The 72089-nt window shown below is 44.3% G+C and overlaps 1 protein-coding gene across 1 annotated transcript; it reads right to left on the bottom strand.

Annotated features, from left to right (window-relative positions):
• Window positions 1–14317: 14317 nt before the first annotated feature.
• On the bottom strand, window positions 14318–41986 carry LOC311244955 (uncharacterized protein). The gene is made up of 2 exons (XM_084334669.1): window positions 41932–41986; window positions 14318–16815 (listed from the first exon to the last, which is right to left on the bottom strand). The coding sequence occupies exon 2, from the start codon at window positions 16775–16777 to the stop codon at window positions 15632–15634; it is 1146 nt and encodes a 381-aa protein (XP_084190795.1). The 5' UTR covers window positions 16778–16815; window positions 41932–41986; the 3' UTR covers window positions 14318–15631.
• Window positions 41987–72089: the final 30103 nt, after the last annotated feature.

Below are 72089 nucleotides of genomic sequence, written 5' to 3'. Positions count from 1 at the left end.
CGGATAGGGGTGTGGCCAGACGAATGTTGGGATGTAAAGGTACATTATGGAATTTTGTATTCAGTGCTCGTGCACGAAGTGAAGTGCGTGCAGATGACGCTGAGTGTCACCATAATTCATAGAACTTGGTTATATACATAACCTTACGTTACTTTTGTATAATGTCCATAGCTCCGCCATTTTTCACCGGATTGCGGCACGTTTTCTTTCTAGACGTTCACAGAAAGGTAATAATAATAATAATAATAATAAACTTTATTTGTATAGCACCTTTCATACAGAAACTGCAGCTCAAAGTGCTTCACAAGAGAGAAAAAGACAGGCATAAAATGAGCACATAAAATGCAGACATAAAATCACAGTTTTTCACATTAGGATCTAACATCCCAACAGGCCACCTTGTTTATGGTTTGATTCAGTTTTAAATAGACAATAATAAAAAGAGTAAGATAAAATAGACAAGAGTAAAATAGTGCAATAGTGCAGTTTGGTATCCACAGTTTAAAACTTGACAGTCTTCCCTCCTGTTTTATACCCACTTTGACCCTTCGAACCTCCCACTCAAGGCAAACCTCCCACTCAGGGCGCAGTTCCCTCTCTCATGGTGCAGTTCTAGGCCTGGGTCCTACAGTTTTAAAGCCTGACAGTCTTTCTTGTTTGATACCCAGTTTAATACCTGACAGGTAAAGAAACATTATACGTTGTATTTTATGCCAATAACCATATAATAATAAATGGTTGGACTTCCGTTGTCGGCGGCTGGTGTGAGCTGGGTAGTGTAGTTTTATGAAATTTCGGTCCTGGGTCTCCTCTTTCTTAGAACTACAACGATTTCATGAGTGCTTCTTCTTCTCGCATCTAAATCGTCTGTTTTCCAGTGCAATGCGCAGAGATTTTTATAAGCTCATATTTCGCACATTGCCGTTTTTACTGGCAGCCATGTTAGCTCCACAGTCCATATGGGCCTTAAGTACATTGAGATCCCACGCCAGCTGACATTGGCAGTGTTGTGAAGAGCTTTGTTATTATGTTACCCTTCTAACAGCCTACAGAGAACAAACAGTAGGCATATTAAGCCATGTTTGAATCTGTCACAATTTAAAACATTGATGTTATTTGTTATTTGTTGGTAAAAAATGCATCATTGACAACTAATAGTATAATCTGACTACCCTTTAATGGGTTTGAAATGTGTCTGCCTTCAGAGATCTAACATCTGAAAGAGGCTTAGGTTTATAATGAGACACAGATAATTCAAGCTTTCAAAATCCTTTTTTGATTTTTTTCTCTAAAGCTATTATTAGCCTATAGTACCATCTATCATTTGGCTTAGTTCCACAATGTGCACTTATAGCTACTGATCTCATGCAAGCATGCCAGTGAACGTGTTTGTAGATGCCCTGATTCCCTGTAAACAAACAGTTTTCCAATTCAACACACAGTGACATGAGCTAAGGAGCTGTAGCTACAAACTTGATTTTGTACATTATTGTTTTACCTTGATATCCAACAAAAAGGTGCAGGTTAGGCCAGTTTGGTGGCCTAAACAGGAGGAAGCAGGACTGTGACTCTCAGACTGGGCCCCTTAGTCAGAGCACTTGGTTGCCCCTTCAGTTGGGCTATACAGATGCCATAAAGGGTAGTTCAGTTGAGATGAGGATTTAAGTAATACATGAAACAGTAATAGAAAACTATAGTAGTAGTAGTAGTAGTAGTAGTAGTAGTAGTAGTAGTAGTAGTAGTAGTAGTAGTAGTAGTAGTAGTAGTAGTAGTAGTAGTAGTAGTAGTAGTATAGTAGTAGTAGTAGTAGTAGTAGTAGTAGTAGTAGTAGTAATAGTAGTAGGCAGAGCGTTACTTTGATCTACTACTCAATTGTTGGGGAACACCCTGTAGTAGGCCTACACCTATAATGTAAATTCAAGTCCTTTTAATTAACTTTCTTTTTTTCATCTATCTATTTTTTATTTGATATGTACTGTATGTGGGGACGAGTAGGGATGGATATTGGATGTATTCTATGGATGGATGGATAGGTATACTAGTCCAGGATCAGTAACATCTATACTGGTACTCACTCTTTTGTTTATGTATGCACTTATGTTTTTGTATGGGTGATGGGTAAAAAAAGAAAAATGCAAAAAACTGTCAAGATTTTAAATACAGTATATGTATGTACAGTATATGTACATTTGTGTGTGTAAATATGTATGTTGTATGCATACATGTACTGTAATGTAAGGATAATATCCATTGGATTTGTGTATGTGTGTACATAATTACACCTAAATGTAGCAACTTCATTGAATGAATGAATGAAAAAGTTTATTTTTGGACATGTTATTCTCCATATTTCTCCAAACAACTCACGATATCTTGTTCCGTCAAACCAAACAATCATAGCAACAAATTAAAAAAACATTAAAAGAAAAACATTAAAAAAAGAAAAAGAATAAGAATAAAGAATTATAAACAAAAGGTCAAGAGCAATGTGTTTGGTTAGCAGACATGTCATGTCATGGCATGTCATGTCATGTCATGTTTGGTTCATTGACACAATGAAGTATAAAATAAAAAAGGGTAGTTCAGAATTCCGTACCCCTAGCCCGATTTTCTACTTATGAATCACTCCTAGTCTTTTCTCAGTACAATCCATGCTGCCTGTGAGTCGGCAGGGCCACACTGACTCAAGCCCTGAAATAAAGGCCGAAACATACTGTACTTTGGGTGCAGTGCACAGTGGAGTAGGTCTCAGTGTTTATTTCAGGGCCTTTTGCTATTAGCCTGATATGTGGGTATCAAGAATGAAGAACATTCACATTTCACATTTACATTTAGTCATTAAGCTGACACTTTTATCCAAAGCAACTTACAATTTACCATTTTAAATGTTCAGTTCTCAAAATCCTAACCTCATACGTGAGAATGTACACCTGAAAGGGTTCATAATCAGCAACGCGACCTGCAGGACCTCTTTGGGTATATGTTGCAATGTTCCCATCTACTGGCTAACAATTGACATTACTGCCACGCTAGTCTACTGCGAGTGCTGTCCCTGCAGGAGTCGCGAGAAGATCTTCACTCAACTCAAGTCACAGCCACTCTCGCAAGTTCTAGATTAAAAATAAACACAAGGAAGAAGGCTATAACGTACAATTTATGACGACGAGTGGCGCCATGAATTTCAAAAACTGCCGGACTGTAATGGTAACTAACGGGCCGGGCGCCAGCAGCAGCAGCAGGACCAGACTCGCGGAGGAAGCGGCTGATACTGATGTGACGTTCAACGGTTCAAGAACGATCCGGTTATTTTGAACCAAGAGAACGTAGCATGTGGCTGCAGCCCCGGAGACGTCTATGCCAAATACAACGCAGTTCGGTTTCCGGGTTCCTCTGATTGGCCACGACCAGTGGTGCAGTCGTAATATGGGAACTGGTAACACGCCACGCCACGTGCACGCGCGCGGGTACGTGCATGCACACAGAACTGATTTATACACACACGCACACACACACGCACACACACACAAGCGCATATACGCAAGTGCAATCTTTCTATCATACAAGCTCTTCTTGCTCTCTATTTGTGTGAATGTGTGCGTGGAAAGCTGGCGCGCAGCACAGACGCTTGATTCAATATCATAAGCAGGTAGACCCCCATCACGAATTCCGAGCCACATTAGTATTCACCTCCACTGCCTGTGTCACACAGAATGAAGGGGGAGATGCATTCAGATAGCCAACACCCAGACACTTAGTCTACCTGCGCTTTTTGTTATGTAAAACGGTGGCCGGGTACTTAGTCACAACGAATGGATACAGCGCATTTTTGTGTGCGCGTACACGCGAGTACACATCCGTGCGCGATCGCGTGTACTTCTGCCTCAGTGATCTGGTAACACGGCGTGTAACCGTGTGTGACCACGACTGCACCACTGGCCACGACGCCCACGTGACCCCGCGCTAGCACGCCCCCTTATCCACGCCTGCCGCTACGCCACGCCAAGCTCCTCTGTGTGTTGCAGCGCGCGGCAGAGGTCCCTGTGTGTTCTCAACTTCCTCAATTTATACGCATGGAAGTATTGACTACGCTGTAACGAATCATTAAAAAATATACCGTTAACTGGAATATGTTGTTTCTTTACACATATGTTGGATTATGTAATTGGTTTGTCATGACAAACCAATAAAATCGCTACTGCGTTGTACATCAGGGTGAATGCTGTTGGTAACACCACCCACTTCAATGACAGAGCTCTTGACTCAGAGTGGCGTTGCGCGTGATGTGCGACAATATTATAAAATACAATATTATAAAGCACTTAGCAGCACTTAGCACTTTAAACTTACCAGAAAGTTAGCATGCGGAGGCGGAAACAGGCTTCGACAGCGACTTTAGAAGCGGCTGATTAAACAAGACGAAAGCGAAATACGAAAGTGAAAGTCAAGTCGTCGCCACTCATAGCAAATATGAGAGCTCTGTAGCGATTTTATTGGTTTGTCATGACAAACCAATTACATAATCCAACATATGTGTAAAGAAACAACATATTCCAGTTAACGGTATATTTTTTTAATGATTCGTTACGGCGTAGTCAATACTTCCATGCGTATAAATTGAGGAAGTTGAGAACACACAGGGACCTCTGCTGCTCTGCCGCTCGCTGCAACACACAGAGGAGCTTGGCGCGGCGTAGCGTCAGGCGTGGATAAGGGGGCGTGCTAGCGCGGGGTCACGTGGGCGTCGTGGCCAATCAGAGGAACCCGGAAACCGAACTGCGTTGTATTTGGCATAGACGTGCCCCGGAGACCATCGTTTTTCTGCGACATCGCCACCTACCCTATTGGAAGACCAATAGACTTCAGCACAAGTAAAGTTGAAGCCTTTACTGTAGTATCCCAGTCCCGGGAACCTCACGTACCCTCGCCAGAGCGTTACGACGGAAATGTTGCCAAATGTCGTGCCTTCCTCTTCCAATGCTCTTTAGTGTTTGGGCAACAACCTCTAACATTCCAGATCGACAAATCCAAAATATCCTACCTGTCTGGTTTGCTGACGGGGCCCGCGTTAGAATGGGCGACAGCCCTCCACTTCAGTAATTCCCCCCTCTGCAATTCGTACTCTGAGTACATCGCCGACATGCAAAAGGTCTTCGACCATCCTCCCGGTGGTTCGGATAGAACGGCCGCCTTGTTTACCATCCACCAAGGACACTGTAGTGTGAGCGAGTACGCTATCGAATTCCGTATTCTGGCAGCGGGTTCCCAGTGGAATGATGAACCATTACGCGGAGCCTTTCGCCAGGGCCTCAGCGAAGTTCTAAAGGACGAATTGGCGTCGAAAGAGAAGCCTACTTCCCTTGACAACTTGATTAACTTAGCTAGAGAGCTGGACACGCGTCTCCGGGAACGCCGCCGTGAAAGGGCCAGCACCGTCAACAGTGTCCCACTGCAGAGCCGCAGGGCCGCTGAGCAGGAGCGCCCCGTTAATAGTGTCCCGCTGCAGAACCGCAGAACCGACGATTCGGAGCCCATGGACCTCGACCGCTCTCGCCTTCCTCTCCACGAACGCCGTCACAGACTCAGGTCAGGGGCATGTCTGTACTGCGGGCAACTAGGCCACTCCATCGTCCTCATGTTCGGTTCGCCCAAACGACGGGGCTCGGCTGTGACGCTGGGCACATGCACAAGCCTTAAATTTGTTCCCAGTTCCGGTCCGAATATGCAATTCAGTGCCACGCTTTACCACAATGGTCAATCCCTCCCTGTGTCCGCGCTGGTCGACTCGGGCGCAGACGAAAACATCATCGACGCTGGGGTAGTGTCCCACTACCACATTGCCACCGACGCCTTACCCATTCCCAGAGATGCCCAAGGCCTAAACGGGAAGTTGCTCTTGCAAATAACACGCCACACCACACCTCTCCGCCTTCAACTCTCCGGGAATCATAGCGAGGAGATCCGTTTTCACGTCACTGATTCCCCCCATAACCCAATCATTCTAGGCATGCCTTGGCTAAAGCTACACAACCCTGTAATAAATTGGCCAACGGGCTCAGTCACGAGCTGGAGTGCTCACTGTCACGCCTCTTGTCTCCGGTCGGTGCGGTCACCACTGGGGGCCACTGGTTCTCCCATTCCCAACGAACCTGTTGACCTTTCGACTGTTCCTCCAATGTACCACGACCTAGAGGCTGTGTTTAGCAAACAACAAGCTCTCTCCCTATCTCCTCATCGCCAGTACGACTGTGCTATAGACCTGCTCCCGGGAGCCCCGCTCCCCGCTAGCCGCCTGTTTAACCGCTCACGCCCAGAGTCCATGGAGAAGTACGTCCACGAGTCCCTGGCCTCGGGCATTATTACCCCCTCCTCCTCTCCTGTCGGCGCGGGCTTCTTTTTTGTGTCCAAGAAGGACCACTCCCTTCGCCCCTGTATTGACTACCGGGGTCTCAATAACATCACGGTTAAGAACAAGTACCCCCTGCCTTTGATTAACTCTGCTTTCGAACCCCTGCAAGGCGCTACCATTTTCTCGAAGTTGGATCTCAGAAATGCCTATCATCTGGTCCACATCCGGGAGGGAGACGAATGGAAGACGGCCTTCAAGACCCCGCACGGCCACTTCGAGTACAAGGTGATGCCTTTTGGGTTGACCAACGCCCCTGCTGTCTTCCAGGCCCTTGTCAATGACGTTCTCCGTGATGTCCTGAACCGCTCTGTCTTTGTCTATCTGGACAACATTCTGATTTTCTCCCGCTCCATGGAGGAGCACATCCAGCATGTCCGCCGGGTCCTCCAGCGCCTACTAGAGAACAAGCTGTTCATCAAGGTGGAGAAATGTGAGCTCCACGTCTCCTCCATCGGGTTCCTCGGCTACATCATCGAGGGCGGCAAGATCCGGGCGGACCCCGAGAAGATCAAGGCGGTGACCGACTGGCCCCGTCCCACCAACGTCAAGCAGCTCCAACGCTTCCTGGGGTTTGCTAACTTCTACCGGCGTTTCGTCAGGGACTACAGCCGGGTCGCTGCACCCCTTACTCAACTCACCTCGCCTTCCGTGCCCTTCGTCTGGTCGGACAGAGTGGACTCCGCCTTCACCGAGCTACGCCAGCGCTTCACCTCTGCGCCCATCCTCGTTCAGCCGGACACGTCCCGCCAGTTCGTGGTGGAGGTAGACGCCTCAAGTACCGGAGTGGGGGCGGTCCTTTCCCAACGCTCCGCTCTCGACCAGAGACTGCACCCCTGTGCCTTCTTCTCTCGCTGCCTGACCCCGGCAGAGGTCAATTACGATATCGGGAACCTGGAGCTCCTGGCTGTCAAACTGGCACTGGAGGAGTGGAGGGATCGGAGACCCCCTTCCTGGTCTGGACTGACCACAGGCACGCTGGGCACTGTTCTTCACCAGGTTCAATTTCACCCTGACCTACAGGCCTGGCTCCAAGAACACCAAGCCAGACGCCCTCTCCAGGCAGTTCGTCCCAGAGGAGGGTTCCGCACACCCGGACACCATCCTTCCTTCCTCCTGCCTGGTGGCCGCCGCCACCTGGGAGATCCAGTCTGTCGTCCGGGAGGCCCAGCGCGTCCAGCCTGATCCAGGCTTATCCATATTATATTATCCCAAATCAGCTTACTGTTTCCATTTGCTTCATTTATTATGCCGATAAAAACAGATGCCTGGCTGTCTCAGTTCTTTGGTCACCTTATTTCTTAGAGTTGTAAACCTACATTTGTTGTGTTCCATGTTGGACTTAAGGGCTACTTTTAGGACATGATCTCTTTCTTTCATTGACTTTCTTGTATTTTAGTTTATCCAAGGGACACATTTGAATTTTATTTCTTTAAGAAAACTGTCCATTGTAGATTTGATAGTGGAGAGAAACAGGTGACTGTCAGTTTCTACATCAGTCCCTGATCGTATATCACTCCAGTCAATTCCATGTATTGCTGCTTCAAAGTGACCTCGTCAGCTTTAGGGATTCTGAGGCAGGTCTGCTTTTTGGTGGTAGTCAGATTAAATCCATTCTTAGACAGTTTTCTAGATACAAGCATTCAGGTCAGATAGGCCAGTGACTAAATGTAATGATTTAGTAATCCTCTCTGGCTTGTTACTTAACACTAGGTCAATTTGGGACTTATCCTAGTTGGCCCTTTAATCATCTGAACAAAATCGAATTTAGTTGTAAATAGTTTGAGGGCTTTTCTACCACGTTTATCTTCCCAGTTTATGTTGAAATCTCCCATCAAAAGTACTTCTTTATCAAAGTTGCACTCTCTAAGTATGTGTTCAGCTGGTCAGAAAATATAGCTTTGGAGTCTGGTGGTCGGTACAGCCCTAGGAGGGTAAAGGACATTTCAAGTTTCTTTATTAGTTGTCATACAAAAATACAGAATACGAAATGCTTCTTTCTGTTTTGCTCCTGAGAGTGTGCTAGATAAAAATAGATAAGTATGAAATAAGTATAATAAGTATAATAGAAGTCAAGTACGTAAACAAAAGTGTTCAATATACATTTAAGCATTACATCAAGCGACAGAGTGTGTTATAGGAATTAGATCACGCATAGGGGTGGTTGTTAGGCCCGACGTGCAGCGGAGGGTCATTAGACCCCCCTAGGTGTGATCTAATTCCTATAACACACGACTTCAAGTGATGTAATGTCTTTTATACAATGGCCGAATTCACCCAACCTTATTGCTATAGAATAAACACACAGTAATTGAAGCATAATGGAGATTTATTCACAAAACCATCCGCAGAAAAAGTAGGTCAAAAAAAATTAAAAGCAGAGGGAGGTTGCTTCAAAGCATTCATCTAACAACAAACTTCATATAAATCCCACGATGTATTATTGTTTTGACAATGGGTCATGACAAACCAATTACATAATCCAACATTGTGTAAACAACTAACATATTCCAGTTAACTGTATCTTTTTTTTATTATTTGTTACGAATATATCCATACTTCCATTGTGTCCGGGACATCCAGTGAAATCGCTTCGTGTGACAGTGTCCTTTTGCAGAGGGAGGTTGCTACAAAGCATGCCATCTAACTACAAACTTCATATAAAATGACTCTGCTATAGAGCCACACTCTGTTATGCACAAGTTTACAGACATACATGACATACAGATACAGTACTGCTACATCTATACATTTATGACATACCAGATTTACAAATACAGTACTGTTTTTGTAGGGTGATTATGGTTTATTTACATTGAGGTTCTGGGGTCACGTGGAGTGTATTATACAAAATACCCCCCCTCCACCCCACATACCAATCTCCTACCTATACCAACCTCCTCCAATGTAGTTTCTTCGTCAAATGTATATACTCTATTTTTTAGACTCTTCTTGTACCACAAACAGTACTGTATTTGTAAATCTGGTATGTCATAAATGTATAGATGTAGCAGTACTGTCTATCTGTATGTCATGTATGTCATATATGTTATGATGCATTGAAAATGGGGGACCCTGATGTAAACAAGATGAAAGTCTTTCTCTGGTCTGCATCCCCTTAACAATTGTGTGTATTGAGCTGTACTGTATTGTACCCATTCTGCAATCTGTTAATACAATTTTCAATCAATCAATCAATCATTCAAATAACAACCGGTAACTTCACTGTGCTTCTTAAACAAGATGTAGCAGTACTGTCTATCTGTATGTCATGTATGTCATATATGTTATGATGCATTGAAAATGGGGGACCCTGATGTAAACAAGACGAAAGTCTTTCTCTGGTCTGCATCCCCTTAACAATTGTGTGTATTGAGCTGTACTGTATTGTACCCATTCTGCAATCTGTTAATAACATTTCCAATCAATAAATCAATTAACAACTGGTAACTTCACTGTGCTTTTTTTTTTTTTTTTTTTTTTATCTTTTTCCCCCTCCATTTTCCTCAGATTTTCTCCCATCCCAATGTTAGTCGTATGCCAATTCCCAATCTCCTTCCTGGTCGCTGCGCACTTACCCCCCCCCAGTCAGATCATCTGGGAGAGTGGAGGCTATCACGTGCTTCCTCCGACACACGTCCAGCCAATCAACCGCTTCTTTTCACCTGGCAGCGCGGATCCTCCCTGAGAGGGCGTAGCGTGTGGAAGGATCACACTATCCCACTCAGGTCCTATCCGCGCTTAGCAGGCACCCCGACCGAACTGTAGGAGTCGCTGTTTACAACGACCCGGACCCACCCCGCCAGCTTCTCCCACCCTCTAATACAGCCAATTGTATTAGTGTGAACGGCCAGCCAAGCTGGTGACAGCTCCGGGGTTGGTGACGAACGCAATCTCCGCTACGCCACCTAACCGCCTTCTTCACTGTGCTTCTTAATGATTGGTGTAAATCGTGTCGGTGCCCGTGGCTTTACATATTCGGCGTAACATCATACATGTACATAGATCAAAATGTACAATGATACGTTCGTTTTCGTCAATGTCAGCATGTCTTTTTTCCTACTCCGGCTTCTCCTGTTGTATAATTTCACAGACTTATATTATTCAATGAGACTGCCAGCCAGCTTTTGCGCGACGGACACCCCCCCCCCCCCCCCCCGCGATTTATATTTTGTTTTACAATGGGTCATGACAAACCAATTACATAATCCAACATTGTGTAAACAACTAACATATTCCAGGTGAGTGTATCTTTTTTGAATGAGTCTTTATGACGAAATGAATACATCCATTCATAAAGATTATTGTCCGCCATCTTGGTTTCATTCGGAAAAGACGAACGGCGGATTCATTCGGAAAAAAAGGTTATTCGGTTGTGGGCGGGTTCTGGGGTCACGTGGAGTGTGTTATACTAAATAACAACCGGCAACTTCACTGTTTCAGCCAATCAGAATCAAGAAATTTGCATGCCATTGTATAAATATACAATATACAATGCAGAGTAGAAAAAGTAACTGAGTTACAATACAATATACAGTACAATGCAGAAATGGGATGAGGTACAATTTAGGGTAAGGTGTAATGAGGTATGAGTTGTAGTGCAAATCTCTTTACCAATAAATATAAAGTGTGTTAAAGTGTCTAAAGTGGGTGCTGCAGTGAGTTGTTTATTTAAAGTGAGTGTGTGTGTGAGTGTATTTGATGGTTTGTTACATAGTGTTATTGTCATTGAGCATCCTGATGGCCTGGGGATAGAAGCTTTTGGGAGACACTAACTCCTTATCTGAAAAGTGGATCTGGGTACAGTTGATTATTTAACATAAAACACCACACCTCCTCATCTCCCTTCAGGTCGCTCTAAATATATTATAGCCAGGTACAGTCAGAGCAGCAGCTGGGGAGTTATCATGAAGCCAGGTTTAAGAGAAAAATAAATAATCCAAATTTGATTCTAAGAGTAGTTGTTTAATCTGTTCACTTTTAGGGGTGATACTGCGTATGTTTAGGTGTCCCCCTGGAAGGCCTTTAGGCTTGGCATGAGGGTCCCAGACCACTCTAGCATTATTAATAGGGGTGGGGGAAAAAATAGTAGTATTAAGTATTATTAAATATCTATATTAAATTATTCATAAAAAATATATATATATTTGTATAAGGAAGTTGCATTGTTCATTGTAGTCCACACACACATGTGCATTCAGTTAAGTTGGAATATGACTGTAATACAAACAGTTCAGTTTGACAGGTAAATGCAACACAGATTACAGTGTTTACAGTGAGAAAATACCATGTTCTGCAATACAAATTATTGAAGTGAGATGAACAGACTGAACTTTATTTTATTAGATAAAACACGTTGACAAAGTTTTACTTTGCAGTTGAAAAAAGGTAATAAATTAAATTGTATCAAAAAAAATAATATATATATATATATTTCGCAAAAATATATTTAGTATCGCGATAGTATCGTATTGTGAGGTCTCTGGCGATTCCCACCCCTAATTATTAATAGACTAAACTTTAGTTTTTTAATTGCTTCTTCAGATTGACAAAACAATATAATAAAAACCAATCTGGAAATCCTGCAAAAATGTGTCCCAGCTTTTACTTTAAACCCCTTTATCATCAATGTACATAGATACACCATAAACTCTCTTTATGCCCCATATCTCTAGTTTCAGAGTAAAGGTTCATGAAGTCAGTTTATAAATATATATACAGCTCATGTATCTCCATTACATGAAGGTGGAGATCGATGGACCAAACTGTCCTATCTAGCAAGAATCCTGGAATCACTAGTAAATAATCAACCTAAAGTATTTCTGAGGATGGGTGGGTTTATCTTTCTGTTTGTCTGTTATCTTTTTTATTTCATTGTTTAAAAAAGTGCAGGGAAAAGGAAAAGCTGTACCTTTTGGAACATTTTTGATACTTTATATATTTCCAATAAAATATCTTGACATTCAGTTCTGAAAACATGCCATAATCCACGGCAATTCATTTTTTAATCTGTGGCTGTTATTAAATGTTGATTCAATGTAATTTCTCACTCGAAGAACCTTGTGACCATAATTCAAGGTTGAACAGTTGTAACACTATTTTCCTAAGAAATTTACCTGATTTTAGATTCTGCTTTGGCTTCATGTATTTTTGGTCTTGACTTTTTACCTGGAGCAATCTTTTCAACTGAATGTACAAGTTTGACCTTGTAAGGGACGGGCAGGAAGTAATTCGATTTATTTCTCAGTGAGTCATCAGGATAAATAAACAATGACAATGGAGTTTTGAATTCCCACATTTTACAATTTAGTGATTTAGCTGAGGCTTTTATCCAAAGCACTTTACTGCAATCCTTAAACTGTTCAATAACCTTTTTCTAAACTGAGGCTGTTACTAAATGTAGATTGTTTTCTAAGACGACCCTTGTGACCAGAATTCAAGGTTGAAGTTTTAACACTATTTTCCTCAAATTTACCTGACTTTAGATTGTACTTTTGCTTCATGTATTTTTAGTCTCGACTTTTTACCTAGCGCAATATTTTCAACTGAATGTGTTTGACCTTGTAAGGGCTTGTTTGAGTGTTACACTCTGAGTGCATAGTAGTACAATATTTAATTTCTTTATTATTTCAGATATTGTTTGAAGAAGTGTTTCTAGTCAACAGCAGAAGATTTTCTAAAAATGATCATTGTTGCACTCAGAAGATTCATACAAAGTAGCCTTTGATACAAAGTAGGTTCAAATGTAATGGTTTATTTTTCATACTTCTGAGTTAGTTACTTCTAAGACATCAATTCACACCTTCCCACTTATCTTGACGCTTACAATTCATCCATATTAGCATATCATACATTCTAATGAGTGCTTGAGAGTTGGGATCAATTCACTTTTTAATTCAACATGTAGATTTTATTTTTAATATTTTACAAGTTCTGTCATGAAAAGGTTTTACTATCCAACCTAATGACAAGTAAATGTGAATGGATCTTCTATAATCAGAAAGTAAACTATTTGTTTCTATTTGAATTGATTGAATTTAAAGGGGAACTATCTTATAAATGGCCTTTTTCAGTGTTTAGCATTGTTTCCTAGCTATATGGACTTATATTAATAGGGTCTATGTCTCTAATTCTCATATTGGCGCATTCTTCCAATTCTCCTCTCACAATATTCACCCTCACTGAACTGAGTCATCTGAAAATGTGCTGATCTGTGATGTCAGAGATGTCTCAGCTGCATAATAATGTGGCAGTTGATGTGGCAGTTGGCACCAGGCCACACAGTGGTTGGAGCCCAGCCTCAAAACGGCTCGAGATCTTGAGGTAGAAAAATGCTGTTTTTGAGTACTTGATTAGAAATACAAAACAATGAATTTATTAAAAAAAAAAAAAAAAAAAAAAAAAAAAAAAAACAGGTGTTCCATAGACTCACAGGAATTGTGTAAACGTGCCCAAATAGTGAAAGAAATTGTAAAATAGTTCCCCTTTAAAGTGAATTGATTCCAACCCTATAATGTTTTTATAGTTACATCAATACTACAGCCATTACTCTGTCAATATACACACAATGAGGCGGTTAGGTGGCGTAGCGGAGATTGCGCTCGTCACCAATGCAAGAGGCTGCGGTCTCGACTCCCGGAGTCAGCATTGCCTTGGCTTGGGCTGATCGCTATACTAACTCGTTTGACTGGGTTAGGGGAAGGGAAGCCGTGGGTGGGAAACTGGCATTGTGGACAGCGACGCCTACAGGTCAGGTCTGGGCGCTTGCTCAGCGGAGGAAGGCAGCGTGACCTCCCACGCGTTACACTTCACCAATGAGAGCCCTCGCTGCCAGGTGAGAAGAGAGCCACTGGCTGTCGCCGCACGTGTCGGAGGAAGCGTGCGGATACTTCAGGGTTCCCTTGTACCGACCAGTAGGAGAACATGCGCACAACAACCAGGTAGGGGAAGGGGGGAATTGGCACAACGACTAAATTGGGACGGGGAGAAAACAGAGAAAAATCGGAGAAAGAGAGATACAAAAAAATAATAATAAAAAAATATACACACAATGACAAAATAGTTAGTTATTTGTGCAACAGGTTGCTCTGCAATTCCCATAAACACACAAGCAGTTAGATGGTAGAAAAAACACTAAAGATGATAAATTCATATAAAGGAACATCCATTCCTTTAATAGAATAATGAAGACAATACATGGAACATTACTCAAAAATAAACTAGGGCTGTCAGTTTATCGCGTTAATTAGATTAATTAATTACACAGCAAATTATCACGTTATGAGAATTAACTCAAAATGTATTACAAAAAAGAAAAAAATGGAATACACATGTACAGACTTTTTTTTTTTTTTAATATGGTCCATTTGCATGTTCTTGGTATCTGATTCTAGGGACATCTATGGATCTCAGGGAATGTATTCCCAGTGTCAGAAGCAATACAAATGTTATAAGCAAATTAATAGATGGAAGATGATTAAACAGAAGGTTTTGTAGATACAGTACTGAATTCTGCCATCCGGACACATGCAATTTGAAATATGATTATAGAATATCAGGCATAAAATGGTTATGCGATTAAAATGCGATTAGATTAATTAATTACAAATCCTGTAATTAATTAGATACATTTTTGTAATCGCCTGACGGCACTAAAATAAACACTTCTTGTGAAAGTAAAAAAACATGTTCTACTATGAATGTTGACAATAGTTGTGACATTAGTTCAATACATCACTAGTGTCCACATAAAAATATAAAAGTCCACACCAGAAGCAGTTTCCCCTCCAGTGTGTACACCACATACTAAGCTTGGCTTTTGGCTGGTCACCCCATACTGAAGTCAGAAAGTTCCTATGATCCCAGTATTTAAAACACTAGAACAATGCGTGTTCACTCTTATACCAATGACATATTGTACCAGGAACATCCACACCATCTGTCTCACTCCTCAGAGCGACAGAAACCCAACTGTTGTTGTCAATGAAAACTGTGTCTATATGCTAGTACTGCTTCTCTCTCTCAGAGGCTTCTGTGCAGGTCAAAAGCTCTTGGTAGTAGTTTATAATTTGAAAAGAACGGTCAAATATTACTACTACCACTATCATTCTTATAATTGTTGATGGACTGATAGCTGTAATGAGGTACTGAAGCGTTTAACACTGGGCCACACAGTCATTATGAGTGGAACTCTTCTAACACTGGTCACAGCTGTAGGGGTTCTCTCATCTAAGAATGTGCAGGTGAATTGACAGGTTTGACATTTCCCTGAATCTTTTCTCCCAAGTGAATTTTCTCATGTTTTCTGAAATATGCTAATGTCCTGAATCTCTTATCACACAAACCACAATGATGTGGCTTCTCTGTGTGAATTATCTGGTGTGATTTCAGATGAGACAGTCGCCTAAAGCTCTTCCCACACTGGTGACAGAAGTAGGGCTTTTCTCCTGTGTGAATTATCTGGTGTGTTTTCAGACTACTCAATTGACTAAAGCTCTTCTCACACTGGTCACAAAAGTAGGGTTTTTCTCCTGTTTCTCCTGTGTGAATTCTCTGGTGTGATTTCAGACCAGACTGTACACTAAAGCTCTTCTCACACTGGTCACAAAAGTAGAGTTTCCATCCTGTGTGAATTCTCTTGTGTGTTTGCAGATTACACATATGACTAAAGCTCTTCTCACACTGGTCACAGGAGTAGGGCTTCTCTCCTGTGTGAATTCTCTGGTGTGATTTAAGATGTGACAATTGATTAAAGCTCTTCTCACACTGGTGACATAAGTAGGGCTTTTCTCCTGTGTGAATTCTCTGGTGTGTTTTCAGATAACTCAGTTGACTAAAGCTCTTCTCACACTGGTCACAAAAGTAGGGCTTCCATCCTGTGTGAATTCTCTGGTGTGATTGCAGAGTACCCAGTTGACTAAAGCTCTTCCCACACTGGTCACAGGAGTAGGGCTTCTCTCCTGTGTGAATAATCTGGTGCGTTTTCAGTTTATCCAGTCGACCAAAGCTCTTCCCACACTGGTCACAGGAGTAGGGTTTTTCTCCAGTGTGAATTCTCTGGTGTGTTCGCAGATTACCCAGTTGACTAAAGGTCTTCCCACACTGGTCACAGAAGTAGGGCTTTTCTTCTGTGTGAATTCTCTGGTGTGATTTAAGATTAGAAGGTTGACTAAAGCTCTTCCCACACTGGTCACAGGAGTAGGGTTTCTCGCCTGTGTGAATTATCTGGTGTTTGTGCAGATTACCGAGTTGACTAAAGCTCTTTGCACACTGGTCACATGAGTAGAGTTTCTTTCCTGTGTGAATGCGTTGGTGTTTATTGAGATTCATCTTTGAACTGAAGCTTTTTCCACAGAGAGAGACCTTTTCTTCCATCCAAGCCTCTTGGTTTCTTCCCAGGCCTGACAGGACAGCTATCTGGATGGAAATAGTGACAGAGAAGAGTGTCAGAGGAAGGAGAGATTTGGTGATTTTATTCAGCTTTAATTTCAATGCAAGAGGTTTATAATGGTATGTAGTTCTGTTTGATAGTTTAAGAACACAGTGTAGTCCAGAGTGGTCTACAGTTCTAGACTTAAACCACTTTGTTTCAAGCACCAGTTAGTCAACAGTTTCTGGAGCAGGAGTGGTTACATCATGGCTATGGTTAAGGTCAGTTTAAATTCAGTCCGGGACTAAAGCCCCTTTAGTCTCAGGTTATGACAGATTTTAGTGTCACCTTATGGATAAAATCTTATATCATGCTATGGGAAATTTCATATATCTGTAACGATATATATCACGATATAGTATGTTTTCTGTAAATTGGATGAAACATTGGTCTACCAAATAACCACATAATCCACGACTACTTTTTTAATAATCCCGAGTGTAAACTAAATAAAAATTAAGGTACTTTGTCTTTTCTCCTTTTATTTGGAAGCAACGTATGTCAGAACCATATGCTGAATACCTCTTCACCTACGACTGAACTCTTGTACATGGCACCAATACTAGGGATGCAACTAAAGATTATTTTGTTGTGCCACTGTAACAAGTTAGCAGAGTTATAATGCTAAGCAAGAAAGTGTTGCATCAAGTTCAAGGCCATATAATTTTTTCTTTTAATATTTTTTAACAATTTCTTTTCAGGAAGAGCACTAAGAGCATAACCTCAATATATCTGTAAAAGATTACAATTATTTCCGAATTTTAACCACTTATCTTCCCGTTTGTTTGATAGTAAATCCCTTTTTATGACAAAAAAACGCAGAAATTTGCATTTATTTCATATTTACACAAGTTTTCAACCCCATATTGCAGCGTGGAAAACATGCACCAAGTCCTTGGGAAAAATAATCTGTCTTTATATTTACAAATGAATGACTAATTCGATCAGAAATAGCTGAGACGCTAACGTTAGTAAGCACTGCTTATTGATTATTATATCCGCGGGGATATAGTAAACGTTCTCCCGGTACATTCTGAAGACACACCGCTGTCTGCTGAAGAACCAGTCCTCTTCCGCACATTAGTGAGATCAGCGAGCAGCGCGAGGTGCCGCCCCCCCCGGCTTCAAAGTGTTCAGCTCAGCCGCTGTGACACGGAGAGGAAGGAGGAGGAGAGAGTCCTTCCAATCATGTTTGCTCGCTCTAATGTTAAAACAGCAACATTAGAGTCAATGGGAAGAAAAAAAACCTTATGGTTAATTGGCAAGCTAAGGTGTATATCTTTTTTTTTTAGGTATTCTAATGATGCTCATTTAACATAATGGATATATATCGAAAATGACCAAACGGACCCAATTTCATGACATAATAATCAACACAGCCATCGTTGTACACAGAAATACAAAGAAATATAGGCAAAAAAACACAAAATAGTCGCTAAGGGGGCAGAAGAAACGATTTTACCAGAAAAACAACAATCGATTCTATTTGCAATTTAATATTTCAAAATGTTTTACTAGTATCCTCAGGTCACATGGGTAGTTGCCTCTTTGACACCACCTACTGAATACCCAGAGTAGGAGATGAGCCATGAAGTTTATTTATGTCTGTAAATGCTGTGTAGTTTAGATAGGTACCGAACCCGGTACTTTTTAAAGGGTGCAGACCGAATTACGTTAGATCAAACGGTCACATTTCGATAGCTAACACCCGCCCAGTTAGAAAATAATCTGTATTCCAATGACGCGCAATTGTCATTTCATAATAGACACAGACCAGCACGGACCTTCAATGATGCTCAATTGTCATTTCATAATAGACACACCAGTGCAGACCTTCAATGACACTCAATTCCTCAGCTGCACAGCCGCAGAGAGGGAAGCGCTACCGAAGATCATTGGATGCCCTCTCCCCTCCCTGCACAACTCCTGCTGTCTCAAGAAGGCAGTCAAAATCCTCAAAGACCCACACCACCCTGGCAACAAACACCTCATACGGCTGCGCTCAGGCAGGCGTTTCAGTGTCATGCGACTAACAGTTCAGTTTCTACCACAGGGCCAGGCCATAAGTAATAACTAAACTCGGCTAAGATCTAAGCAAAACAGTCTCCTCTGCAACCCCCCCCCCCCCCCCCCCCCATATTTAAACTTAAAAAAGAATAATACATTTGTGGTGTGATAACAATGTTGAAATTGAGAAGTTTAGACTTTAGTTTAGTTTAAAAATAACATTTTGTTATAATGAAAGTATCTAAAAAAGGTACCGGTATCGATTCCCAGGTACCGGTTCAAATGTGAACGGTACCCAACCCTAATTCCTACTGTACATGTCATGAGTAGGGTGAGTAACCTACATGCCATTAGTGCTTTTTATCTATCGACTCATTATAGCTACTTCATTATTTTGAAATAATATAACAACCGCCCGTTACTATGACATTATTTATCACATACATACTGTAGCTAAATAAAAAAACAAAATCAGAAATAAATGACAACAACAACAGACAGCAGTTAAAAAACAGTGAAACCAGATAGAAAAAGTAGAATAAAATAATTTGGATAAAATCATGAGTCACTAATTAAAACAAAACTATAGGAACGGTGAGGACAAGAAAATGTGCCTATGTATGACCAAAGGCCTGTCTGAACAAATGTGTTTTTTTAAAGAGTTTTCAGAGGGGGCAGTTCGCAGGTCCAGGGGGAGAGCGTTCCAGAACCTTGGTGCCGTCACCTCGAAGGCTCGATCACCCCTTGTTTTCAGCCTGGACCTGGGGACCACCAGGAGGTGCTGATCGGCAGATCTGAGTGAGCAGGTGTTGGTGTAGGGATGGATGAGTTCAGTGATGTAGATAGGGGCCTGACCGTGGAGTGCTCTGAAAGTGAAAGTGAGGACTTTGAAGTGAATTCTATAGTGTACCGGGAGCCAGTGCAGGGATACCAGAATGGGAGTGATGTGACATGATTTTTTTGACCTTGTGAGTAGCCTGGCTGCAGCATTTTGGACCATTTGTAGTTTGTCTGTGGACAAACTACATATCAAGATGTATCCATCAGTGGACCAATTGCATGCTTTTGCAGAGGGCAAGAAGCCTTCAGTCGACTCCTTCAGACATTAAGCACCCCCCACAGCCCAAATGGAGAAAAAAAAAAAAAAAAGTATATATCATATATATATTCTTTTTTTTGTCTACCAATAGTCGACTAATGGGTGTTATTGATATGCCCCCCCTCCCTCCCTCTTCCTTCCTTTCTTCTTTCTTTCACTCTCTCCCTCTGTATCATTCTGCTCTCCGCGGGGCGGTGTTTCTGTGCGGGTCCCCTTCTCTCTCTCTCCCTCTCCCGTTCGGGGGGGGTGTGCCACGCTGCAGCTTGTGCTCCCAAATCGGTGGTCTCTCTCTCTCTCTCGATTCGGGAGCAGCTCCGCGTGTATGTGTGCTCTGTCGCGAGGGTCTATCTGATTCTCTCCCTCTCTCGCTCGCTCTGTCAAACCCCGTTTGGTGCGCTACAACCACAGAGCCAATCGGATCACTGTCCGCTTACCCAGTGCCCGCTGACGTCAACATATGCCTCAAATCAGGATGCCCTAATTAAATCTAGCAGGAAATGGTCTGAGCTGAATGAGAGCAATCCGCCAATATGGTATTTAGACACAAAAACACATTGATACTAACTCCTATTACTATAATACAATGCTAGAGACTCAAAAAATACATTTATAATGCATGTCACCTTTAACTATTAGCGTTGCGCCTTATAAATAGCCTCACAGGAATTATCCCAGATCATTCCGATATAACACTCATATTCACCACGGTATAAAACAGGAACGTATCGATGGAAAAATTATTTCTTTATGACATATTGAACGGAAGGTTCATACTAGGGCTGGGCGATATGACCAAAAACGTTATCGCGATAAAATTATACAATTATTTTCATATAATTCGATATCGATAATTATCGTCGATATAATGTCCGTCAAGTTTAATTGACTTCTTATGCTGCTGCGAATGACTCAAGTCGAGTTGATGTCGTCATCAGTCCGCGCACGTTACGTTAGTAGTTAGCCGACAAGCGGAGTATCTCATGACAATAAATATGACACTAAAATACTCTCTTCCGCCACAATATATTGAAACGAACTGTATACCTCACACTACTATAAACGTGGCCTCAGAATTCAAAACACACACATACTCGGCACGTAAATATATAAAACATCGGCGTGCAAGCTAATTAGCCTAGCAAGCCTGTAGTATCTAAGCGGAGTATTCCATGACAATGTGCTAAATATTACACTAAAATACTCTCTTCCGCCACAATATATTGAAACGACGTCCACTGTATACCCCCACTACTATAAACGTGGCCTCAGAATTCACGTCACACACATACTCGGCACGTAAATATATAAAACATCGGCGTGCAAGCTAATTAGCCTAGCAAGCCTGGTTGTTGAGTGAGTCCTACCTCCTTCCGGGTATACTTCGCTCTCGGCCATCTCCTTCACTGATTGGTTGTTAGCTGTTGTGCGTAAACACGTCATCACGTAACGTTGGTTGTTGTCAGTGAGTGTGGTGAGCCGAGGCTGAACGGAGCCAAGCTTGGAAAATCGATATATCGAAACTTTGCGACCACGTTTCATGTTTATTTCGAGGAAATAATTTATCGCGATAGTTATCGTTATCGTTTTATCGCCCAGCCCTAGTTCATACTGTCAATTGACAATGATATTGGATCCATAGCTATAATATAAAATATAGGTTTAGCTCTACAAACAACGTGACGCACAGTGAACGTTTGTAATGGAAAGCTGGCCTTCCTAGAATGGGGCCCGTCTAATGGCTGGCCCCGAATGTGTTAATGTTATCATAGCTATTATGATCTGTAATGTCAACTGGATAACGTTAGCTTTGTTTGCAAATGTTAGTTAACGTTCGCTATCTATAACGTTAGCTATAGGATAGTTTCCCCCAATGATGAACAATGACAAGTTGTGATATTTAACTAGCTATGCATGTGCATTAGGGGTGTAATGGTACACAGAAGCCACGGTTCGGTATGTACCTCGGTATTGGGGTCACGGTTCGGTACAACAGATAAAAGATATTTATAATAATTATTAATATTAGATTTTTTTTATTTATATAATAATAATAGATTCAATTTGTACCGCACTTTATATTCACGAGAATCTCAGAGTGCTACAGGAGATATAGACAAAAAGTTAAATGAATAAAACAATTTTAATGAATAAAAACTATTAAAATGAATAAAACAACCAATGAAATGGAAGAACATAAAAGTAAAATAAAATAATAGTAATAAAATGAATAGAAGTAACAAATAAAAGTAAAAGAAAAATTCAGGCAAAAGCCTTGTTAAAAATAAATGTTTTTAGGCCCCTTTTAAAAGCCACGACGGATTGTGGTGCTCTCAGGTGGATGGGGAGAGCATTCCATAGTCTGGGTGCGGCAGAGCAGAAGGCTCAATCGCCCATGGTGTGCAGCTTAGTCCTGGGGGCTTTGAGGAGGTAGGCTGTGCCGGAGCGGAGGGAGCGTGAGGAGGACTGGGGGGTGAGGAGTTCCTTGAGATAGGCAGGGGCACCACCGTGTATGCACTGGTGAGTGAGGAGGGAGACCTTGTACTCAATCCTGTGTTCCACAGGGAGCCAGTGAAGGGAACTGAGGGTGGGGGTGATGTTATTATATTATATTTATGATAATTATTAAATAGAATAATTTTCTATAGGAAAAGTATGTTTATTTTTTTTTATTTGATCAGCTGTGCCTGTGAGTCCGGCAATGTATGGGGCTGCGGCACTGCAGATTTACCCTACTCGAGTCCGGCGGGGGAGAATGTTGGTGTGTTTGTTGGTGTGTTTCTTTCCATTGGTTTAATTTGGTTAAGATTATTGGGCGAACAAGAAATCGAAAGAAACTGTAAAATTGTCTTCATCCGTGCACTTTCGCCCGCTCTGAAATCGGACTTGGTGTGCCCGGCCATGCACGCTGTTATCGCACGGACCTCGCGAGTGCCTGCATGTGCGACTGGTGTGTTTGCGCTGTAAAGAGGGAAGGCTCCTCTGAGAGCCTTGCTTCGTGCGTATTCTTCGTATGGCTGCATGTAGCGCACCGTGACAGCCGTACCGTAAATTCACGGGACGAATACACGTACCGTTACACCCCTGATGTGCATTCAAATTCACTAACGTTAAAATAGTGTTATAATAACGTTAAATGTTTGCTCAAATAACATTAGTTTTAAGTTGGAGAAGGGATGTGTGACTGACTATTGGCTGCTTGCGTAGACCTACAGTACAGTATATATCCCACAACGCCAGGGCTGTACGTTAACTTTTTTTGCACATAGCACTGGTGCTACAGAGGTTGATCGTTTTGTAGCACAGGCCAAAATCTTGTAGCACAAGTATAAAATGTGTTATATTTGTAACAGTCACAAATGTGCCTATTGTATTTGTGTTATTTAGTTGCAGTGCCATGTTTGGCTGTCATTTTATGCTGACAAGTTGACGTCACACAGCCAGACACGTTACGTGCAGCGTTTCCGTTAGCCGGTAATTACCGGTATTTGACCGGCAAAATCTGTTGAAGTCCGACATATTTAATCTCTCCGGTCTTAATGTCCGGTGAAAATAATTCCCTGAGTCTAAGCACAATTTGATTATTTGAATTGTATTAAAATAGGCTAAAATTAAATAGCCTATGCGATGAACGAAACAATCATTACATTTGTTTCATCGTTGCTTCTAATAATGACAACGACGTTGTCAGCGAGAGCTTAGTGCTGGGTGTGCGAACTTTTGTGAAGCTGCAGAGCCGGAGCAGCAGCAGCACAATGCAGTACTCCAGCAGTACTCCAATTCAGCCATTTTCAATTCAATGTTGGCTGGGGGGCGCTGCTGTGCGGTCCCCAGAAAAGAGCCAATAACAGCTGAATCTGCTGCTCTGCATCGACATACTCTCGCAAATAAGTCATTGGGAGGTGGAGAGAGAGAGAGTCGTCACGCAAACCCACGATAATGTTGCCATCTCTCTCTGTCAAATTTCTCAGTTCTTCGCTTGATATAATTAATACAAATGTCCAATATAACGGAATTCGTTAGCTCATAAAAATGTGATTATAACAGACTGTTGTTTATTAATGTCGGGCGACTGCCCACAGACACCTATTTGATTTAAAGTCGGCAGCAGCACGAGTCTCGGGACTTATTTTATTTGGAATATAATGACTTTATACGCAAAAGTAGCCTAGTTTTAAGTAAAAATATTATAAATCTACATGCCTTGATGATGTCATTCTTTTGTTTTGTTGTCATTCTTTTGCCTATCAATTGTTTTTAAGCTCAATAAACTCTGACCGGAATTTCTCTCATTTGACCGGTAGATTGAAATCTACCGGACACTGAGGCCGGCAACAATTTTTTCTAACGGAAACCCTGGTTACGTGTAAGGAATTATGGGATTTGGTGTTGGGTGTATGGACTCTACTAGGGGTGGGAATCACCAGTTTCATCACGATACGATACGATATAGATTCTTTGGACAACAATACGATATTTGCTGATATATGCCACGATATGATACGATGCAGGTGCCTGCAATCGATATGAGATGATATCATAACATAAGCCCATTTAACACAATCAGTAACATTTAGATCAACTAAAAAAAGGCAACGGAAATATCATTTGACATTTTTATTTTTGACCTCTTCCAGACTTTTAAAGGAAAAACAATCTATTGTTTTTAATACACATAGACCTCCTGTTCACTGTAAAGTGCCACGTTTTGATATATTGAGCTTTAAACTTTAAGTTAAATGTTTTGGAACTCACAACAGGCAACCGTTTTATGTTGCATGATCATGAATACATTTATTTTGTACTGTATTTTTTATGTTTAAATATCAACATTATCTGTCCACCCTCAGTACATTTACTATCAATATAATATACTCGTCTGACTTCATGTGATCTTTCCAAACGCACACACACACACACACAGAGAAGGGAGAATGTCTGGCCCCTCCTCCTCACTCTGCCCGTCTGCTGTTCTCTCTATATGGCTATGAACAGCTTGTTGTTAGCTCATGCTAACGTAACGTTCATTTCGGACTTTATGACGCGAGGATTGCAAAGCATGTTATATGCATTTGACCCGTTGCCGAATAAAACAGCAGGGATTTGTTTTGGGTCGCGACAACACTATCCACTAGCTCTGTTTCAATGTCCGCGTTCCAAACGCTACTGTCTGCTGCTGAGACGAGTCCTGCTCACCTGCTGTGTTGTGAGCTGAGCCGAGCGGATATGAGTCACTGCTCGCAACTCGCGGGGATATTGTTCGCTAGGGATTATGGGATTTGGTGTTTGATATATGGAGTATTACGCAGAAGGGACATTGTATTTAATCGCACAAGACTACAAGTACCAATTGGATAGCGTGGCGCCATGGCCCATTCAATTTACCGCGTCACTTTTTTTTTTCTTTTTTCCGCCAGGCACGGGCCATCGCACCAGTGCTATTGAAGTCAATCCTTTCATCGCACAGACTGACGTCAGTGTCGCACTGTACAGCCCTGCACAACGCATCACCCTAATCTACTTTTATCACATTTCAGAATGTTGAGGGACAAATGGATAGATTATCAAACATGTTTAAAATAGTTTCGATACTCCTACGACCTTAGAATTTTTTTCTAATCACGATCGCAGGTAAACTCGCATGTCTTAATAATAAAAAAAATATATACAGGTATATAAAAAAACAAAAAGATCGATCCACTTTTTCTCCCCATTTTTCTATTTTTCTCCCATCCCAATTTCATGTTTCCAATTCTTCCCTCCCGTCTGGAACGTTGCTAGACTATGCCTCCCACTGGTCGGCTGTAGTGAGGATAGAAGCCTTGCATCACGTGTCCCCTCCGGTACACGAGGAGGCAGCCTGTCGCATCTTTTCACCGCAGCAGCTCAAACTCTGTGGCGAGGAGTAACGCGTGGGAGGCTCACGCTGCACCCAATACTTCCTGTTTACGCCACACCGGCGTCATCCAACCGACCTGTAGGAGTCGCTGTCCACAACGTCCAATCCCCACCCACCGGCTTTCCCACCCTCTAACACTGCCAATTGTGTTAGTATGACGGCCGGCCAAGCCGGTAGCAACGCCGAGAGCTGGGCTCGATACCAGCATCTCCTGCGTTCGTGGTGAGCCACAAAAAAATAAATAAATAAATAAAATGTTTTATATAAGTGCGGTAACACCGCATCCCGCGGTGATTAGCCACACACACAACCGCGGTGAAAAAAATTCATACCACGACAGCCCTAATGATGGGTAATATGTTCCATCATGAATGCATGAAAGGGTGGGGGGGGGGGGGGGTCGTTTTTTGATTCTTTGATCGTCACCAACGGAATACGTTATGGACTAGCGTTACACACATACGCTCGGATCACAATGAAGGCATGCTTTGATCAATGCAAGATTTATATCATATAGCCCTTACCTCGACTAGGATTGGCCTGAAAAAGAATATTCCAATTATCTGATCGCGAGTTCCAGTATTGGCGTCGATCGTGTCGCTAACATAATCCGCCATACATCATCGATCTGGAGCATTTGACGCTCAAGCCGATCGGGACGCGTGAATACTTTGGGCAACCAACATGTCCTTCTGCGTTGCTCTGATTGGCCAGCGATCGGCCAGCGATCGGCCTACCCTCTACGCTCGTTTTCCCCCTACACCGGTAACCCGCGCATGCGCATTTTCTTTTTGACGGCACTCACACGCCAAGCGAGGCTAATCGCGGAAATGTAATGTTATGTTCGAATCCATAGAATACATATTTATCAAAACAACTACTAGATTCACTCATAACGTTATTTCGTGTGACAACACAGCCCAGCTGTCAGAAACTGTACATTGTAACGTTATATAACATAACGCTATATAATGTTATTTCGCGTTTTATTCATAACGTTATTTCGCGTGACAACACAGCCCAGCTGTCAGACATACATTGAGGGGGTTTGAATCACTGTACATTGAGGGGGTTTGAATCACTGTTTACACTCCCCACTTACTGTACCATGTTCTACATATAGAACCTCATCTCATGCACCGGTTTGAATCAAAGCCCTATCGAAAGTACTCAAGCTCTGTCTTTAACTATAAATGTTTACACTCCCCACTTAAACATACATACCCTAACCACATAACAGATATTTAAAAGGTAATTAACAGGCATGTTCTGCAACATATATCCACTCTTGAACAATGAAAAACTCCTTTTTCTTCTATTTACAAATAAAAGCAGCTCTGAAGGCTCACATGTCCCATGGGATGTTGCACTTGAGCACCACAGGTTTCACAACGCAATTATTGTTATTATTATTTACAAGACTGGGCATTTATTTAAAAAACATACATAACCTAACCACATAACAGATATTTAAAAGGTAATTAACAGGCATGTTCTGCAACATATATCCACTCTTGAACAATGAAAAACTCCTTTTTCTTCTATTTACAAATAAGAGCAGCTCTGAAGGCTCACGTGTCCCATGGGATCTTGCACTTGAGCTATACCCGCTTATTATTATTAACCAGCGTTGCTAATATGGGCTAATATGGCGTGTTCTGTGATGCAATTAACCAGGGGCATTATCGCGTGTATTAACCTGGGGGAGAGAGCCTCATGAGGGGGTAAATGATCGTAGAGCGCTGGTATTCACGAAGGAGAGCGCTGGCCAATCAGAGCAACGCGGAAGGACATGTTGGTTGCCCAAAGTATTCACACGATCGGGACAACCGCTCCCCTTGCCTGACATAGAAAAGTCCGCCCGGACCAATATAAATCAACACACAGCCCGAGACAGAGTTTCAAAGCATGTGCAATACCGGCTGCATCCTACCAGGCGGCGGTATTGGACTTTTGCGATCTCAGACTCATTCCCTATGATAACACCAGGCTCCCTGGATGGATAATGAATGGAAATATCGAATAAAAGAAATAACGATGATAACCCGTCTTTTCTCGGGTTTGGCGCTCAAGCGTCGGCGAGTTAACCTGACTTTATTCGGGTCTGGCGTCCATTGAGTTAATGTAAATGCACATAGTCTATAAATAAAATAAATAGAAAATACCCCCCACCTTCAATTTTAAAAGCTATGACAGCCTGTGAGAACTCCTCTTGCGAGTCACGCTGTTTCTATGTAAACTCTGCGAACAACGGGTCAAATAAATGCATCCAACATGCTTGACATCCTCACCATTCCATTCCTGTTACGCCCACGTCGTGGTAAACTAAAAACCTTAACTAATGGTAGCTGCTAACAGGAGAAATTTGTTTTGTGGAGTTCCAATAGTGAGGAAAGGGGCGCTGGGGTGACGTCTCTTTCTCTCCCTTTCTCTCTGTACCAGCGTTTCCGTTAGCCGGTAATTACCGGTATTTGACCGGCAAAATATGTTGAAGTCCGAATATTTAAATCTCTCCGGTCATAATGTCTGATGAAAATAATTCCTCTAAGCACAATTTTATTATTTGAATTGTATTAAAATAGGCTAAAATTAAATAGCCTATGCGATGAACGAAACAATCATTACTGTTGTGAAGGGCCAGATTAAACCGAATATATATATTTATTTATATATATATATTTAATTGTATTTGTATATTCTCTAATATTCCCTGATATCCCTTGTATATTCCTTGTACAATATGCATTGAATATCCATTCTAGCCTACTGAACATCCCATAATAGTCTCCATTCTACTATTGGTCGAGACCTTGGTGCCAGGCTGCCATACCCCTCAGACCCAGTTCAAACGTACCGCTCCACATGTACGAACAAGTCCTAGTTCCGCGTAGGAATCTGACTACCGCACCACTAATGGGACTATTTGTTCATAGTGCGTATATATACTGCGCTACTAAAGTAGGACTTTCTTTTCAGTCCAGTTTCTTACCCTCCAATAGAGTCACAGACGTAAAGCCTCCCCGCGACGCCACGTGTGGGAGTAAGGCCAAGTTCGCCTACCATCGGTATTGAGACATCGTGTATATTAATATTTGAATAGTCATATTTGGCACTATATCGTCGAGTTGGACGTAGTCTATTAAGCTAATAATAGTCTGTTAATATATAGTGCTTCGTGCGGTGAGAATACTACCGTAGTCAGTACCCCATCGTTTCGGGCAGAGAACTGGCTGCTTATCCAGGGTGGTTGACCCCACGTGAAGCTGCACCCGAGGAGCCCCAGAGCCGACAAGCGAGTGGACCTGTATACCGGATTATTCTGCCGACGACAGCCCGCCTTCCCAGGCACGGATTATGCTTTGTATACTTTGATTATTCCATGGATAAAGACCCCCGACACTGCCGTGTGTTGGAACCCCCCCCCCTGGAGAGGACGCAAGGTGAGGAGACGCTCTGCAAGACGAGGTCGCTTCACGTCTCTCCTCCGTGGACCGGATGACGCCGGCCCACAAAGAGTCCACCTGCTTTCATCTGTGGTCCAAGGATCGCCGGCGCATTGAACGGCACTACAGTGGGTTCACCTGGGATACCCTTGGCCGGATGAGGCAGCCGGATTCTACCCCCCCCCCCCCTCCTACTCCTGTCGGTTTACAAGCGACCGGATTAACCCCCCCTAGTGTGTCCAGTATATAATCATTAAAGTATCATTGCTGTTATTCCTTAAACTATTCCAGGTCGTATATGTACCACCTGCGCCTTCAGAGATTGGACATTCTCTATTGATATACCGACGAATACTCTTGCCATAAAAGTGCATACTAATTTCCATTCATAAATGTGATTGATTTGATTAAGTGCTTGCTCTACACACCATCGCTGTGTAGAAATAAAGACCTATTTCTAATTCGTACATTTGTGTTGGATCCGTTTCATCTACGTGACAGTGTTCATCATAATATATTTATGCCGTGTACTGGGTGGCCGAATATTAAGTACAAAGGTAGTGGTAGTAAGTATCATATCTAGTAATACAGTCAGGGAATTGTACCCCTCAGTTACAATTGGTCCTTCGAGCCGGATGGTAATTAGTGTAATATTAATATAGTGTTATTAATATTGAAATGGCCTATGATGAACACTCCACGAAACGATCCTCCTAACCAACGCCCGCAGCGCGAACGACGGCTCCCTCAGTACTTAGAGGCCTACGCTGTCAGTCAACAACCTAGTCTTCTACTAACAGTAAACGCGGTAAAACTAGAAAGTAAAAGTATGTCTAACCCCAACGCCCAGACTACCCCGACCATAGAGGCCCCTACGGGCTCTAATGTAACTGACCAAGTTCACGGTGGGGACCAGTGGGAACCAGACATGACTTCACACCCCGCCAGTACTGAAGAAGTAGTCCCCGATGAGTCCCGGGAGGAATACAACGCTACCGAGAGAGAACTCGGCACGGAAGAAGACGGGGAGAGCACCGTGGAGATAGAGCTCCAAGGCTCCGCAAGGAGTACCCCGAGGGAAGACTCCCCTATACAACCGCCTTCTCCCAGCGAGGCAGAGAGGACCCTACAGCAGGCCTTCCTCATCAGCCTGAACGCCGCTGCTGAACGCGACCGACTGCAGATCCAGCAGCGGAGCGAAGAAGAGCATATACGTCTAGAACTAAGACGCATTCAGAGAGAAGAGAATGTGGCCCGAGACCGAGCAGACAGCCAGCGAGCAGCTGCTGGTGCTCTACGGGACGCAGAGCGCGACAGACAGCAAGCGCAACTAATAGAACAGCTGATCAGACGGACAACACCCTCTCCCTCCGCCAGAGGCTCCAGGAACTCGTCTAGACACACCTCCAGGGCGGCATCCCCTAGCCGAGTAAACAACCCTGAACTTGACCAACAGACGAGGTCTATACCCCCCACAGACCACCTCCCCCCACCGGTCCAAGCGAGACCTAGCAACCGGGAAGGAGCAGCATATCCTGTGGAGAGGCTAAACCAGAGACTACAAGCACTGGATGACCTAACTGAAGACGAAGAGGAAGAGGAGGAGAACCACGCCCGACGACAGCACAGTACTCTACCGGACCAGGAGGTCCGGTACAGCCCAGGCTATACTCCCGCGGAGCTGCGCTACAGACCCCCGACTCTATACACGGGTGAGCACGACGCACGACCCGCACCGAGGAACAGCACCTGGACAAGCGGGCCATGGTACACTGCCGGTACCAGCCCATACCAAGGAGCGGGAGGAGACTCGCCTAGGAGGCCTCTCCCCCAACGCTCGCCGATGTATCCACAGTCAGCGTCATACATTGGCACGCCTATGGTACCCGACTTCACCCAAGAGAACCGGGCCCAGTATACGGAACTCCGCATGTGTCTGGAGACCATGTTGGTGGATGTATTGGATGAACGCCATAAATACGCCATCCTACTGAAGCACTTAAAGGTACCCCGCGCACATAATATAGCGCTCGCCTACGCGACTTCCACCACCCCATACACAGCAGCGCTGGTAGCATTGGACCAGAGGTATGGGCGCATATGGGATTACGTGATCCAGGAGATCCGACACATCGACCGCTTACCCCCAGCAATAGACAATCGAGCACTGGACGACCTGTCCATCAGAGTGCAGTCCCTGGTAGGGATGTTGGGAGCGCAGAGAGAGAAGGGGAGGCATGAACTTTGCGCCGGCTCAAATGTGGAAAGGATCTTGGAGAAGCTGCCGCCCGCTCGACAGGAGCGTTTTAGGCGACAGAGGGACCACCGAGACCCGAATGGCCCCGAACCGAACCTCCTCGATCTAGCAGACTTCCTGGCGAGAGAAGTCAGCAGCCTACGGCTAGATACATTCGGACGGAGCACCCCTGGCTCCAGAGAAGGAACCAGACGACTAAATGATGGAAGAAGATCGGTGACTGTGATGCACCAATCGGAGTCAGTACCGAGCAGCAGGAGCCACAGTACCCCCTCCAGAACGGAGAAGTGGAAGATAGTGTGCCCCTACTGTGAGAAAGAACACTGGCTAGCGCAATGTGACTCCTTCCCCAAGCTGAACGCGGAGGAAGCAAGTCAATGGATAAAATCCAACAAGCGCTGTTTTCGCTGTGCGCGCTCACACATGGCAGCCGAATGCCGCTTAAAGAAAAGGTGCACCAAGTGCGATGGAGCCCATCTGGACATACTCCACGACAGTAACAGACGGCGCCCTTCACCCGCACCATCCAGCCGCAAAGCGAGCGTCATGTACATCGATCCCGCCAGCAGCAGTGGAGCCCGAGTACTCCTAAAAGTAGTGCGTGTGACACTAAGCTACCAGAATAAAGTCCTGGACACTTACGCCGTCCTCGATGACGGGTCAGAGAAGACCCTTCTGCTCGCCTCCGCTGCGGCCCAGCTAGGGCTGCGGGGAAGCGAAACCCAAATGACAATTCGGACAATAAGACGAGATTTGAAGACGATAAAGGGCGAGAATGTCTCATTCTCTATCGCAGCAAGCGGCCAGCCTGAGCGACGGTACCAGATTACAGACGCTTTCACCAGCCAAGAAATAGGACTGTCGCGGTACACATACCCCGTCGCCAAGCTGATGGAGAAATATGCACATCTGCGCAAGTTACCGATCCCGCTCATAGACAATGCTATGCCGACCCTGTTGATAGGCTCCGACCATGCAGACCTCATTGTCCCGATAGACCGGGTTCATACCGGACCCCGAGGCTGTCCTGCAGCAGTCGAGACCCGTTTGGGATGGACTCTCCAAGGCCCGCTCGCCAAATCTCTCAACCGAAGTACAGCCACTAGATGTCTCCACTCCCGAGTCACAGAGGGAGAAACCGCACTCCTGCAACACGTAGAGCGGCTATGGACCTTGGAACAAATGCCCTTTAAGAACGGAAAGAAAGACATTCGCTCTAAAGATGACATTTACGCCATTCACCTCCTCGAGACAGGGACCAAGAGAGTCCCGGTCAACGGCGTGTTGAGATACGCCACGCCACTCCTGCGGCGAGAAGGAATGCCTACTTTCCACGCTAAGACAGACGCCACAGAACGGTACCTGCTGAACACGGAGCGGCGCTTAGCCAAGAACCCCGCCCAAGAGAGTGTATACCGCGCTGAGATTGAGAAGCTCATCACAGCGGGACACGTCACAAAGATGGACATTAAAGAGGCTGACCAGACCACTGAATCGTGGTACGTGCCTCACCACAAGGTCCATCACAACGGTAAAGACCGCATAGTATTTAACTGCAGCTACCAGATCGGATCCCAAAATCTGAATAAAGAGTTACTGCCCGGTCCCACACTCGGCCCCTCCCTACTCGGCGTTCTACTCCGCTTCCGCCAGGAAAAGGTGGCCATCAGCGGGGACATTAAAGGAATGTTCCTGCAGGTGAGATTAGTAGAGGCGGACAAGCCCCTGTTACGGTTCCTATGGAGAGAGAAGCCAGGAGATGAGCACCCAGCCATCTACCAATGGGAAGTCCTCCCCTTCGGAACGACGTGCAGCCCCTGCTGTGCTACATTTGCACTACAGAAACATGTAGCAGAGGACCCAGCAGCGGACGAAGAGGTCCGACACAGCGTAAAGAACAGCTTCTACGTAGACAACTGTCTACAAAGCCTTTCAACCCAGGAAGAAGCCGAGGCTCTCCTGATTAAACTCCGCGCCTCATTGATCAAAGGCGGCTTTGATCTCAGGCAGTGGGCCAGCAGCGATCCGCAAGTACTGCGCAGCCTCTCCTCCGAGGACAAGGCAGCCAGCAGCGAGACCTGGATGGCTACAATCCCGGGAGAAGCCCAGGAGATGACCCTGGGATTGGTGTGGCGATTCAAAACAGATTCGCTTCACTACAGACACAAGCCCCTGACTACGGAGCAGGGAAGGCCGGCGGCGGCGCCGACCACCAGACGGAGTGTGTACACAACACTCGCCCGACAATATGACCCGCTAGGATGTATTCTACCGTACACCACCAGGGCAAAAATGATTGTACGAGCATTGTGGGACAAGGACCAGGGCTGGGACGACCCCATTCCCGCACACCTTGCATCCACCTGGAGAGAGTGGGAGATGGAGCTCCACTCACTCCCAGGCGTTAATATGCGCCGAAGCTACTTCCCACCCACGGTGAGGCCAGAGACATGTAAAATGGACTTACACGTCTTCAGTGACGCCTCAGAGGTCGCATACGGATCAGTAGCCTACTTGCGGGCCCAAGAGAAGGGGGGAGAGATCTACACAGCATTTGTCCTCGCCCGCTCGAGAATAGCCCCACGCAAGCAACAATCTATCCCACGTCTAGAGCTCTGCGCAGCCCTAGCCGGAGCGCACCTAGCCACGCTCATCCAACGTGAGCTCACCATACCGGTGTCTAGAACAATCCTGTGGTCAGATTCCACGACGGTACTCGCCTGGATCAAATCGGACTCATGCAAGTACAAAGTCTTCGTGGGAGTCAGAGTCACCGAGATTCAAGACTTAACCGAAGAGTTAACCGGAGAAACAGAGTGGCGCTACGTTGATACAAAACAGAACCCAGCTGACGTCATCACCCGGGGGATGCCCCTGGATGACCTCACCCGTCGCAATGTCTACAGTGACGGCCCCGCATTCCTAAGACTCCCGGAAGGACAGTGGCCCATGCCTATCCCGAGGGAAGCAAGTCCAGAGGAGGTGGAAAATAAGAAGTCTGTGTTCTGTGGATTGAGCACCGTAGCCTCCACCGACCCTAACATAGACGATTGCACGTCCATAGAGAGTGCACAACAAAGAACATTCCTGCGGTACCACCCGGAGTGCAAGTCCCCCGCTGATATGTCAGCAGCTAACTACGAGGAAGCAGAATTGCTTCTACTGCAGCGAGCCCAGAGAGACTCGTTCCCCGATGAATTGGCCTGTCTACAGGGAGGAAAGCCCGTCCCATCCGACAGCAGATTAATTCATCTGGCCCCCGAGAGCGACGCTCATACCCTCATCAGAGTGGGTGGTCGCCTACGCAGAGCCCCCAATCTACCGGATGACATTAAATACCCGATCGTATTGAACAGCCGACACAAGGTCACAGAGCTGATTATAAAGAAATACGATGAGGATGTACATCACGCAGGAGCAGAAAGAGTCTTCGCGGAAATCAGACGTCGTTACTGGATCCTACAAGGAAGAGAGGCGGTACGACGCTTCCAGCGAACATGTCTAGACTGCCGCAAGTGGCGCGCGCAGCCCAGCATACCAAGGATGGCTGACCTTCCTCCATGTCGCCTCCGAATCGGTGACAAGCCATTCCACTCAACGTGTAAAATGGACTGCTTTGGCCCGCTGCACATAAAGAAAGGAAGAGGAACCGAGAAGCGGTGGGGTATTGTATTCAAATGCATGACCACCAGAGCGATACACATCGAGCTTCTCCCGACCATGAGCACAGACTCATTCCTTATGGCCTTCCGTAGATTCACATCACGGAAAGGAAGACCGTCTACCCTATTGTCCGATCATGGGACAAACTTCAAAGGCGGCGAAAGAGAGCTGAGAGAGAGCTTCCAAGCTATGGGCCCAGAACTTAAGACCCACCTCGCTCCAGCACAGGTTGATTTCCAATTCAACCCCCCAAACGCACCCCACTTCGGTGGCACTTGGGAACGAGAAGTGCGCTCCATAAAGACAGCCCTGTACGCAGTACTTGGGGCCCAGACTGTGGCGGAAGAAGTCCTAATGACAGTCCTCACGGAGATTGAGGGAGTACTTAACTCGAAGCCCCTCGGATATGTCTCCAGTGATGTGGCGGATATCGACCCAGTTACCCCCAACACACTCCTGATGGGGCGGCTAGATCCTGCATTACCCCAGACAATGTACCGGCCTGAAGAAGCGAACGGCCGACGAATGTGGAGGTACAGCCAAGTATTAGCCGACAAGTTTTGGAGCAGTTTCCTACTGCACTACCTACCGTCTCTACAGACCCGCCAGAAGTGGGTAAAGGAGAGAGACAATTTGACAGAAGGAACAGTCGTCATGATTATTGATCAATCACTGCCCAGAGCTATGTGGCCGGCCGGCCGCGTAAGCAAAGTGATCACCGGTGCCGACGGCAAGGTCCGAGCAGCTGAAGTGCTCGTCCAGGGTCGCACTTACACCCGTCCCGTGGCGAGGCTCATAGAACTGCCCCGACTCCCAGACACAATCGATGATGACCATGACCCTATAACCCTATGACTTTGTGAAGTTGACTGACCCCTACAGCAAACCCTTATGTGTAAATAGACAACGCGATTAATCTGTCTCTGTTTAACTGATTAGGTCTGGGACCAATCAGGGGGTGGCTGTTGTGAAGGGCCAGATTAAACCGAATATATATATTTATTTATATATATATATTTAATTGTATTTGTATATTCTCTAATATTCCCTGATATCCCTTGTATATTCCTTGTACAATATGCATTGAATATCCATTCTAGCCTACTGAACATCCCATAATAGTCTCCATTCTACTATTGGTCGAGACCTTGGTGCCAGGCTGCCATACCCCTCAGACCCAGTTCAAACGTACCGCTCCACATGTACGAACAAGTCCTAGTTCCGCGTAGGAATCTGACTACCGCACCACTAATGGGACTATTTGTTCATAGTGCGTATATATACTGCGCTACTAAAGTAGGACTTTCTTTTCAGTCCAGTTTCTTACCCTCCAATAGAGTCACAGACGTAAAGCCTCCCCGCGACGCCACGTGTGGGAGTAAGGCCAAGTTCGCCTACCATCGGTATTGAGACATCGTGTATATTAATATTTGAATAGTCATATTTGGCACTATATCGTCGAGTTGGACGTAGTCTATTAAGCTAATAATAGTCTGTTAATATATAGTGCTTCGTGCGGTGAGAATACTACCGTAGTCAGTACCCCATCGTTTCGGGCAGAGAACTGGCTGCTTATCCAGGGTGGTTGACCCCACGTGAAGCTGCACCCGAGGAGCCCCAGAGCCGACAAGCGAGTGGACCTGTATACCGGATTATTCTGCCGACGACAGCCCGCCTTCCCAGGCACGGATTATGCTTTGTATACTTTGATTATTCCATGGATAAAGACCCCCGACACTGCCGTGTGTTGGAACCCCCCCCCCCCTGGAGAGGACGCAAGGTGAGGAGACGCTCTGCAAGACGAGGTCGCTTCACGTCTCTCCTCCGTGGACCGGATGACGCCGGCCCACAAAGAGTCCACCTGCTTTCATCTGTGGTCCAAGGATCGCTGGCACATTGAACGGCACTACAGTGGGTTCACCTGGGATACCCTTGGCCGGATGAGGCAGCCGGATTCTACCCCCCCCCCCCTCCTACTCCTGTCGGCTTACAAGCGACCGGATTAACCCCCCCTAGTGTGTCCAGTATATAATCATTAAAGTATCATTGCTGTTATTCCTTTTTTTTTGATCCACTTTTTCTCCCATTTTCTATATTTTCTCCCATCCCAATTTCGTATCATCCAATTCAACCCTCCCCTGTCACGAACGCTGTTTCTTGCCTCCCACAAGCCGGCTGCAGTGAGGACTAAGTCATACATAGCACAAGTCCCCTCCGGTACTTGAGGTAACAGCAGTCGCATCTTTTCACCTGCGCAGCTCGACCTCTCAGTGTCGAGGAGTAACGCGTGGGAGGCTCACGCTGCCCCCGACACTTCCTGATTCTACTGCGCAGGCGCACCAACCGACTTGTAGGAGTCGCTTGTTCACAACGTTCGATCCCCACCCTTCAGTTTTTCCCTCCCCGTAATACGGCCAATGTGTATTACTGCGGACGACCAGCCAAACTGAAAAACAATGTGGAGAGCTGGATTCGAACATGCGAATCCTAGCGTCTCCACACTGGTGGCGAGTGCCTTAGACCACTACACCACCTAGCCGCCTTCATTGCTGTTATTCCTTAAACTATTCCAGGTCGTATATGTACCACCTGCGCCTTCAGAGATTGGACATTCTCTATTGATATACCGACGAATACTCTTGCCATAAAAGTGCATACTAATTTCCATTCATAAATGTGATTGATTTGATTAAGTGCTTGCTCTACACACCATCGCTGTGTAGAAATAAAGACCTATTTCTAATTCGTACATTTGTGTTGGATCCGTTTCATCTACGTGACAGTGTTCATCATAATATATTTATGCCGTGTACTGGGTGGCCGAATATTAAGTACAAAGGTAGTGGTAGTAAGTATCATATCTAGTAATACAGTCAGGGAATTGTACCCCTCAGTTACAATTACATTTGTTTCATTGTTGCTTCACTCTGATAAAGCGCGGATGGCGCCGCTCAGATGTGAATCTTTTTTTTTCTTTTTTTGAGCCTGTCTGGCCACCATAACGACAAACAGCTATACGAGCGAGAGAGAGAGATGGCCAAACAAGCTAAACTTAACAAATATTTCATGAAGCACAAGCAGGTCTAATAATAATGACATTGACAACGAAGATGAGTCTTCTGAAGTCACAGAGACCGCCGATTCTCCCGCGGAAAATAAACAAATGTCGAGCGGTCAGGCGGCGGCCCGAGTGGAAAGTTAAATTCTCCTGGCTGAGGTACGACATTATAGTCTAGTAGTCTAGCGTCTATGATGTACGAGAGATAACATTGATTGAACGTACACAAAGTACACTTTATTGATTGAACCACAAAGAGCATCCCCAGTCTGCTGCTACCGTTGCGAGCCTCGCAGACGTCCACCTGTTCCAATGCAATGGGGATCTATCAAAGTCGAACCAACCAGACGACCCGCTGTTCTCGCAGCCACAAAACGGATAGGCAGAACGAGAGACGGGGTGAGTAAGTGTTGACATTTTTTAATCATATGCAACTGTTGGTTGACTGCCGTGTCACATAGTAATGCATATAATTGATTATAACTAAATGTAGGCTATAATGAAATCAACAAACGCGTTACGAGCATGTGGCTCGTCCTCTCTGCATGTGGCGACGAGCTAGCAAACGAGGCAATGTGATGATCAACTACAGTTTGCTGTGTGTGAAGTTGAACATTATGATATGTGTGACGTGTCTGATACAACGAGGTGAAGCGATGTCGACTCGAGATTAATTTGGGGGTGCGTGCGACAGCTGCTGCAGTGCGAGCCTGCGGGGCGGGAGCTTGATGCTGGATCAGCGTATCGCACTAACTTGGGAGGCGAGAGATAGTAATTTGATTCTGCAAATCAATTTCTCATTCTTCGCTTGATGTAATTAATACAAATGTCCAATATAACGGAATTCGTTAGCTCATAAAAATGTGATTATAACAGACTGCTGTTTAAAACTCTGACCGGAATTTCTCGAATATGTCCAGGGATAGAAATCTTGCAGGACACCCAGACCGGCACGAATATGTTCTAACGGAAACGCTGCTCTGTACGTTCAATGAAGTAGCCAAACGTTACACTATAAAAATGAACTGAATAGTCGATAATAAATTATATAATATTGTAAAATCATTAAGTCTGCTATAAGCTATTCTCCCTCTCTCTCGTGTGTGTATACATTTACTATAGGCTACTCTTTGACATGGATTAGGCCAATTAGATTTAACAAGCCAGATTCCTGAGCCTATTTTATTCAAAAGGAGATATTGATTATAGACATTTATTTTAATCGTATCTCCTGTGCTGGCACAAGCACTACCATAGCATGGAGTGGAGAGATAACACACAATAGTTACATATAATATCCCTGTTTTTCCAGCATTTAGCTACAGGCATGGATACTGTAACTGAGGGGTACAATTCCCTGACTGTATTAATCAAGTATTAGTATCATTAAACTACTACCGTGTATGTACATTACTGGCCTTACTGTACACAAGTATATGATGATGAACTTCTCCACAATAACACGGTTTCCACACAAATACTTGTTTAGAATATTTATTACATAAAAGAATACAGAATATACTTTAATCTAGGTGCGCTTATAAGGCAAGAATATGTGCATAGGCAAATCAATAATGAATATTAGTAATTCTCTATTGTACTCTGGGAAGGGGTGTACTACCGGTTGTAAGCCAGCAGGGGGAGGCAATGCTCTATGAAAGTCAATGGGTCCACGGAGGCGATCTTACTCCCTGGAGCAGCGGAGAAAGGCAGCCTCTGTACTCTCAACGTGCGCGCCGCGCAGATGAAATCCGTGGAGCCTCTGGTACGACAGAGACGGGCTCGAGTGATGTCGTCACGGGCATGTAGATCCCACAGCAGTGGGTGTAGACGGTTCTCTGCTCCAGCAGCTTGGTGAAGAATGAAGAATAATAATCCTTGCCGGAAAGTGGCTCTGCTGGTCCGGTGTAGGTATCCTCCGTGGTGCGCGGTGGTCCACGGTTAAACTTGACGTTACTATCCTTATTAGCACGCGGCAATAAGTGCTCTTATGTAGACACACAATTACCCACTTCACGTGGTCTTTGACTCGTAATGAAGGCTTTTACTAGTAAGGAGCGAACGATACGTTAAACAAACGTAGTAGGATAAACACGACTCTATTTGAGGCAATACGAGCCCTGCTGTACCGCACGTTGCGTAGTGGGTAAGGCTTTACTTTACTTAACTGAACCAGACTGAACTGAAGGCGAACTGAAAGGAAGTTCTGTATTCGCTGGTCATATTTATACGTACGGTGGACAAATAGTGCCGCTCTGCTTTCGGTAGCCGTATTCATGGGCAGAAGCGGGCATGTTAAGACAAGTCATGTCGGTAGCTTTCAAGTCAGCTCTAGGGGGTAAGTCACTGGCGCCTAGGGGATCGCTTCCAATAGGAGAACGAATATTATGGTCTGTCCTGTACCAGGTAAAGGGATATTCCGTGTATATGTACAAAGAATATACAAGGGATATCAAACGATATACAAATATTATACATGGGATCTCAGGCAATAAATATATATATTCGGTTTAATCTGACCCTTTGTAACAGATACATTGTATGTAATTATAATATAATGTCATAGTAACGGGTGGGTGTTATAAGATAAGAATAAACTTTATTGTTCAAGAGGGGAAAATTTACTTGGAACATCAGTGCTGCATCATTCTGTGATAACAGTGTAAACAAAGAAAAAAAAATTAATATACAATTATTCATTAATTCAGTTAGTAAAAAGGACTTCAGACAAATATGACAATACATAGAGACGTGCAACCATAATAGTAGGTAAACTCGTGTCAAAAGCTTCAAAAAGCTTCATATTGCACCCTGCCCTAATTAAATTACAACATATTAAGACTTGGACAAGAAAGAAAGCTCACAGCCCACTGTTAAGTGGCACCTCAAAGGAATTGACCTCTAGTATTATTTAGGAGAGCAATGGATGTAGAAAGGAAGGAGAGCTTGTAGCGGTTGCTCTTATATCTACTTGCTCTGAACCGTCTCCCTGAGGGAAGAACTTCATATTCGGGATAAAGAATACGAGAAGGGTCCTGTAAGATTCTCTGTGCCTGGTTGACCACTACTTTCTTGAAGATAGATTGGAGTGACGGATACTTACTTAGTGTTTCCGGTCACCTTCATCGCCGCTTTCACTAGCCTTTCAAGCTTCGACTTACACTGTACTGCGAGTGTACCAAACCACGCTGCCATCCCATATCTCATCAGGCTTTCTAGGACAGCTTTATAAAATGTGGTCATGATCGCTGTGCTCACACCAAACAGTCCGAGTCTACGGAGGAAGTGCAGTCGTTGGGCTAGTTTGGAAGACAGAACATCAACATGTACATCCCATTTCAGTCGATTATCCATGTGGATTCCTAGGTATTTATATGATGGGACTCTATATTGGCGACTCTATAATCACAGTCGCCAATTACCACAGGGTCATGTACTCTCACTTCTCTGGGGGTCATAGATCATCTCTTTTGTTTTGGTGGTATTGAGAATGAGATGATGTCTCTCACACCAGACCTGAAAGGAGTCGATCTCTTTTAAAGTAAGTAGAGGGGCAGTCGCCAGCCTTCAATAGGCTTAGAATAAGTGTGTCGTCTGAACATTTCAGGACATGATTGTTAGGCTGACTGCTGCTACACTCATTGGTGTACAGTGTAAATAGGAGAGGGCACCACACCTTGAGGCACCCCGGTGCTGCAGAATTTGACCTCAGAGAGTGAGTCATTCACCTTGACTTGTTGTGTCCTGTTGGTAAGAAGAGAATAGAACCATTTGATTATTGAGGGGTTTTTCCCCATACTCATAAGCTTCTGGACTATAAAACGCAGAGCTAAAATCTGCAAATAGCACCCATTCGCTGTTATATTATTGAAAGATAATAAAGTAGCTATAATGAGTCAATCGATAAAAAGCAGTAATGGCATGTAGGTTACTCACCCTACTCATGTACAGTAGGCATCCACACTACACAGCATTTATAGACATAAGTAAACGTCATGGCTCATCTCCTACTCTGGGTATTCAGTAGGTGGTGTCAAAGAGGCAACTACCCATGTGACCTGAGGATACGTAAGTAGTAACTAAAACATTTTGAAATATTCATGCAAATAGGGCTGCACGATAAAATCGCGATCTCGATTCATACATCTATGCGATCTCATTTCTAAATGACGCCGATTCTGATGTATTTGCATAAAAATGGAGATCAGTTGCATTAAAACACTCGCTCCTATTCCCCCATGCATTCACGTCACGCTGCATTCACGTGTTGACTCATTTGCTTCGGAACAATCCCAGTTGCGATATCAATCACACGATGTAAAGTAAAACATGCTATTAATTCAACATTCACATTACTCACGTTGCCACCATTGCGTCTGATAACCAGTGGCGCTGGTGAAAAATATTCTAGGTGGGGCTGTGCCCAGGGACCGAAACTAAAGCCCGCCGCTGTTTTTACCTTTGGCGCATGACACTTAGAGGGCTGCCCGCCGTGTGGCGTGTAGACGTGTAGTTCATAAGCAGGCCCCTAAAAATATTTGTATGCGAACGGTAAAAATCAATTACGCGCACGCTGTGCGAATACAGATTATAGCCTCTCTCGTCTTTTTTTTCCTCCGCTGCGAGATCGTTAAAAAACTACAAGTCCCACATTGCACTCAAGCCAACGGTCCAATCACAGTAGAGTGAAGTGACTGGTTTCATGGGAAATAAAGCAAATGACCAATCGGAAGCTCTCATTTTTCTTGTTTACTTCCTGAAACTCCGCGATCAGGGCTCTCGTTTTCCGAGACACCAACTTATTATAGTCTCTCTTACCAATAGCAATAGATTTTAGAACACCTAGATTTATCGATAGCAATAGTAATATAACGTTAATGCAACAAAACGAATGCCTTGCTTTGTTAATCATACCGTTGATGCAGTAGCGTATGTCGGTGTGTTGGCTGTAACGGACATGACAATAACATAACGTGTACTAGGCTTGGGCGGTATCCTTATTTTCAAACCGGCAAACCTTTATGTTATAATACCCCGGTGCACGGTATTTGACGGTATGACTTTCATTTTCATCAGCGGGGGGGGGGGGGGGGGGGGGGGGGGGGTGTTACGTGTTACCAAGTAAACAAATCATCGCCAGCTCTCAGAATGATAGTCCCGTCCCGCACCGGTAGAAGCCCGCACCGTTTTAGCGTTAGCATCTAGCCTATAGCCATGGCAGACTATTTGATTCCTTAAGGGCTAGAAATTGCCTGGGTTTTGGTCATATGCTCCCGAAATGCTCCCGTTGTTTGGCTACTTCTATGTGCAGTAAAAACTACTCGAATGCTTTATAACCTAGCCATTGATTTAGTTCAGGGTAATCCAAGATTAGCCGCAGAGCTAACGCTACTAACGTGAGCTAACGCTATTTATTCAAGCTCAGTAGCTCACAGAGAGAGATAAACAGCTGACAGCGGATAGTACAGGACGGTACAAATACAATAAAAAGGCGGGTGGGGGATGTTGTGTAAACCTTGTACTCTTTAGTTCACATATAATAAGAGACTGATTGCTCCACAAGGACCACAACAACACTGCTCTCGTCACAACGCTTTACGGTATTTTCACAGCACTGTCGCAACATTACACCGTTGTGACCCACTCGCTCCACTAGAGCGGTCTCGCCCTCTGCTGGCGAGTGTGTGCACTACACTCAGTGTGTGCACTACACTCAAAACTCCGTTTCACTGTTATAGAAACTGAAGCGCATCTGTGATTTTGACGGTGACGGACGGTATTGAAAATCAATACCGTAGGTATTTCTAAATACCCTGGTATACCTTAATACCGTCATACCGCCCAAGCCTAACGTGTACACATTAAAATTGCGATAATCTATTCTAACATTTTCAAATCGATGCAGTTGAATTTCCCCCTTAGGATCGATGCATTGTTACACCCCTACACCAAAGTCACTGGCCCACTGTGTATCTGTGTGTATAATAACTTGGCTAGCGTTATCAACAGCAGAGGTGGGCAATGGGTCCAGCTGCAGCACCGGAGTGCAAGCGATGTGATGTAATTGGCAGACTCGACTGTCAATCAATGGTCTACCTGACACGCAAACTCAAACAATGTTTCTGTACTGGAGGTGTGATTGATTGATTGATTGAAAACTTTATTAACAGATTGCAGAATGGGTACAATACAGTACAGCTCAATACACACAATTGTTAAGGGGATGCAGACCAGAGAAAGACTTTCGTCTTGTTTACATCAGGGTCCCCCATTTCTATTAATCAGGAAAGTGTACAGTAGGAAAGTGTACAGTATTTCAATAGGCAACCCTGAAAGGATTATTTTTCTAGAAGAGCAACACAGCCAAAACAGACAGTGGAGCTGTTTGCAGATAGCAAGCATTTTGACTTATGTGGCGATGTCTCGCAGATAATACAACTACAAGTATGATTATATAATATATATTTTATTTAAAAAAAAAATTTATATATAAAATATATATTGGCAGGTAAGAAATATGCTTGGCGGGTAGACTCTTCCCATCTACCCGCCACTGGCCGGTGAGTCAAAAAGTTAATTTCGCTCCCTGGCTGTGCCATATTCAATCAGTTTTAACTACAGTATATAACCAGACCTGGAAACTGATGGTTGAAAAGGTGACATGTTCGTAAACCCCATTCCCCCAGAAGAAAATCGTTGTGATTTTAACATGTAAATGAAGCACTCAGAGAAGAAAATAAAGGGAAAAGACAACCCGTATCCAGGCCTGACAGCACTACATTGACTACAATTACATTTTCATATCATAACGCAGAGGCTGAGATTAACTTTTTTTGCTGCCGGTAGAATATTGCGTATGAATTGGAAGAGCTGTCACGTGTCACGCTAAGCCTTCGAGAAGCTTTGTGGTCCAGGCTTGAACTTTCCATAAATGTGTGTCTATAAATCCATTTAGTTAGATCCAGCACTGAATGTATCTTGTGATTATCAATTTACGACAACAAGTCAACAACTATTAGCGTTAGTTATTTCCTGGTTGGCGTGATGTCAAACGAATGCCACGCGCTCAGCCTAGTGTGACTTACATATGACGAAAGCATGTAAGGGCTTGCACTAAAACAACCCATAGAAATGCATTGGAGGTTGTGGTGTTTGAAGAAGAAAATGCCAACACATGAATGTACGAGAGGACTGAGGGGCGATCGGCAGCCAGAGAGAATTCACCCATGGAGTGTCAAACAGTGATTGTGAGATTCATTCCAGAACAAAATTAGATACAGCGGCTAATTGCACTATGATATTCAGAGGCAGGATTTTTTCAATTATTATATTTATCATAAATCATTATTTTGTAAAAATGTATGTAAGATTGTTTAATAAAATCTCCTGTGGCAGGGAGGGCGACGCACAAATCACCATAATCAGTCAGCCGCCCTGCTGATAATGTTACTTCCACACCTACCCCCCACAGAAAGGTGCTGGGAGAGTGATGTATGACATCAAAAGAGCAAAGTAATTTATTGCGCCCTCTACTGCAGGCGTGCGTAACGTTAGTGCAAGCAGGTGGTGGATGTGACGTCGGTAAACAAGGAGATAATTGACGCGCGAGGGGCTGCAAAAAAGGCGACTGTCGTAAGACTCGTGTTTTCTGACATGCGTTTCTACTATTATTACATTTTCATATAACAGGCTGACGGACTCCGGTAGAGCCGTTGCGCCTCCGCTAACCCTTCAATAAGCTTTGTGGTCCGGGCAGGGCTCCAGACTAACTTTTTCATTTAGGTGCACCAGCACATAATTTAGGTGCACCCAAAAATGTCCACTGCGCCTTTTGCCCAATAATGCATTTTAAGCGTTACCTTTACCATTACCTTTTTTGTCAGTTTCCATACACATTAGTAATTTCTTAAGATGTTATGTAAATTATTGTAAAAAATAACATTGTATTACAGTTAGCTCGCAAAGTCCAATCCTTCACCTTTTTATGTCTATTTGTTTAAAGTACAGCAGTACCATGGTACCATGCTTGCACCTCATGGTACCAAAGCACCTCAAAGGCACTAAAAAACAAATTACAAACATCTCAAAACAAGCTAGTCAGACTACTACTTGACCTGACTCCTAGAACCCACCTCACCCCTGCCCACTTTGACAACCTAGGATGGCTTAGAGTAGACGACAGAGTACAGCAACTTGCAATGGGCCTGGTCTACAAGATACACTACGCGACCAAGGTACCCATGTACATGTCAAAATACTTCCCAAAGGTCAGTGAATACCACGATCACAACACCAGAGGGAGCTCCACAAATCATGTAAAACCCAGATTCGGCTCAAACAAGGGACTAAACACGTTTCGCAATTATGCCACATCAATGTGGAACGCCCTACCTAAAGCTGTAAAGGAATGTGAATCACTACCCACTTTCAAAAACACTCTCAAAAAACACCTACGTGAGACTGCAATTCGAAACTGGCCCCTACAAATGTCCTAACCTAGTTGTACAGTAAATGACCAAGTAAGGCTTTGTCAGTATTCCAATGTACAGTGTAAAATGTGTGTGTGTCCCCTACCCAACCCCCCCCCCGCCCCCCCACCTCCAATGTACAGCCCTCACCCAACCCACCCAACCCCACCCATCCAACCTCCTCCAATGTACAGTTTCTACGCCAAATGTATATACACTCCTTTTCTGGACACTTTTGTATCACAAACAGTACTGTATTTTCAAATTTGATATGTCATAAATGTATAGATGTAGCAGTACTGTCTATCTGTATGTCATATATGTTATGATGAATTGAAAATGGGGGACCCTGATGTAAACAAGACGAAAGTCTTTCTCTGGTCTGCATCCCCTTAACAATTGTATGTATTGAGCTGTACTGTACCCATTCTGCAATCTGTTAATAAACTTTTCAATCAATCAATCAATCAATCAAATTGCGTAAACATTTTGATTGATTGATTGAAAACTTTATTAACAGATTGCAGAATGGGTACAATACAGTACAGCTCAATACACACAATTGTTAAGGGGATGCAGACCAGAGAAAGACTTTCGTCTTGTTTACATCAGGGTCCCCCATTTTCAATTAATCAGGTTTGATTTAGCTCTACTGGGTCGCGGCCATCTTGGATTTCTGGGTCAAAATTATGTCATAACATAAAAATTGTCAGAATCGGAATCCTCATGGTCGACAAAGAACATTTTATTCATACATGATTCTAGTTCTAAGTTAGGTGCTCTCGCTGCTCTGGTTCAAACGTACATTTTCAAGATGGCGCCAGCAGGTATTTTGGATTTGGCCCTCTGATAAAAATGCCGGGATTTTTGGGAGGGACACGGGGGCTAAATATTTTATAAAAGGTCCATAGAAATCAAAATAAATCATCAACACATCTTAGCCAGAAAATGGTCACGGAATTGTGGTTCTAAATAGAGGCCGTTTAGTCGACCCCAACAAGCTAAGCTAACACTAGCCCCAGATACTGCGGTACCAGCTAAGAAAATACTAGCTCCAGCTACAGATGGAAAACTACCGAAATATACCAGATAACAGTAACGAAAATAACTATTGGCATGAACGTGGAGCAAGACCGAAAACAAATAGCATCCTCAACAAAACAGGATCAGTCGAAACGAGAGAGAGAGAGTGCTAATGACTGGCTATGCTAACTAACATCAACCCCCACGAGCAAGAAGCAGCTGTGGACGCTGCTAAGAACACAGTAAGAGCGGATAACTCCCCTCAAACACTGAAGACATACAGCTAGAAAACACATTTCAGTCACTACCTGACGAGCCTACATCACCAGGAGGACGGGGCTCAGATGTCAGTCCCACGCCGAGGACATGATGAGCAGGACAGAGGACAGCAGCAGCAGGACCAGACTCACTGGAGGAACCGCGCAACCGGCCTACTGTTGGAGTAGGGGGTATCTGCAGAGCCGCAGAGCCAGGCTGGACGGGTTGGAGGCGGGGCTTCGTGGTCTGGACAAGTATTAGTGGTCTGGACAAGTATTGCGGAAGAGGGGGGGGGGCTCTCTCGCTATGTGTTGGAGTGCGCAATGTGTACGCGCATGCGTGTGGACTGGAGCACGTGAGAGTATAAAGAGTCCATTTTTTGAAACCCGTCCAATCTTTCGCAGTCGACTAAAGACGCACTACTTCAACCATTATCTAAATAAAAAAAATCTAACCCTAACTAACCTTACTGTCGTGCACTTGTCCTAATAAACTAACCTACACTGTAGCACTCAACACTTTATGAACATTGTTACTGAGACGAAAGTTAAGTTTACTCTATTATTAATAGATCTGGTATGTCATAAATGTCTAGATGTAGCATTACTGATTTACTGTCTATGTACCTATGTAAACGAGACGAAAGTTGAAAATGGGGGAAGGTAAGTTGAAAATGGGGGATCTATGTAAACTAGCATGGCTTTGTCATTATTCCAATGTACCCAACCCCCCCCCCCCCCCACCTCCAATGTACAGCCCCACCCAACCCCACCCCACCTACCCAACCTCCTCCAATGTACAGTTTCTATGTCAAATGTATGTCAGTATTCCAATGTACAGTGTGTGTGTCCCCTACCCAACCCCCCCCCCCCCCCCCCCACCTCCAATGTACAGCCCCACCCCACCTACCCAACCTCCTCCAATGCACAGTTTCTATGTCAAATGTATATACACTCTTTTTCTTAATTTTTTTAGTATCACAAACAGTACTGTATTTGAAAATCTGGTATGTCATAAATGTATAGATGTAGCAGTACTGTCTATCTGTATGTCGTGTGTGTCATATGATGAATTGAAAATGGGGGACCCTGATGGAAACAAGACAAGTCTTTCTCAGGTCTGCATCCTCTTAACAATTGTATGTATTGAGCTGTACTGTACTTAACTGTACCCATTCTGCAATCTGTTAATAAACTTTTCAATCAATCAATCAATCAACGAGACGAAAGTGAAGTTGAAAATGGTGCGCAGTAGTGCAAATCCTTGTCCAGACCACTAATACTTGTCCAGACCACAAAGCCCCGCCTCCAACCTGTCCAGCCTGGCTCTGCGGCTCTGCAGATACCCCCTATTGGAGTGTTGTGACGTTCTTCTTCTTCGTCTTTGAAATGTCCGGCAGCGTAGACGCGTCAAGGCGTATTACTGCCCTCCGCTGGACGTATTTCGAGAAATAACTCATGTTATTAAACATGGTATTTGACCAGACTCCATGATAGCTGTATTACTTGTGCCGGTCATCAAAAACAAAGCTGGGGAAATTAACAGCAAAGATAATTACAGACCGATTGCCCTGGCCAGCATACTCTCTAAAGTGCTTGAGAGAATTTTGTTGGACAGAATTTAATTGTACATGCTTACCACTGATAATCAGTTTGGTTTTAAACGTAAACACGGAACAGACATGTGTATATTTGCTTTAAAATAAATAATAACCAAATATAGAAGCCAAAACTCAACAATGTTGTTGTGCTTTATAGATGCCTCTAAGGCTTTTGATAGAGTTAACCATAACCATATTATGGTTATAACCATAACCATAATATATTTCTATCCCACCCACCCACCCCCTCCTAATGTACAGTCCCCTCCCCATCATATGTATATACTCTGTCAGGATCTAGGGGTAACAGTACTGTATATTTGAATACCGTTTATGTCACAAATGTATCAGTACTAAATACCTATATGTCCCTATGCCATAAATGTCATGTATGTTGTGTATGTCATAAATGTCTATATGAATTGAAAATGGGGGACCCTGATGGAAACAAGACAAACGTCTGAAGTAGATTCTCAGGCTGTTTTGGTTCTGCTCTGCTTCAGAACCTGTTGGTTAGTACTCTCGGCGTTGTGTCTCAATACTTTAAAGCTGGGAATCACTTCTCTTCAAACTGACTGAGCAGGCCGAAAGGCAGATGGAATTAAGGAGGAAAGATAGTTTAACAGTTGTTTAATAAGAGAGAAAGAGTGTATACAAATTACATTAAAGAATGCTATAGTTGTGATCAAAAACACTATGCCGTAATTGAACACAACCAGGCTAATATAACAGTAAAGAGAATGCTAGTTGATAAATTGTTGAAAGTCTTTGTTCTCTGCTGATAACAAAGAGGATTCTGTTTTTCCCTCCAAAAAGTTCCTTTGTCCTTTGCCCGCCTTGCTTGTGGATGAGATGGTGAGAGAGGTCTTGTCCTTCTCGTGTTGGTTCCAGAGTGTTCTTCTGTTGTTTCCTTGAGTCTCCCTCTCCACCATTCCACCCCATTCTTATAGCCCAGGCCGAGTGTCTTTGAGTTGATGACATCCTCACATTAATTGCTCCAATCACAAGCCGGTTAAGCTTGCATTTTGAAAATAGGGGTTTGGCCTATAGGCCAACCCCCTCCACCTAACTGCAAAAAGAGGCTGTCCTTTACCTTAATCAAAGTTTAAACATTACATCATTTTCATTTCCTTATATCTTTTACTTATACACATTACTTGACTTGTTAGTACTTTGATGTACCTCAAAATATATTGATTACCTAAACACAGCTATATTTCTAAGTCTGTTTGACTTTCAGAACATATATCTAACAAATTTAACCATTCTGTTAGCTTAATAGAATACATTTCAAATTACCATATAACAAGCTTAACAGATTGCAGAATGTGTAACAATCAATTTAATCATATTGAACATTAATTGAAAATAGCACAGACACATTAACTAATTGTAGACATTTTAGTATGACCAAACACTAATTATATTTTAACTTACTTATTCAAATTACTATTTTAACAATATACCAGACAAATAGTTAGCTTGTTTGGAGATGTTCTGTGTGTGTGTGTGTGTGTGTGTGTGTGTGTGAATGTGTGTGTGTGTGTGAATGTGTGTGTGTGTGTGTGTGTGTGTGTATGTGTATGTGAGTGTGTGTGTGTGTGTGTGTGTGTGTGTGTGAATGTGTGTGTGTGTGTGTGAGTGTGTGTGTGTGTCTGTGAATGTGTGTGTGTGTGTGTGAGTGTGTGTGAGTGTGTGTGTGTGTGTCTCTGTGTGTGTGAGTGTGTGTGTGTGTGTCTCTGTGTGTGTGAGTGTGTGTGTGTGGATGTGTATTCGAAAATGTGTGTGTGTTAGTATGTGTGTGTGTCTGTCTGTGTCCCCAGGCCGTCTTTGATCACTGTGTGTGTGACAGGAAACTTCAGCGAGATAACATGTCTATATGACCTTTTGGTCTCTGTTTGATCTATCCCCTAAAGGGAAGTAATCTTACCCCAGCTGCCACTATGCCATTGTCACCCCAGGAGGGCATTTGCACAATCAGTCTATTGTAACCACACACAGACAATCTATGACTTATTGTTTTGAGGCCCAAATATTTCTACACTTTTACTTAAACATGATATATATGTTTTGGATTTTACAACAGTCCCCACTCGGATAGTTTACCTATCCTTAATATGTCAAACATAGATATCAATCTCTACACACTACTATCTAGATAACACTTAAGACATTTTAAATCATATTAGGATAACATATATATGGTTTGTCACACTCAGATCCTAAAATTCAAATTAGCCATTTCAGTTTTTGTGATCATGTGCAGTCTTTAATATTTGTTCTCGTACCAAGATCAATGGAGCATTTGAGGAGGGGGGTCCATGTTTTTTAGATTTGACCCTGCCTCCTCTTTATTGCTCAGAGCTGGTGCAATATCACGACTGCTGGGTGCAACTCAGAAAGCAAATTGCCTTTCTAATTACACCCCATCTTCTGTCAAGCACATCTTGACTCGTGGAGATCCTCTCTTAGGGGGTAGAGCCCCCTGCTGTAGTATCTTCTATTCTTCACAGCGATGGGGAGGTCGTTGCTGGCTGCTCGACCCCTTCGCTGGTTGACCCTCGGATCAGTGGAAGAGGTTTGTGTCTCCTCCCCTCCGCCTGGTCGTCGATAGGGGAGATAGCAGCTCCCCCCCTTCGCTTGTTGACCTCCTGGTCAATAGTTGAGGCCTTGCTTCTGTTGACAGCCGGAGTTGTTGCTGAGGCCTAGCTGCCTGTCTCCTCGTTGGTTGTCTGTCGTTCCCTTCTGAAGCCTCAAGACTCGGTCACTGCGTTGGCCAAGACTCTCCCGGCCCGATAGGTAGGCGTCTCCTGGTTCTCCGCAGTGTTGTGGTTCCCCATGGAACCGCTGGGTAGACACTAGCCAGTGTCCTCTCCCATCCGTATCCTGTAGTGAATATATCGCTTCGGGGCACAGTGGGGATCACTTCTACCACAACAATTGATTGAGAATCCATAATTTTCCATCCCTCAGACTCTCTTTACTGGTCTGAGCTTTTGACAACTTTCTTTTCCAAATCATTTATCTATATATTTCATGGCTTCTAGATCATTAAATTTCAAAATTCTGAAAAATTCACATGGCTCTCATTATATTATGCCGATACGTATATTCCTCCACCTCTCGATGTGAAATACACAATGAAACATCGTTACCGTCTTCCTCTGGTTCCGGACAGCTGCATCCCGGACCGGACAGCACTGACATCCATTCTCCCAGTAACCTGCGTGTATGGCAACAATTCACAGTCCGCCTTAAACACACATCTTATACATCACAAGCCAATTATCAATTGCACATGTTCACACCCTACACAATACTAATTTGGCCAATAGCGACCAAATCTATTGAGCTTCATTAATGTACAGAGAATCATGCTTCCCAACACTATAAGCAACCACGACACACCCCCAGCCCCTAAAACTGGGTATTCAAATGGGCGGAGAACAAAAATCCATAACTAGCTCATGTTCCTTCACTTTGTTCCCAGTCCATTTTACAGACACATACTACCCCGTCCTGATGTGTCGAGATCACTCCCAGCTTGCCAGGTATCCTAAGAAAAAACACAGAAAGAAAGAAAACAGAAAACAAAACACAAAGAAAACGCTGCCAAATCAATAAATGAAAAAATAAACCAAACTTGTGAGCTTTCTAGCTCATTTTTAACTAAGAAACAAAAAGGGAAATCAAATGAATAAACGAAATGTACACTCCCGGCCTAAGTCAGGAATTGCTCATATCACACTAGAAAAGAGAAGTAAAAATAAAAGTAAACAAACACCTATCCTATTGCTCATAACCGTTAATATGCTTCCATCAATACTATAAAATACTAGAAACAACTATGAGTCTTTTTAATTTCTTAATCATGCAGTCCACCTCTTGATCAATCTGAATGTTGACCGAGCATGGATAATTTACTGATCACTAGCTGCCGCAGTGTCACATCATCACACTGTCTAATATCGATTAACTGTTTAACATAATTTAATCCTCTTGTTAGTCTGATTAGTTCATGCATTTGTCAGTCACCCATACATTCGTTTTTAGTAACTTTCATTCATAATCTAATCACCTAACCGCTCTATCTATTTTTATTTTTTTTATTCTAATCTAATTAGGAGCATATTCTATCATTCAATATATCCCACCTCTACCCTAGTTAGTTGCATATATTTTTATTCTGCCGGTGGCCTCTGCAGACATGACCTTTGAAAATGACCTTTCACTCCACAGCTCCAACAACACTGGCGGCCTCCCCCGGGTTGTGGGACCCGGTGGGTCAGTTGCCTGTGACCGTATGACCCTGGGGTCATCGGGCCCAGTACATGTCCTGGTGGTGTGCCATCATCGCCATGGTTCCCTGGAGCCTGTTCGGAGGAGAAAGCCACGTACCTATTTGGTCCAGTCACAGTTCCTTGAGAGGGGCCCGTGGTTGGGAGGGGCCCGGCACCTGTTCCTGCACAAACACGCCCTGTTGGGGATGTATGGTCCTGCTCTGTACAGTACCGAGCAATGTGTCCGAGGGTCCCACACGTCCAACAGTGCACCTGCCGCACACGGTAGCCAATCGGATTCCTGCCTTCGCCTACACCTTTTCCTCGTGGTTGCCACCTCGTGGGTGGTCCTATTGGGGTTAGTTGTTGTTCCGGCACGGGTTGTGGCCCCAACTGGGCCTGTCTCTGGCCATCTGGTTCTCCAGAGGGAGAGGGAGAGAGGCGATTGGAACCTGTCTCCCCTCCGGGCTGTGTGGGCTGGAGTAGGCCTTGGAGATAGTCCACTACCCGTCTAGCCTCGGCTAGGTGATCTTCGAGAGGGAGGCACGTCTGTAACTGGCAGTCATCTGCAACGGACACTTCAGCGTGGAATACAGCTGTCTCTGGGTCGCTTGCTGCAACGACTCCCTGTGGCGGAGTAAAAGACATTATTTCCAGTCCCTCCGTCTCACTGGACACTAAAAGGGAGTCGATCAAATTCCAGTCAATCAAGTCAACGTCCAATTCGGTCAATGTAATGTCTGCAGAGGTTATCGGCATTATCTTGATTTGGGTACGCATTCTACACCGGCCCCCTTTAACTACAAGGTTCTGTAATGGCCTGAATATCTTTGGCCATCTTTTCGTCACTTTTATTGTGACATCTCCAGTCGTTGAAATAGACAGATTGTCTACCCTTTCTATGGTCAGTGCATCTAACCCTCCGGTTGCTCCCATCTGTGTATTTTCCATTCTCACCTTTCCTTCAATCACTCGTAACGTCACCGTTTGGAAAGCAAGTTTCTCTGTATTCAAACTATTTTTACCAAACTTGAGTTAATTTCACTCACACTTCTATATTGGTGTAAACAGGAATTGATAATCTCGGTCTTGTGATACTATACCCCCTGACTGTCAACAGTCTCTTCGATTTCCCTGTTGGGGTTCGGAATTGTCAGCGCCGGCCATCCGTCCTGGAGCAGCTGTGAAAAGAGAGAAGCAAAAAATACACTTAATTATCAGTGACATTTGCCATTCACAATCCATCATTTGTCTTTAAGCATGGAATGTCGGGCATCTCCTAGACTATGATCATATGAGAGCATTTGTGCAATCTTCGTTTTTGATTTATTAATGACACCGCCTTAATCTTTTTTCCAGTTGTCTCCATTGGAAACCCAGATTCTCAATCCTGTTGTCAAGATCCTCCTTACTACCACTCCGGGGAACTTATTTTCCATCAGCTGTTTCCTGAGATGGTGGTCAGCAGAAAGTTGTTATTTACAGCCTATCATTTCTAAACATCTGTATCGGACATTGTAATTTAGGTGAATAATCTCACTTTTACTCCAATTTGCAAATGACTATGTGTATGTGTAACTATATTTATTTCTGTCCGTGAAAGCCTAGTATGTATTTCACTCATATTACATTACACATATCAGTAACACATATTTTCCATTCACAATCTCTTACACAGTTATTATATATCCCCCGTAACACCTAACCCCTTAGGTGTTAAAATAACGCTCTTCTCACGGGAACAGAAATCAATTTTCAGTGCCTTATGTCACTGAAGTCCCCGTGCATTTAGAACAGTGTCACACAACCCGTTCATAACCACAGGTGGCGACACCATCCCCATACTGAAAATCCTGCCGACCAATGACATTCCACTGGCCAACTCGTCCTGTGGCCCACGGCATCACCCCCAGTTTGCAACCTGGAACGTGACACCCCGGGCCCCTTACTCAAGGATATTCAAAAATCATTCCACTCACAACCCACTCAACCACCGTAACCAGTCACCCATACACTCACACATAATATAATTCGACGCGCGTAGTGTGGCAGCGAGCCTTTGACGAGTGCACGCTTAGCGCACCCCCGTTAATGCGCGGTGGCAGACAGCGAGCCCACCCCCGCCACGACGTTTAGCAGTCCCCGTACCCCTGGTAAAATGAAAAATGTGCGCAGTGTGACAGCGAGCACCGACGAGTCACACACAGCGCACAAAGCGTGGAGGCAGACAGTGAGCCACGACGAACTGTCTACCCACACCCCCATCGCAGGCGCAGCCGAGCAGAGCATTTATGCTCCAACTTACGGCCCACCAACATGAACTGGTACTGAGCCCCAGCCGGGGCCCGTCCAAATGTAAGGAAAGAAGTACGAACAAAGCGTTTAGGTTGACATGGTAGCCTATACATTTCAGTGTGATTGCATGCAAAGTTAGAGTAATTACGCTCCAACTTACGGCTCACCAACATGAACCGGTACTGAGCCCCAGCCGGGGCCCGTCCAAATGTAAGGAAAGAAGTACGAACGCCTTGTCGAACAAAGCGTAGCGCTAACGCAGGCAATACCACTGCCAGCACTAGAAATTCCCTAAAAACAATAAACCCGAATATGGAACAACAACATACGCACAATAAGTCCCAAACTCAGCCTACCGCCTTTGAAACCTTACAGTAAACAGCAATAAACAATATACCTAGCACTACACCGCGTTTGAAACCCATAAAAAACTCTATATACAGGCCCCAAACCTAGGAGAGAAAGAGAAGCGTTTCGGGGGGGGGGGGGGGGGGGAAATACATGGAAGAGAGGCGGTGTTGAAATGAGGGGAGCGAGCGAGAGGGGGGGTAAGAGAGAGAGAGAGAGAAAGAGAGAGAGAGAAAGAGAGAGAGGGGGAGAAAGAGAGGGGGAGAAAGAGAGGGGGAGAAAGAGAGGAAGAGAGAGAGAGGAAGAGAAATAGAGAGAGAGAGAAAGAGAGAGAGAGAGAGAGAGAGAGAGAAAGAGAGGGGGAGAAAGAGAGGGGGAGAAAGAGAGGGGGAGAAAGAGAGGGGGAGAAAGAGAGAAAGAGAGAGAGAGGAGGGTGAGAGAGGGAGGGGAGGCAAGAGGGAAAGGGAGAAAGAGAAAGAGAAAGAGAAAGAGAAGGGGAGAGAGAGGAAGAGAGAAAGAGAGAGAAAGAGAGAGAAAGAGAGAGAGGGGGAGAGAGAGAGGGGGAGAAAGAGAGGGGGAGAAAGAGAGGGGGAGAAAGAGAGGAAGAGAGAGAGAAATAGAGAGAGAGAGAAAGAGAGAGAAAGAGAAAGAGAGAGAGAGAGAGAGAGAGAGAGAGAGAGAGAGAGAGAGAGAGAAAGAGAGGGGGAGAAAGAGAAGAGAGGGGGAGAGAGAGTAAGAGAGAGAGAGAAAGAGAGGGGGAGAGAGAGAGGGGGATCAAGAGAGGGGGAGAAAGAGAAGAGGGGGAGTGAGAGAGGAAGAGAGGGGGAGAGAGAGTGTACAATGAAAACGTCCTGTGAGCAGAATCCAAACATATTCATCCTGTACACTTCTGCCCCCTACCTTATTCCCAATAAACTCCACCTTTCCCTTAACAATGGACGCTCGCCACCCCTACCAAGATGGACGCTCGGCACCCCCCCAAGATGGACGCTCGGCGCCCCTTCTAAGATGGACGCTCGGCGCCCCTTCTAAGATGGACGCCCCCTCGCGAGACATACCGAGAGTCCCGTCATGCCATGACGTCAGCACAGTTAGCTTAGCATGTTAGCTTAGCATATTAGCTTCGTTAGCTTAGCATATTAGCTTCGTTAGCTTCAACCTAGCGCGCGCTTACGACGTCACATCCGGCGACCGCTTTAGCCGTTTAGCGCGGCTAAGTAGCATTAGCTTAGCTGCTCCCATGATCCCATAAAAACGTTCCCAACGACCCGTTCCGCCGCGCGGGCCGTCCCCTCGCAACGTTAATACAATACCACATACCCCACAACCGAATCCTATTTCCCTCAAAACGCCAGTGTAGTGATCTCCTTAGAAATATAAAAACATAATAATGAAACACTAGTTTGACCCATCCGTCGTCATTTCCGGCGAGCTTAGAACGACTTCCGGGTCGGGTTCTAGATAATCCCGATCACCTTAAACATTACATAACTATTTCATCCGCCACGAATATGAAAAATTTTAAGTGCCCTACACATCGCCGTAATCTCAAGACACTAACGATCGACCTTATACATTTGAATTACGTCTACTTTTCCCTCCGTTTGCTCCGGTGCCTCAGAGGCTAACGAGCTATCGTTTGTAGCATGTTGCGCGCTACGACACGCACGAGTTCCAACGAGAACGCGCTCTGTCCACACAAGCATGCACGCGCCCCCCTCCATGAAGCTGGGTGGCGCATTTACCGTTGCGTGTGTGCACTTTGGACGTCGCGTGTATACCCGATTCAATATTAAAAACCGTTCTCAGTCATATTATAAGTGCCACTTTACAGATTTACGCTTTGACCCTTTTAACCTCCTTCCAGTTAAGAGTACCCTCCTCCCGTTCGGATGCACTCCTTCCCCTACTTAGATGCACCTCTCCCCGTAAGGTTTAGGCAGTCCGCTACGACGGTACAACCAGCTCCTTTCTTAGGACTGCTTGTCCGACGCCGGCCCCTCTCCCCCAACAGAGATGCAGGTCTCCACTTCCGGCGGTAAGGTCTCCTCACATGAACGGAAGAAGTCCCCTTATTTTACCTTCAGGTGCAGTTTAAGGCTGGGCCCCTTTCCAATCTTAGGAGAGACAATCCAGATTCCTCTGAATTGACACCCCTCATCCCTCTGCTTCCCAGCATTTTCTTTTCAAAAACACTGATCACAGAAGCACAACTCGCCTACTAACCCTGTATCGGCTAGTAAGGTTACTGTGGCCTGACTGTACATTGAGCCAGGTGCATTTATGGTCTCTGCCATAACGCTCTCCCAACCGGCTGACGACCCAGTCGATAGCGACCTCATAGTCCGTCATCAAGTCAGGACCCCAAGCGGCTGACTGTCCGTAGTACCTATCAGCCACTCAGTTTAGAAACCGACGGTCTTGTCCCCACCCCGCTTGCTCTGGGCATGGAAATATTGACCGTTTTCGCCAGCCTAGCCTGTTCACGGCAGGAGCTGTGCCCCCTCCGGTGCACCGCCCTGCTCCTAGGTGTGGACTGTCGCCCACGTACCACCCAGTGCCAACATTTACCTTACATGCGACATCAGGGCCGACTAGACGGTACCACAGTGGTATGTTATTTCATACCTCGTTACGCACGAGGGCCTTCAGTAACTCCCCAGCACTATAGTATGTGTTTAACGTGCGCCCAGACTCTTGCGAGCCCACTGCCGCCTGTTAAGGACTAGAGGTTCGGGGTGCCTAATCCCCTCCCTAATCCATATACTTCACACATGTTAAACCTAACCATAACGCTTTCACTCATACACAAACATCATACACAATTGTTTAACCATAGCTTGCAACATACGAGCCTACTTTAAGTACCATTCCAATGCTACAGCCTATTGTTGTAACACGGGACTCGTATATACGAGTCCCATGTTACAGCACAGCCTGCAACATACGAGCCTACCTCACGTACCATTCTAAATGTTACAGCCTATCGTTGTTTAAATCTAACATGTCCGGCTGTGCCCAGGGTAAAACTAGACCTTATTCATGCTTCATTTCTACTTTAGAAAATACTACGCACTATGTGCTTAAGCCAATATCTATAAGGCGTACTATGCACACGTTCCCCTTGCTCAACCCCGAGCACAAACCTAGACATCGTTCCTAAATACTTCCATACCTATTCTTAATGTTCCGACCACGGGCAGCGTCTCGTTCACTTATGCTAAAATTTCTACTATGGAAAATACTACGCATATCCGTGCTTAACTCTCTTACTGTAAGGAATACTACAGCACTAGTGTGGTTAAAAATCCTGCTCACAGGACCCCTAATCACACAGCCTTGAGCCGCTACCCCTTGGTCAGAACATTTCATTTAATACTTAATTACAGTCATACTTTTAGCAACCCCCCCCGTTGGTTCGAATTGAACACCCGTACACTCCATAACACTCACCTTTAGCGACTTCCAGTCACTTGAAGACGGATCGATTGATCAGTTGTTGTTGTCGTTCGAGGTGAAGAAAGAGGAGAAAAAAATTCTCCTTTGTTCTCGTTCAAAAACGGACGTTTCTATTCAAGGGTCACAGCACCAAAATGAAGTAGATTCCCAGGCTGTTTTGGTTCTGCTCTGCTTCAGAACCTGTTGGTTAGTACTCTCGGCGTTGTGTCTCAATACTTTAAAGCTGGGAATCACTTCTCTTCAAACTGACTGAGCAGGCCGAAAGGCAGATGGAATTAAGGAGGAAAGATAGTTTAACAGTTGTTTAATAAGAGAGAAAGAGTGTATACAAATTACATTAAAGAATGCTATAGTTGTGATCAAAAACACTATGCCGTAATTGAACACAACCAGGCTAATATAACAGTAAAGAGAATGCTAGTTGATAAGTTGTTGAAAGTCTTTGTTCTCTGCTGATAACAAAGAGGATTCTGTTTTTCCCTCCAAAAAGTTCCTTTGTCCTTTGCCCGCCTTGCTTGTGGATGAGATGGTGGAGATGGTGAGAGAGGTCTTGTCCTTCTCGTGTTGGTTCCAGAGTGTTCTTCTGTTCTTTTTTCCTTGAGTCTCCCTCTCCACCATTCCACCCCATTCTTATAGCCCAGGCCGAGTGTCTTTGAGTTGATGACATCCTCACATTAATTGCTCCAATCACAAGCCGGTTAAGCTTGCATTTTGAAAATAGGGGTTTGGCCTATAGGCCAACCCCCTCCACCTAACTGCAAAAAGAGGCTGTCCTTTACCTTAATCAAAGTTTAAACATTACATCATTTTCATTTCCTTATATCTTTTACTTATACACATTACTTGACTTGTTAGTACTTTGATGTACCTCAAAATATATTGATTACCTAAACACAGCTATATTTCTAAGTCTGTTTGACTTTCAGAACATATATCTAACAAATTTAACCATTCTGTTAGCTTAATAGAATACATTTCAAATTACCATATAACAAGCTTAACAGATTGCAGAATGTGTAACAATCAATTTAATCATATTGAACATTAATTGAAAATAGCACAGACACATTAACTAATTGTAGACATTTTAGTATGACCAAACACTAATTATATTTTAACTTACTTATTCAAATTACTATTTTAACAATATACCAGACAAATAGTTAGCTTGTTTGGAGATGTTCTGTGTGTGTGTGTGTGTGTGTGTGTGTGTGTGAATGTGTGTGTGTGTGTGAATGTGTGTGTGTGTGTGTGTGTGTGTGTATGTGTATGTGAGTGTGTGTGTGTGTGTGTGTGTGTGTGTGTGAATGTGTGTGTGTGTGTGTGAGTGTGTGTGTGTGTCTGTGAATGTGTGTGTGTGTGTGTGAGTGTGTGTGAGTGTGTGTGTGTGTGTCTCTGTGTGTGTGAGTGTGTGTGTGTGTGTCTCTGTGTGTGTGAGTGTGTGTGTGTGGATGTGTATTCGAAAATGTGTGTGTGTTAGTATGTGTGTGTGTCTGTCTGTGTCCCCAGGCCGTCTTTGATCACTGTGTGTGTGACAGGAAACTTCAGCGAGATAACATGTCTATATGACCTTTTGGTCTCTGTTTGATCTATCCCCTAAAGGGAAGTAATCTTACCCCAGCTGCCACTATGCCATTGTCACCCCAGGAGGGCATTTGCACAATCAGTCTATTGTAACCACACACAGACAATCTATGACTTATTGTTTTGAGGCCCAAATATTTCTACACTTTTACTTAAACATGATATATATGTTTTGGATTTTACAACACGTCTTTCTCAGGTCTGCATCCCCTTAACAATTGTGTGTATTGAGCCGTACTGTATTGTACCCATTCTGCAATCTGTTAAATAAAATGTTCATTCATTCATTCATTCATTCAACAACAGGCTATGCAAATAAGATGTGTAATTCGGTGTCTGCTCATTTCAGTGTGGGTACACAGTAAATTTCGCAGAGTAAATTTTACTCAAACTGAGTACTTTTTACTCAGTTTGAGTAAAATGTACTCTGCGAAATGTACTGTGTAATGGCATCCTGCAGGGGGGTATTATTTCTCTATTCTTATTTCATGTGTATATGGATGATTTGTCTACTCAACTTAATATGTGTACAACTGGATGTGTTGTCGGAAATACTGTTTTTAATCATCTTATGTATGCAGATGACTTGGTTGCAGGGGCAGGTAACTATAAGATTTATTCTTCTTCCTGCTCCTTTTGTCCATGGTATGATATTTATGATTGTGTATGAAGAAACTCTGATTGTATTGATTCCATGTGGCAAATAAAACTCTGAATCTGAATCTGAATCTGTTCTCTCCGTATAGTGCTGGCTTACAACAGCTACTTAAGATAGATATGTTCCCAGTACGGTATAGAATGTGACATCCAATACAATACTTTTAATCCTGTCAAAAGTAACACCAGGTTCAATTCTATCTTGTGGCGACATTGGCGAAAGAGCCTCTATGTATTTTGACCGTGTATTTTTTATACCAAGGATTGTTGTTTTTACAGTTTTATATGTTTTGTATTGTACTATTGTGCTAGGTTTTTTTCTTTTTTTATATGGACTTTCTAAGTGTCTGGAATAAAGTTCAAGTCAAGTCAAGAGTTTTATTTGTCACGGCATACGAGTATGCACTCTAAGAAAACATGTCTCACTGTCTCAGGACTCCTGCACTCACATAGACCAGCTTGATGTTTTCCTACAAAGCACAGATAATGAACCCACAATTCCCAATTCTAAGCCTGGATATTTTAACAGAGTCCTTCCTAGCACCAACATAATAATAGGCGTTACCCTTAACATGAGGTTGAAAAGATAAATTATGTCTCCCCTTAGACTCATTCACCCACAGTCCCTCCCATTCTTGAATCCCCTCCTTGATTTTTTTCCCTTCAATTCCACTTTCCCCAGCTCTAGGAAAGTCTATTGATTCTTTGCCTAAGGTGTTTTTTGCAATGCCCAGGAATCAACCCCAGCATGCCCAGGAACCCAGCGGAACTTAACTTCTCCTCCCACCTTCTCAATCCTAAATAAAACAAGCAAAATTTAATAAATCAGGTCTGATTCTTGATTTACCTACTTGTAACGTTTTTAAAGCAGCTGCTGAGTCAGAACAGATGAAGACCCTGTCTGGTTTCACATCTTCTACCCACAACAGAGCCCAGAGAATCAGCAATAATTCTGTGGAAAAAACAGAGCTTCCATCCGTGATACGCAGACCAGAGCGAAGATCCAGCTGCCACGTACACGCCACACCTGCCTCTGTCCTCTAGACCCAGCTGCCACGTACACCCTGCTCTCCTACTGTCCTCTAGATCCAGCTGCCACGTACATGCCACACACCTGCTTTCCTACTGTCCTCTAGATCCAGCTGCCACGTACACCCTGATCTCCTACTGTCCTCTAGATCCAGCTGCCACGTACACCCTGATCTCCTACTGTCCTCTAGATCCAGCTGCCACGTACACCCTGCTCTCCTATTGTCCTCTAGATCCAGCTGCCACGTACACCCTGCTCTCCTATTGTCCTCTAGATCCAGCTGCCACGTACACACCTGCTCTCCTACTGTCCTCTAGATCCAGCTGCACCACGTACACCCTGCTCTCCTACTGTCCTCAAGATCCAGCTGCCACATACACACCTGCTCTCCTACTGTCCTCTAGATCCAGCTGCCACGTACACGCCACAGCTGCTCTCCTATTGTCCTCTAGATCCAGCTGCCACGTACACACCTGCTCTCCTACTGTCCTCTAGATCCAGCTGCTCTCCTACTGTCCTCTAGATCCAGCTGCCACGTACACGCCACACCTGCTCTCCTACTGTCCTGTAGATCCAGCTGCCACGTACACCCTGCTCTCCTACTGTCCTCTAGATCCAGCTGCCACGTACATACCTGCTCTCCTACTGTCCTCTAGATCAGTGTTTCTCAACTGGTGGGTCGCGACCCAAAAGTGGGTCGCGGGGCCATTTTGAGTGGGTCGTGGAGTGTGTAAAAAAAAGAAAAAAAGTTTAAAAAAAAATCCTTTTTTTTATTATTTATATATATTTCTTTTTTACTACCCATGTTTCTGAAAGTGGCTACTCAGCTCTGGTCCAGCTGAAGACAAAGCAGAGGAACAGATTGGACCATAGCTGTCAACATTTCGTTTTGAGAAAACGTGCACGTTTTAGCCCCGCCCCTTCTCCTGGCCCCGCCCCCTCAGCCCGCCCCCTCCCACCCGGCCCCGCCCCCTCCCAATGGAGCTGCCTCGTCGCTGCCATCTGCTGGTCAAAACCTGTATGTACCCAGCCATTCGTTGTAGGGTAAACTTTTCCTACTTGAGTGTAAATGCTATGTAAATTATGGTTTTGTTGAACATTTGTATTTCACAGGAGAGAAACTGTATTCAAAGAAAGCTATTAAAATAGTCTTTGAATCTAAATATACTTTCTTTGTGTTGATTTTACATTAATTCCATGATTTTACTCAAGTAAATATCTGTTACAAGCTTCGGTTTTATGTAGAAAAATGCTGTTTTTAATCTAGATTAATCTAGATTGATTACAGAAAATTGTGAGATTGATTAGTTATTTTTTTTTATCTATTGGCGGCGCTGGTGTATATATTATATATATATATATATATATATATATATATATATATATATATATATATATATATATATATATATATATATATATATATATCAGTGGAGGTTTCTCTATGACAACACGTGAAACACAAATTCACTCATAATTCATAATTATTATTCATTTACATATATATATACATTTGATTTATATATATATAAAAAAATTATTTTTTTAATTATTATTATTTTATATTTTTTTATTAGAAAAGTTTTCCTCTGTAAAACTGCAGTAATGACTGCAGTAATTATTCGTGAAGAAAACTTCACAGGTTTGACCCAATGTTATATAAATAATAAATAACAGCCAATCGAAATAGGCTATTAACTTCGTCTAAGCACGGTCTGTGCAGTTAAACTCTTGCCATTGAATGGAGGATTGAATGATTGACAGCCCTTGCCATCCAATACATGGAGGTTCAATATGATTGGCAGCCTTGCAAATCCAATCAGAGATTGCTGCATTGCAAAGTCAAAACGGGTCCATCTGCAGGTTAGGTTTAGCTCTGGCCAATCTCAAGTTTCTCAAGTTTCTTTATTAGTTGTCATACAGAAGTACAGAATACTTTTATACAAAATGTAACAGAAATAAGCATTTTGTATAAAAGTATTCTGTACTTCTGTACGACGACTAATAAAGAAACTTGAGAAACTTGAGATTGGCCAGAGCTAAACCTAACCTCCGACCCTGCAGATGGACCCATTTTGACTGTTTGAAAGAGCAAGGAAGTAGTTTAGTTGTTGTTTAGTAGAAGTAAGCTGTACAGCTATAACAAGTAAAGTCAGGCTAAATTAAACTTTGCGCCAACATTAGGACCGAAGTATAAACCAGCAACTGAGCAACATGAAGAAGTGGACTTATGCATCTGGATCAGAAAAAACGTTGTGGATGAAAAAGTAAGTAGGCTAGTGTTTGTAAAAGCTTGTATGCTAACAGTAGCTAGCCAGCTTAGCCTACATCACAATGATAATCACCAAGCTAACTTACTGTACACACTGTAGGGCTGGGCAATTAATCAAAACAGAATCGCGATATCGATTCATAGACCTATGCAATCTCATTTCTAAGTTATGACTATTTTTTTTTATTAAAAAAAAGTTTTTTTTTTTTTTTTTTTTTACCTTTTAAATTATTTTATCTGGGTTGAACATGATTTGTGGAACTCCCTCTGGTGTTGTGGTCGTGGTATTCACTGACGTTTGGGAAGTATTTCGACATGCACATGGGTATCTTAGTGGTGTAGTGTATCTTGTAGACCAGGCCCATTGCAAGTTGCTGTACTCTGTCGTCTACTCTAAGCCATCCTAGGTTGTCAAAGTGGGCAGGGGTGAGGTGGGTTTTAGGAGTAAGGTCAAGCAGTAGTCTGACCAGTTTGTTTTGTGATGTTTGTAATCTTGTTTTTAGTGCCTTTGAGGTGCTTTGGTACCATGAGGTGCAAGCATAGTCGTAGTACCCTTGAATGAGTGCTCCTGTTAGAGTCTTCAAGGTATTCTTGTTTACCAGAGAGGAGATCCGGTACAGGAATCTAGTTTGTTGGTTGACTTAGTTTTATTACATTGGATCCCATTTTGTCACAGGAATGATTTGCCTCTATAGGATGGAACCCAGGTAGGGAATTTCATCTTTCCTTTTAAGATAAGATAAGATATTCCTTTATTGATCCCCTTGGGGAAATTCAGGCATCATAGCAGCATGGGGGAAGGGGGGGGGGAGGGGGTACAGGTAGTGAAAACAACACAAGCAGTGTAAACAAATAGGTCAATATAATTTACTATCTAACTAACTGAAATATATTTTCACAGTGTCACATAAGGTGCAGTATGCATAAGGTAGTGTTATAATTTACTATCTAACTAACTGAAATATACATTATTCATTATTCACAGTATCACAGTATCCACATAAGGTGCAGTATGCCTAAGGTAGTGTAAGTTGTCCTCCTTGGGTTCCTATAAGTCCCAGGTCGATGTCTGGCAGCAGTTGCTGCCCACTGTTGTGGAGCCTGATGGCCACTGGTATGAAGGACTGTCCGAGGCGGTTAGTTGAGTGTCGGGGGGGTATGAGTCTGTGGCTTCCTTGTCACCTTCACCTAATATGTTTTGATCTGGTCAGGTGCGCTGTCACCTAAAATGTTTTGATCTGATCAGGTGCGCTGTCACCTAAAATGTTTTGATCTGATCAGGTGCGCTGTCACCTAAAATGTTTTGATCTGATCAGGTGTGCTGTCACCTAATATGTTTTGATCTGGTCAGGTGGGCTGTCACCTAATATGATTTCATCTGGTCAGGTGCGCTGTCACCTAATATGATTTCATCTGGTCAGGTGCGCTGTCACCTAATGTTAATATGTTTTCATCTGTGTCCACTGACCACTGACACACAGTGGGGGATGTTTTAAAAATATAATTTAATATATAATATAATATAATAATTTGTGCTTCACCTAAAAATTTGGTCAGCAGCCTCCACTGATATATATGTGTATGTGTATATATGTAATGTGTGTATATATGTCAGAGAATCAGCCCCTTGCGTCCTTAGTGTAAAGCATATGACATGGTGTATGTTTGTTCATTGATGTGACAGTGTCTGGCAACATACTATTGTTCTTTTTATTTCTTTGTGTTTGTGATTTGTCTTGATGTGTTTGTGAAACTATAAAAGCAATCAATCAATGTATTACCATAGTGTCTTTATACCTTCATCACTGTAGGCTACATATTAATACTACAACTCGTTAAAGCTATAAAAAAATACCTATGGTCATTAATTTAGCAGTGGGAATATCATTTTGGAACAGTGTGTGTCTACAGAGAAATGTGAGATAGAAAAAAAGCCAATGCGATTTTGTGTTTTTCCTCAATATCTCTGCAATGCCTGCGAGTTACCAGTAACTGTATTTGTCATACCATGACAATTCACGACAACTTTTAAAACGGATCAATTATTATTTATAAATCGCATTCAGAAGTCAAGTTAGACCGCGCTCTCAGTATATGACACTGGGTGCTGAAATCCCAAACATTTAAGCAGAATAAAGCCGAAGGCCGGACCAGCACTCTCAGATTTTAAAAAATCGCATTCAGGAAATTGGGCGTCAGAGTGAAGGAGGGGGACGCCGAGGCGCAGAGCAAACGGCTGTTCACCAAGACATTTACACATTCCTGCATCACATACACAGTAACTTTGTATTGTTTTATCCACAGAAGATTTGCAAACCCTTTGTTCCAGAGACAAAAGCCACAGAGTGGGCAATCAAGAGACACTGGCTAAGTTGATTTGACACCCTCGGTGCCGCATCAGTCTCTCCCCTGAGCTCTGAGCAAATCCGCTCGCTGTTCTGTTCTTATTCTTCTTCGGCTCACAACCGTCTCCTGGTCTGACTTCCTGTGATAACGGTCTAATCTACACTGCTGCCACCTGTCGTCACGGAGGAGAATTGCACCCATTTTGTAAAAAAAAAATAATAATAATAATAATTAGTACAAAATACGTACCAATCCGTGCGCCGTAAAAAGAGGCCGTGCAGAGGGTCGAAATACAGGAGAATCCCGGTAAAACCGTGCGTGTTGACAGCTATGGATTGGACATTGAGCATGACCTCAGAGTTGCTTTGTCTACCATCACCCCAGACTTTGAGACTCTTGTCAGGAGCAAACAACATCCCCAGTTATCCCATTAGTTCCCTGGGATGTTAAGCTAAGAGGTCTGCTAAGAAGGATATATTATTTATTATTATTATTATTATTATTATTTTATTTCATTTTGTTTTTAGCCCTAGTTGTACTTTTGTTGCAACCCCAGTTATCCCATTAGTTCCCCCAAACTTACTGTAGGTCTGTTATATACTCGTACTGGCCAATCGCGTCTCGCTCTTCGCCATTGAGATATACCTCATCTCCAGTACCTACTGTACTTCATTACTGAAACAAAGCACCCATGCATTTGACCAGGCCCCGCCCCAGCGTACCCCTATAAGGCACCAGGCATGGTCACACTCGCCCTTCCTCTTTTTTCGTTTTCCATCATGGACGTGCAGTGCATCCCATGTAACTAGTGTTATGAAATACAGAGAGAAATTGAACAATGTTGGGTTTTCGCCGGAGATTTGCCAGCCCCTGGAATCTTCTCGGCATGTTCCAACGGCACGTCGGGTCTGTCCTGGGGTTTCCTTGTCTTTTGACAGCAGATCGAGGGACGTCGCGCGATGTTTAGCTATCGGGCTAACTCATGCTCAGGTAGGCTCTGTGCCATCAGGCATTAATGCTGGTGTTAGTAATACTGCTTGTTGTCCTGTGAGACAACAGAGTTGTGTATTGGCGCAAGGGGCAGGATATCTGGGTAAACGTGACTCTGAGTTGGATGTTTTCCCGGCTATCCTGGAGCGCGCTGCTAATGCTAATGCTGTAATGCTGGGTCACTGTTCTACTGTTCCCCGCTGTGGGATGTCACCGCTTTTCCCTCCTCTTAACCGGTTCATTGATGAAGGTCAGTCGGTAGCTAATGTGGGGGGTTTTGCTGAGACTTATTTACCCTTTTTACGGGTAAATGGGCTGACAACAGGGCGTAAGGCAGGTGTGCCTTGGCTTGAGAGCCAGGTAGCATCGATCCTTTGCCCTGGCGGGGTTGAACGGTGTCCCACCCGGAAGCCGACGCTTGAGAGCAAGTCGGCCCGGCAGGTGGCAGTATGGACTGATGATGTTTATACTGCCATAGGATGGAATTTAGCTGCGGCCAGTGTCGTGGCTCAGCTGATTGTTTTTCTGTCCACATTGGCGTCGGGTAGTGAGGCTGCAGGGCCAGCCGACGCTGAAAACATCGTGCGTGTTTTTGGGGTTATAGAAATCTTGAATCAGTCGCAAGCTATAACCGCAGGGAGGATCAGGATGCTATCAACACTTATTAATAGGCATCTCTGGTTGGAGCAGTCTTCCCTTGGGGAGGAGGAAAGGTTTCTTCTCCTTAAGGCTCCTCTTTCCACGGAAGGAATTTTTTGTCGTTCTGCGGAAACGCGGGCGGTATTTGACTTGGGCCCCACACCGCCTCACGCCATGCAGCCAGAGGTGAGAGCACGGCCTCGTCAGCGACTATGGCAAGGTCCTCGACAAGCGGCCATGTTTCCCCCGCCTGAGGTACCCTGGGCTCTACGTCAACAGGTGTCCACAAGGCCGACAGCCTTGGCGGCCGAGGGATCGGCTACATTGGATGAGCACGGCCTAAGAAACCGTCGCCGTCCTGCTGTGTGCAGCCCGCTCTCCGATCACTCCCTCCCCCAACACCAGCGGAAAAGGGGCTCTGATTTGTTTCCTTTGGCTGCGGGCCGCGGGTCTTCATTGAAGCGTATGCGGCCCCACGTTTCGCTTCTCATGGGGACAGGGGCCGACACCCAGTTGATGGCTGAGCCTGGGTCTGTCCGTGAGAATGTTGTGCTGTCACGCGTAGGGATGGGTACCGAATTCGGTACTTTTGAGGCACCGAACCGAAACACGTCGGTACTACCGAGTATCGAATCAAGTGAGAAACCAAAAAAAAAAAAAAAAAAATTATATATATTTTTTTTTAACTTTTTTTTTTTCATGTCAACGTTCACACGCACAATATATGCTTACCTAGGATTTGACTTGATTCAACAACAAAGCAGTCGGAGCAATGACAAGCCGAAAACTGTCGAAATTGTAGTTATTTGAAGTTTGGATTTTTTTACGACTGAGGTAGGTAAATTAAATTTCTTGAGACTAAAGTACCGAAAAAAGGTACCGTTGGGTACCGGTATCGATTCACAGGTACCGGTATCGGTTCAAATGTGAAAGGTACCCATCCCTAGTCACGCGGCTCCCTCGCCACGCGTTCTGCGTCTGCGTTTGGGGAGCCTGGTGTTATGTCTGTCACCTTTAAAGGTTGTCAGCAGGGGGACTCGAGGCCTCTTCGGAAGAATGCTCAGCGCGGGTTTCCCCGACCTCGCCTTCGCCAGGCCGGGTATCACGTTAGTGCCTCCCACTCCGGAGAGCCCGGTAGTGGTCTGGCAGGCGCGCGTGATTTGGGTGGTAGTAATATCACTGCAGGGCTACGGTGTGTAGGAACCCATGGGGTCCTCACACCTTGCATGTCCAGCTGCAGAACAGCCCCTCAGCGGTCCATGCTGGAGGGGTGTTCAGTGGGGGAGCTCTTGTCACCTGGTATGATGTCAGCTTCTCCCGTATCAAACCGGCCCTTTCTGTCGGGGTCCCCCCTTGGGTGCGATTGCCTCGTGGGTTGCGTCAGGGACCGATGTCCCGACTCCACGAAACGCCCTGCCCGCCCGTTAGTGGGTCCAGAGTTGGCTACGCACAGCGGGTGGGACCGGGCCGCCTATCTACAGTTCCTTGCGGGCCAGCGCCAAATGGCGGCAGGTGCGCTTTGGGACTATCATCACATATGGCTACAGCAGTGCCATATGTCGAAGTGGATGGAGTCAATGTTGAGGCGGGGGCTTGTCTTGCAATTCGCACAAGCCCACCCTCCGTTTTCAGGTTTGGTGCAGACCCTGTTGTCAGGGTCGGCAGCTGTGACAGCTCTGGCCGACAAGATCCAATCTCTGTTGGCGAAGCAAGCCGTAGTCGTGGTCCCATGGGAGGACGCGATGTCGGGCGTCTACTCCCGCTATTTTCTGGTGCCCAAAAACTATACTGGATCTGTCCGCGTTCAATCGTCTGATTGTGGCGAGACAGTTCAGAATGTTGACCGTCAAACACCTGTTAAACGCTGTCAGGGTGGGGGACTGGTTCACCTCCATAGACCTGAAGGATGCGTATTTTCACATCCCAATTTTCCCTCCTCACAGCTGGGTTTTGCTGTGAACTGGAAGAAGAGTACGCCTCTTCTCAGTCAACAGGTGGAGTACTTGGGCTTGGTTCTAAGCTCAAGGTCCATGAGGGCAACCCTCTCGGAGCAGCGGCGAGTGTCTATCCTCGGCGCGCTCAGGGGTCTCCGTCCTGGCGGGACGGTTACGGCGCTGTATGTGATGCGCCTGCTCGGTATGATGGCATCTGCTCACTCTGTGGTCCCTCTTGGCCTCCTCTTCATGAGGAGGATACAGAGGTGGTTTTCCAGTATGAAAATAGACCTGGGCCCTCATTCATCAACGTGACGTAGAAAATGTTCTATTTCCATACTTAAGCACAGAATTTAGAATGTGTGCACGCACAAAAAAAACTGGACTTATCACACATGCGTACACAGGTCCTACGCACACCTGTCTTGATAAATATGACTTTGATCCTACGTTTGAGCTCGTGCACTGTTTTAAGTATTTGCATACCAGAACCGCCCCGATTAACCATATACGGTAATGGACACCCCCATGAAATGTGGAAAAGTGGACTAAGCCGAGGGTGTTGTACACTGTCGGATATTATATCTATTAACTTCCTAAAAGACCATTGCTGCCTGGACACCGCAAACACTAATGAAGACCATTAACCAC

This window comes from Notolepis coatsorum (assembly GCF_963971535.1).
Source record: "Notolepis coatsorum genome assembly, chromosome: 18".
NCBI lineage: Eukaryota > Metazoa > Chordata > Actinopteri > Aulopiformes > Paralepididae > Notolepis > Notolepis coatsorum.
This window is presented reverse-complemented; position numbering and strand designations above follow the sequence as displayed.

Bases quoted from the DNA above. Each gene is read 5' to 3' on its own strand.
- LOC311244955 (XM_084334669.1), bottom strand. From the start codon at position 16,777: ATGGAAGAAAAGGTCTCTCTCTGTGGAAAAAGCTTCAGTTCAAAGATG.